A 72,089-nucleotide genomic window follows, 5' to 3' on the forward strand; every position below is an offset into this window, starting at 1 on the left:
TCGGACCCACTAGAAGGGATGGAAGAAATTATGTGGATTCTGGGAGAATTTGGCCGGTTTTCGGGTTATAATCTAAATATGGGGAAAAGTGAGATGTTTGCGATCCAGGCAAGGGGGTAGGAGAGGCGATTGGGGGAGCTGCCGTTTAGGGTGGTAGGGGGAAGCTTTCGGTACCTAGGCATTCAGGTGGTGCAGGAATGGGAACGGCTACACAAATTAAATCTGGCCCGATTAGTAGACCAAATGAAGGATGATTTCCGAAGGTGGGACGCGCTCCCGTTATCTCTAGCTGGGAGGGTGCAGACAGTGAAAATGACGGTCCTCCCGAGATTCCTGTTTGTGTTTCAGTGTCTCCCCATCATTATTCCGCGGTCCTTCTTTAAACAGGTCAATAAGGTGATCACTGGCTTTGTATGGGCGTGTAACACCCCGTGAGTAAAAAAGGGGATGCTGGAGTGGAGCCGGGGGGAGGGCGGGCTGCCGCTACCGAACTTTCGTAATTATTATTGGGCGGCGAATATAGCCATGGTTAGGAAGTGGGTGGTGGGGGTAGGGTCGCTGTGGGAGTGAGTGGAGGCGACATCATGCAAGTGCACTAGTTTGGGGGCATTGGTAATGGCGCCTCTGCCATTCCTGCTGGCATGGTACTCCACCAGCCCTATGGTGGTGGCAGCCCTGAGAGTCTGGGGGCAATGGAGGAGACATGTAGGAGCGGAGGGAGCATCGGTCTGGTCTCCAAACTGCAATAATCACAGTTTTGCCCCGGGAAGGCTGGATGGAGGGTTCCGGAGATGACAAAGAGCAGGGATTGAGAGGATGGGAGATAGGTTTATAGAGGGAAGCTTTTCTGGCTTGAGGGAGCTGGAGGAGAAATTTGGATTGTCGAGAGGAAATGGGTTTAGGTACATGCAGGCGCGGGACTTCCTACGCAGGCAGGTTTCAACCTTCCCGCTCCTACCACCAAGGGGGATACAGGACAGGGTAGTTTCCAGAATGTGGGTGGGAGAAGGGAAGGTTTCGGACATTTATAAAGAACTCATGGGGTCAGAGGAGACGCAGACCGAGGAGCTGAAACGCAAGTGGGAAGAGGAGTTAGGAGGAGAGATAGAGGATGGTCTCTGGGCGGACGCATTGAGTAGAGCCAATGCGTCCACATTACAGTTCAAGGTTGTTCACCAGGCTCACATGACAGTGGCTCGGATGAGCAGGTTCTTTGGGGTAGAAGATAGGTGCGCAAGGTGTGTGGGAGGGCCAGTGAACCATGTCCATATGTTCTGGGCATGCCCGAAGCTTAGGGGATTCTTGTAGGGGTTTGCGGGTGTCATGTCCAAGGTGGCACCGCGTCCAGAGGTGGCGATTTTCAGATTGGTGGAAGACCCGGGAATCCAGGAGGAGAAAGAGGCAGACGTTCTAGCCTTTGCTTCCCTGGTAGCCCGGAGACAGACATTATTAGTTTGGAGGGACTCAAAGCCCCCTAAGTCAGAGACCTGGCTAACTGACATGGCTAGCTTTCTCTGTTTGGAGAAAATCAAATTCGCCCCGAGAGGGTCAATGTCCGGAGGTGGCAGCTGTTCGTCGACTTCTTTGGGGAAAATTAACCGTCAGCAGAAGGGGGGGGGGGGGGGGTTTGTTTAGTTTAGAGTAGGGGATTAGTAAAGGTGGAACCTGTAAGGGAGGGAGACGACTTTTGCACTATGTTCATATTTTCATGTACATCGTTTATTCTGTTGTTGTTATAAAACCATAAATACCTCAGTAAAATGTTTATTAAAAAAAAATTATGCTGGCTGCCTTTCTGAGGCAGCGGGAATTGTAGACAGAGTCAATGGATGGGAGGTTGGTTTGCGTGATGGATTGGGCTACATTCACAACCTTTTGTAGTTTCCTGCGGTCTTGAGCAGAGCAGGATCCATACCAAGCTGTGATACAACCAGAAAAAATGTTTTGGTTTTTAAAAAATTTAGAGTACCCAATTATTATTTTTCCAATTAAGGGGCAATTTAGCGTGGCCAATCCACCTAACCAGCACATCTTTTGGTTGTGGGGGTGAAATCCATGCAGACATGGGGAGAATGTGCAAACTCCACACGGACAGTGACCCAGGGCCGGGATTCGAACCCGCTCCTCAGCGCCGCAGGAAAGAATGCTTTCTATGGTGCATCTGTAAACGTTGGTGAGAGTCGTAGCTGGCATGCCAAATTTCCTTAGTCTTCTGAGAAAGTAGAGCCATTGGTGGGCTTTCTTAACTATAGTGTCGGCATGGGGGGACCAGGACAGGTTGTTGGTGATCTGGGCACCTAAAACCTTTCTACTTTGTTCCAATTGATGTAGACAGGGGCATGTTCTCCCCTACGCTTCCTGACGTCGATGACAATCTCCTTCGTTTTGTTGACATTGATGGAGAGATTATTGTCGCCGCACCAGTTCACCAGGTTCTCTATCTCATTCCTGTACTCTTGTCTCGTCATTGTTTGAGATCCGACCCATTACGGTGATGTCATCAGCAAATTTGAAATCGAGTTGGAGGGGATTTTGGCCACACAGTCATAAGTATATAAGGAGTATAGTAGGGGGATGAGGACGCAGCCTTGTGGCGCATCGGTGTTGAGGATTATCATGGAGGACGTGTTGTTGCCCATCCTTACTGACTGTGGCCTTTGGGTTCGGAAGCTCAGGATCCAGTCGCAGAGGGAGGAGCCGAGGTCCAGGCCTCGGAGTTTGGAGATGAGTTTCGCAGTAATAATAGTGTTGAAGGCTGAACTGTAGTCAATAAATAGGAGTCTGACATAGGTGTCTTTGTTATCTAGGTATTCCAGGGTTGAGTGCAGCGCCAGGGAGATGGCATCTGTTGTGGATCTGCTGCAGCGATAGGCGAACTATAGTGGATCAAGGCAATCCAGGAGGCTGGAGTTGATTCGTGATGACTAACCTTTCAAAGCACTTCATAATGATGGATGTCAGAGCCACTGGACGACAGTCATTAAGGCACGCTGCTTGGCTTTTCTTTGGTACATGGATGATCATCGTCTTCTTGAAGCAGATATGGACCTCAGATTGTTGTAAAGAAAGGTTGAAGATGTCTGCAAATCCCCCAACAGCTGATCAGCGCAAGACCCGAGTGCTCGTCCGGGTACCCCATCTGGGCCAGTGTCTTTCCGTGGGTTGATCTTCAGAAGTGGATCCGATATATACAGCAACAGGTCATCCGCATATAGGGACACCCTATGCTCCACCACCCCCACCCCGCACAATCCCGTTCCAACCCCTAGATGCTCTAAGCACCATCAGTGATTCTATCGCCAAAGCGAAAAGCAACAGAGAGAGTGGGCATCCCTGCCTTGTCCCCTTATACAACCTAAAATACCCCAAACTCACCCGATTCGTTCTTACAGTCTCCACCCGCGCCCGGTACAGCAATCAGATTCCAAACACAAATCCCCGCCCAAACCCGAACCGCCCCAATACCTCCCACAAATACATACACTCTCCCCGATCATAGGCCTTCTCACCGTCCATCGTGACTGCCACCTCCACATTCTGTCCCTCTGGGAGCATCATTATGACATTTAACAGGCGCTTGATGTTGGCCGACATGTGCCTCCCTTTTACAAATCCCATTTGGTCTCCCCCTACCACTTCCGGCACACAATCCTGAATCCACGAGCCCAGAATCTTAGCCAATAACTTGGCATCCACATTGAATAGTGATATTGGGCGTTAGGACTCACACTGCTCTGGGTCCTTATGTTTCCTCAGGATCAGAGATATTGAGGCCTCCGACAACATAGGAGGGAGGTTACCCTTCTCCCTCGCCTCATTAAATGCCCTCACAGCAGGGGCCCCAGATCCCCTGAAAACGTTTTATAAAATCTACTCGGAAGCCGTCCGGGCCCAGGGCCTTCCCTGACTGCATTGGCCCCATGCCCTTCAGCATCTCCACCACTCCAATGGGAGCTCCCAACCCCTCTACCAGGCCCTCCTCCACCCTGGGTATTTCTAGCCTGTCCAAAAATTACCGCATTCCCTCCGCCCTGGCCGGGGGCTCCGACTCATAACCCTCCTATAGAACTCCTCAAAAACCCCATTCACCCCCACCGGGTCCAATACCACTCCCCCCTTGCCGTCCTTCACCTTTCCAATCTCCCTCGCCGCCTCCTGCTTCCTGAGCTGATGGGCCAGCATCCTGCTAGCCTTCTCCTCATACTCATACACTGCCCCTCTGGCTTCCTTGTGGACACCAGCCCAAACTCCATCTGGAGACCTCACTAATGTTGTTTACTTCCATATACCCCCGGATGGCAGCCCTCACCCACTCACAAACCTCCTCCTCCGCTAGCAGTCCCATGTCCAACCTCTGCTGAGACACCCCCCCCCCGATCAACTCGCAAGTCCACTCAATGCGGTTCGTGGTCCGAGACCACGATCGCCAAATATCCTGGATCCACCACCTCCGCCAGCAACGACTTACCCACCACAGAAAAATCAATCCGTGAGTAGATCTTATGCACATGGGAGAAGTATGAAAACTCCTTTGACCTCGGTCTCCCAAACCACCACGGGTCCACTCCGCCCATGCGTTCCATAAACCCCTTCAGCTCCTTCGCCACCGCCAACACTCTCCCCGATCTCGAACTCGACTGGTCCATCGTCAGATCAATGACCGTGTCAAAGTCCGCCCTCCATAATCAGCTGGCGCGTGTCCAAATCCGGGATCTTCCCCAATATTCGCCTCATAAACTCCACATTGTCCCAATTTGGGGCATAAACATTAATTAGGACCACTAGCATCCCCTCCAATTTCTCACTTACCATCACGACCCCCCCCCCCCCCCCGAATCCACTACAACATTCCCACCTCAAACATCACCCGCTTATTCACCAGCACCGCCACGCCACCAGTCTTCATATCCAACCCCGAATGGAAAACTTGCCCTACCCACCCTTTCCTTAGCCTTGCCTGGTCCCCAAACGTCAGGAGCCCCCCCCTCCCCCTCCCCCTAATCAAAACAACAAATCTATCCCCCACTGCTACACTAACCACCTGATCACCCATCGACTGCTCTCCCATTAACTAGCCTGCCCAGCCAGCCTGGCAGCCTCCGCTCAAGGCGCCACAGGCTCCTACCCCACAATGATTCCCCTCCTCCCACTAATTCATCTCGCAACCAGCAGTGCAACAATAAGAAAACAAAAGAGAAACAAAACAAAAAAAAAAATGAAAAAGGTGCACTTACCACCTCATCGCCTCGACACATCTCGGAGGAGAAGAGTTCCCCAACCAGCAACCTAACAAATAAATACAAGAATTACCAAAGAACGAGAAGAAAAAAGGAAAACCACATTAATCTCCACAGTTCAATGTCCTCCTTCACCTGCCTGTCAATTGTCGCTCAAAAGTTCCATCGCCTCCTCTGGTGTTCCAAAATATTGATAGGAGACTTTGCCTACAGCAGTCGAAATGGGGCCAGTAGTGACCACCGGGCCAAGGACAGTGGAAACATCAGGCATTCGGCCACAAACGGCGCTCCCCAGTTTGTTATACTTCCAGAACACTGGACATTCGAGAGACTGTCTCAAGCGAAGCGGGCAAAGGATCCCCCCCCTCCAGCCATCGAGATGGAAGTCATGTTGGACCTGAGGGAGGGGGAGTTATAACACGACTGGAGGCCAAGGGATCTGCAACCTCTGACCCTGTAGTCTCATCCGAGTACAATCCCCCTAGATGAGGGGGGGGTGGAGCCATCCCCTTAAGCCAGGGGCCTCTGGGACATAAAAACCCCAGCCCAAGTGTGGGAGATTCTTCAGGGAGCAGGAGGTGTAATATAGTATGAAAAACAAATTGGAGTTTTCATAGTCATCGCTTCTGAGTGGTCGCTTGACTGGGGCTCTAATCTCTCTGCATAACTCTATGCATAACATGTTGTGCCGACAAAGGTTTGGCACAACATCGTGGGCCGAAGGGCCTGTTCTGTGCTGTATTTTCTATGTTCTATGTTAACTCATTGCAGAGAAACAATAAAAAATAAAGGGTACAATTCTAAACAGAGTGAAGGAGCAGTGGGACCTTGATGTGTATGTGCATAAACCATTAATGGTGACAGGTCTGGTTGAGCGATCAGTTAATAAAGCACAATGTAATATAGTTTTTTTTATTAGGAGCATACAGTACAAAAACAAATGGAATGTGTGTTGTAACTTTTCCATGGTTTCTAAGTTAAGTTAAACTAGTATAAAACACTGGTGTGGCCTCAACTGGAGTATTGTGTCCAGTTCTGGGTGCTACAGTTTGGAAGGATATGAAAGCATTGGAGAGAATGCAGAAAATATTCACTGGAATGGTTCTAGTGATGAGGAACTTCAGTTATGCAGATAGATTAGAGAAGTTGGGACTGTTTTCCTTGGAGAAGAGAAGGTTGATGGGAGATTTGTGGAAGGATTCAAACATATGAGGAGTCTGCACTGATTACTTAGGGAGAAACTGTTTCCATTGGGATCGCAAACCAGATGGCACAGAATTCAGATAACTGGCAAAAGAAAAAATGGCCAAATGATGAAAAACCTTTTTGCGCAGCGAGTGGTTAGGATCTGGAGTGCGCTGCCTCAAGCGTGTGGCGGATGAAATGAAATGAAAATTGCTTATTGTCACGAGTAGGCTTCAATGAAGTTACTGTGAAAAGCCCCTAGTCGCCACATTCCGGCGCCTGTTCGAGAAGGCTGGTACGGGAATTGAACGGTGCTGCTGGCCTGCCTTGGTCTGCTTTAAAAGCCAGCGATTTAGCCCAGTCAGCTAACAACGGAGGCATTCAAGAGGGAGTGGGATTATTATTTGAAAAGGAAAAATGTGAAAGGCTACGGATTGGATTTGTTTTAATGTCACGTGTATTGAGGTACGGTGGAAAGTATTGGGTGGGCTTCTCCACTCCGGTGCCGAAGTGGCCGCGCCGTTGTGAACGCCGTCGAGGTTCACGATCCCGACCGATTCAGGCCCTGACAATGGGCTAGGATCGGGGCCACGTCATCTACACGCGCCAGGCCTTGTTGCCCGCGTAAAGGCGGCGCCGCATAGATGACGCGGCCGGCGCCGCATTACTGGCGTCATCCGCGCATGCGCGGGTTGGCTGGGGCCAACCCGTGCATGCGTGGTTGCCGTCTTCTCTAAGTCTGCCCCTCTCTAAGTCCGCTAAGATGGCGGACGGATCTTGCGGGGCAGCGGAAGGAAGGAGGTCCTCCTTCAGAGAGGACGGCCGACGATCGGTGGGCACCGATCGCAGGCCAGCCCACATTTCAGGTACCCCCCAGTGCAGGATCCCCCCTCGCCCCCCCGCAGGTCACCCCCCCCCCCCCCCAGCGTTCACGATGGCAGCGACCAGGTGTGGACAGCGCCGGGGGGAACCCGCCATTTTGGCCTGGCCGCTCGGCCCATCTGAGCCTGAGAATAGCGGGGGTGCCGGAGAATCACCATTCTGGGTGTCTCCGGCGATTCTGCGGCCCGCGGAACTCGACGGGGCCGTTCCCGCCGCTTGGGAGAATCACGGGAGGGCGTCGGACCGGCGTCCCGGGAAATTTTGGCGGCCCAGCCGATTCTCCCAACCGGCGCTGGACTGGAGAATCTCGCCCACTGTTCTGTGTACAATCCAGAGAGATCATTCCATACATGAAATAAAACATAGGGCATACATAAATACACAATGTAAGTACACAGGCATCGGGTGAAGCATACAGGAGTGCAGTACTACTCAGTAGAGAAGATGAGTGAAGAGGAAGGAGAGCCAGCACAGACACGAGGGGCCAAATGGCCCTCCTTGTGCTGGAACCACGCTGTGATTCTGGGAGTACGAACCGATGTCTGCAGGCAGGGGAGGAGGAATAGTCCCGCCTTTTTGGCGCTCTGATTGGACGAGTCGGGGACACGTGATTTAAGAAGCGTCCTGTGGCTGGCCAATATCCCTGTCAGTCACAACAGGGCCGCCCCTGCCCGCCCCTCCATCTTGCTCGCTGCCTGGCGTCCGTTGCCGAGGGGGAAGCTATGGTAACCCGGCACTAACTCATTGACGGCTTCGTTAAAAATGGCCATCTACGAAATTTATTCGCACCCGTCGCTGGTTCGTTACAAAACCAGCGTTTTCACCAAAGCCACGTTGTTTTTGTTGATAGTTGTGGCTCTCACGTACATTCCGCCGCTTTTGGTTGCTTACAGGAGTCATGGTGAGAGATTTATTTTAATCCAGGGATACACCATTGGCCTAGTTAGCTGGCATCTCTGAAACTATTTTACAAATGGAAAGAATTTCTTACGAATGCTAGAGTTAAAAACCAAGTTGATTTGATGTTTTTATTGTTGTTGCTGCTGCTCTTGCAGTTTGGGGGGGGGGAGAGAGGAGTCAATCTTGATAGATTGTGGATGGACAGAATGGTCCTCCTCATCGCCTAAAACTTGTCAATTTGAGCACGGGAAGCACGACTTCAAACACAGTTCTGGATTAAAATCAACCAGCACTGGTACTGTATTTTGGTCTAACTTAATTTCTGCACTTATTGTATTTTCAAGAGTGCATTTGAAGCTATTATAAATTGTGATCACTGTTATGTTTGTCAGGGGAATACTTACCACAATTGTATAGGGCCTCCCGTGAGACCACACTTGGTATACTGTGTACAGTTTTGGCATCCTTACCCAAGGAAGGATATATTTACCTGGGCAGAGTGTAACAAGAGGTTCACTAGACCAGTGTTCTTCAAACTTTTTTTCCGTGGATCCATTTTTACCAACCAGCCAACTTTCGCGACCCACGCCGGCCGACCTTCGCGACCCACGCCGGCCGACCTTCGCGACCCACGCCGGCCGACCTTCGCGACCCACGCCGGCCGACCTTCGCGACCCACGCCGGCCGACCTTCGCGACCCACGCCGGCCGACCTTCGCGGTCCACGCCGGCTGACCTTCGCGGCCCACGCAGCCCACGCCGGCCGACCTTCGCAGCCCACACCGGCCAACCTCCGCGGCCCACACCGGCTGACCTGTGCGACCCACCATTTTCTCTTACCTTGTTTGTTGCAGACAAAAATGGAGGAAATGGTTTCTGTGAAGAATCCTTAGAGAGAACCTTTCCAGAGCCAGTGGAAGAGCTGTATTGTTACTGTTCAACTTAAAAAATCCTAGGGCAGACTGCAAACCTACAGACAGACTTGGCCCCACCCATTCATTACATCATAAGGCATTCTTCCGTCTCCTCCCACTAAGATATCCCATGTCCTGTTTAGTTAGGACTAAACATAATCCCTTATAAATTATGTATATCCCATTGATTTCCCAAAATAAAAACAATGTTCCATTAGCCATCTCTCTGTAAACAAGTAAATGGTTAAAAACAATGATCACCTCACCTTTCTGACTCCTTAATCACAGCTTTAGCAGACATACTGCTTGTATGTATTTGGACGCAGAGTTTTTAATAACATTACTGCAACAAATGTAAAATATAGGGCAGGATTCTCCCATCCCCCAAATTTGTGTTCGCTGGCAGCAGGATTCTCTATTCCTGCTGCTTATGAATGGGATTTCCTGCTGAAGCCACCCAAGCTGCCGGGAAACCCTGCGCTCTCCGCCAGAGCAGACAATCCCAACGGCCGGAGAATTGCGGCCATAATGCATAACAATTTCCTACATTCATTACAAGACTCTCTTAAAACTACCCTTTGATCAAACTGTCCTGATATCTCCTTGTGCAGCTAGGTGTTAAATGTTGATGCCCCTGTGAAGCACATTGGGATGTTTTATTATGTTAGAGGCACTATATAATCCCGCAACCAACGGATCAGATCTAGGATCAGCAGTCCTGCCATATCCAGGCGTGAATGGTGGTGAACAATTAAACAACTCACTGGAGGACGAAGCTCCACAAATATCTCCATCCTCAATGATGGCGAAGCCCATCAAATTTGTGTAAAAGACGAGGCTGAAGCATTCGCAATAATCTTCAGCTGGAAGTGCTAAGAAGATGAGCCATCTTGGTCTCCTCCAGAAGTCACCAGCATCACAGATGCCAGTTTGCAGCCAATTCGATTCACCCCATGTGATATCAAAAAACGGCTGAAGGAACTGGATAATGTAAAGGCTATGAATCCTGACAATATTCCAGTAATAATACTGAAGACTTGTTCTCCAAAACTTGCCACGCCCTTAGACAAGCTGTTCCAGTTGCAAGGCAAGAAGTTTACCTGGGCAGGGAGTGAGCTGCAGATGTATCAGGACCTGGGTGAGGAGCTGGGAAAGAGGAGGGCTGGGTTCTACCGGATTAAGGCTGCCCTCTTTGAAAAGGGGGTGAAGTTTGGGGTATTACACCCGGTCTGCTAGTGGCTGACTTTCCAGAAATGGGAGCTTTATTCTGACACGCCAGAAGAGGCGACGGAATTTATGAGGGATAATGGACTGAGGACACAACTTTGGAGGAGATTTGTGAGCTTTTTAAAGTGAGGGTGGGTATTCCCAGGCAGATCTTGGCAGGGCAGCAGTAATGGTCAGTGTGCCTTTTGTTACTCTTAAGAAGTGCCTGTCGGAATGATTGGGGTGATGGGGGGGGGAGGGGCGGGGAGGAGACTGGAGGGAGGAGATGTGGTTGGAGGCTTGTGTGGGGGCCACCATGCTAGCTACTGGGCTAATTAACGGGGGTTGCCAGGAGGAAAGCGTTTGGGGGGGGTGAGGGTTGCGGACATGGGTGTGGTTGGTGTGGCACAGTTGGGAAGGGATTGATTGGCGGTGGACATCTGGGGATGGGCCTGGAGAGTTGCGTGACGTGGGCCGTGGCATGGCTCAAAAAAGATATGGCTGATTGGCAGGGGAAGAGGACGGGGAACCCCCTGACCAGGCTGGTCACGTGGAGCGTGAGGTGGTTGAGTGAGCCGGTTAAATGGTTGCGTGTGTTCATGCATCCGAGGAGTTTGAAGGCGGATGTGGCTTTTTTGCAGGAGAAACACCTGAAGGTGGGGGATCAGTCGAGGCTGGGAAAGGGCTGGGTGGGGCAGGTGTTCAATTCGGGGCTGGATATGAAGATGAGGTGGGTGACGGTGTTGGTCAATAAGAGGGTTGGGTCACTTCCGGTTGCGGCGATGCACTGCTAAGCCGCACGTTTCGGCAGCTCCCGTTCTAACGGACTTTTGGACTCTTTTCGGGAGCCCCAACGGAATTTTTTTTAGACCAAGCCCAGTGTGGGGTGACGAAGGAAGATCTCTCCCCCCCCCCCCCCCCCCGTGTGTGTATGGAAAGGACCAGCGGTAGTGGCCACATTGCGAAGGACCCTTTGGAGCAGCGGCAGAGAAGAGAAGGGCAGATGGAGCCCAGAAGGCATGGGGCCCGGACCAGCAGGAATTCCTCCGACGATGTGTGGAGGAACTTAAGAAAGAGGTGCTGGCGCCGATGTTATTGGCAATCAAGGGACTGAATTCAGGAAACACAAAAGGTCCAGGCGATAGAGTTCCGTGGACTGAAGGCAAAGGCAGCCGAGGATGAGATACAGGGCCTGGTGGTAAAAACGGAGACGCATGAGGCGCTACATAAGAGGTGCATAGAAAGGCTGGAAGCCCTGGAGAACAGCTCGAGGAGGAAGAACCTACAAATTTTAGGTCTCCCCGAAGGAGCAGAGGAAGCTGATGTTGGGGCTTATGTGAGCACGATGCTCCATACGCTAATAGGAGCTGAGGCCCCAACGGGCCCCCTGGAAGTGGAAGGAGCGTACCGGGTCCTTGTGAGAAGACCAAAGGCGGGTGAAATACCAAGGGCGATAGTGGTGAGATTCCACCACTTCATGGACAGAGAGACGGTCCTGAGCTGGGCCAAGAAGGTACGGAGTAGCAAGTGGGAGAATGCGGTGATACGAGTGTATCAGGACTGGTGTGTGGAGGTGGCGAGAAGGAGGGCGAGTTTTAATCGGGCCAAGGCGGTGCTTCACAGGAAGAAAATAACATTTGGGATGCTGCAGCCGGCGCGATTGTGGATCACGCGTCAGGGCAAGCACTACTACTTCGAAACGGCAGATGAGAAGATGAGAATTCAAGAAGAGAAACTGGACTAGATCTGAGTTTGATGTTGGGGGGGAAGCAACGAGGTGGTGGTACAGGAATGTCAAGTGGGGAAAGGGGAGGTTTACTATACAGCAATGTTGGATGGGAAATTTCTCTCCTCCTGATGGGGGACACACGAAGAAATGTGGAAAAAGGGACAGAGAGGGGGAGGGGGAATGAGGGAGCTGCGCCACAGGGGGCGGAGCCGATAGGAAAGCACAGATTTTTTTCCCGCACTATGGAGATGATGGCGGGAAGATAGGCGCAGGAAGGAAGAGAGCCCCACCTGCAGGGAGGTCAAAGAGAGAACGGGGGAAGCCGGGGTCAGCTAGAGTTAGCTGACTTTCGGAAGCATTATGGGGGGAGTAACCATGCTAGAGGGGTATCTGGGGGGGGGGGGGAAATAACTGGGTTGCTGAGTGCAAGGGGGAGCTGGCAAGAGAAGAGGTGGTCGGGACGGGAAGGCACTGCCTGGGGGATAGATGGGTGCGCGGGACCTGGACGGGGGGATGGCCCAGAAAAGGGGATGGCTAGTCGGCGCGGGGGGGGGGGGGGGGGAGCGCGGCCCCCCAATCCGGCTGATCATGTGGAATGTGAGAGGCCTAAATGGGCCGATTAAGAGGGCCCGGGTGTTCGCGCACTTAAAGAGACTGAAGGCGGACGTAGTCATGCTCCAGGAGACGCACCTGAAGGTGGCGGATCAGGTTAGGTTAGGAAAAGGATGGGTGGGACAGGTATTCCACTCAGGGTTGGACGTGAAAAACAGGTGGGGAAACGAGTATCGTTCGAGGCTAAGAATATAATGGTGGATAACTGGGGCAGATATGTGATGGCAAGTGGTAGATTGCAGGGAGAGGCGGTCGTGCTGGTGAATGTATATGCCCCGAACTGGGATGACGCGGGATTCATGAAGCGGATGCTGGGACTATCCCGGACCTGGAGGTGGGAAGCTTGGTAATGGGGGGGGGGGACTTCAACACTGCTGGATCCAGGGCTAGACCGGTCTAGATCCACGACCGGGAGAAGGCCGGCAGCGGCCAAGGTGCTTAGGGGATTTATGGAACAAATGGGGGGAATGGATCCGTGGAGGTTTGCCAGGCCGTTGGCTAAAGAGTTTTCCTTTTTCACCCACATCCAAAAGGTATATTCTCGAATAGACTTTTTTGTTGAGTAGGGCACTGATCTCGAAGGTGGCAGGAACGGTGTATTCGGCCATAGCCGTTTCAGATCTGGCGACTGGATGTGGGACTACTAGCGGATGAGGGGGTCTGTGGAAGGTTGCGGGGGTTTATTGAGAGATACCTGGAGGTCAATGACGATGGTGAGGTTCAGGTGGGGGTAGTATGGGAAGCGCTGAAGGCGGTGGTTAGAGGAGAGCTGATCTCCATTAGAGCCCACAAGGAGAAACAAGAGGGCAAAGAAAGGGAGAGATTAGTGGGGGAGATTTTGAGGGTGGATAAAAGATATGCGGAGGCCCCAGACGAAGGACTGTATAAAGGCGAAGACTTCAGACGGAGTTTGACCTGCTGACCACAGGAAAGGCAGAGGCACAGTGGAGGAAGGCACAGGGGATGCGATATGAGTATGGGGAAAAGGCGAGCCGGCTGCTGGCCCACCAACTTTGTAAGAGGATAGCGGCGAGAGAGATTGGGGGAGTTAGGGCGAAACTGGAACTATGGAGCAGAGAGCAGGGAAGGTAAATGAGGTGTTCAAGACCTTTTTATGAGAGGCTATATAAGTCCCAACCCCCAGGGGGAAAAGAGGGAATGCTACATTTTCTGGACCAACTCAGGTTCCCGAGGGTGGAGGAGCAGGAGGTGGCAGGTCTGGGGGCGCCAATCGAGGTGGACGAGGTGACTAAGGGACTGGGGAACATGCAGGCAGGGAAGGCCCCGGGACCAGACGGGTTTCCGGTGGAATACTATCGGAAATATGTGGACCTGTTGGCCCTGCTGCTGGCGAGAACCTTTAATGAGGCCAGGGAAGGGGGGATACTACCCCTGACAATGTCTGAGGCGACGATATCATTAATCCTGAAGCGGCATAAAGATCCGCTGCAATGCGGGTCATACAGGCCTATCTCACTCCTAAATGTAGACGCCAAACTGTTGGCAAAAGTGCTGGTGACAAGGATAGAAGATTGCGCCCCGGGGGTGGTGCATGAAGACCAGACAGGGTTTGTAAAGGGGAGACAACTGAATGTTAACGTGTGACGGCTGCTGGGGGTGATGATGACGCCCCCACCGGAGGGGAAGGCAGAGATAGTGGCGGCAATGGATGCGGAGAAGGCATTCGATAGGGTGCAGTGGGACTATTTGTGGGAGGTGCTGAGGAGGTTTGGGTTCGGGGAGGGGTTTGTTAGATGGGTCAGACTCTTATATGGGGCCCCAGTGGCAAGTGTAGTCACAAACCGGCAAAGATCAGGGTATTTTCGGCTACACAGGGGAACAAGACAGGGGTGTCCTCTGTCCCCGTTACTGTTCGCGTTGACAATTGAACCACTGGCCATAGCGTTGAGGGACTCTTAAGAAGTGGAGGGGGGTGGTTAGAGGGGGAGAGGAGCATCGAGTGTCGCTCTACGCTGATGACTTACTGTTATACGTTGCGGACCCTGTAGAGGGGATGCCAGAGGTTATGCAGATACTGAGGGAGTTTGGAGATTTCTCGGGATACAGGCTAAATATGGGGAAGAGCGAGCTTTTTGTAATGCACTCCGGGGACCAGGGAAGAGGAATAGACGCTCTGCCGTTAAGGAGAGTGGAAAGGAGCTTCCGATATCTGGGGATCCAGGTAGCCAGGAACTGGGGAACTCTACACAGACTTAATCTGACGCGACTGGTGGAGCAGATGGAGGAGGACTTCAAGAGGTGGGATATGTTGCCACTCTCATTGGCGGGCAGAGTGCAGGTGGTTAAAATGATGGTCCTCCCGAGGTTTCTTTTCGTGTTTCAGTGTCTCCCCATTCTGATCACAAGGGCCTTTTTCAAAAAAATAAGTCAGGAGCATTATGAGCTTTGTGTGGGCAGGGAAGACCCCGAGGGTAAAGAAGGGGTTCCTGCAGCGCAGTAGGGATAGAGGGGGACTGGCGCTGCCGAGCCTGAACGACTACTACTGGGCCGCCAATGTGGCGATGGTTTGTAAGTCGATGGGGGAGGGAGAGGGGGCGGCGTGGAAGAGGCTGGAGATGGCATCCTGTAAAGGAACGTGCCTAAAAGCGTTGGTGACGGCACCGCTGCCGTTCTCCCCGAAAAGGTATACCACAAACCCAGTGGTGGTGGCAACCTTGAGGATCTGGGGGCAGTGGAGGCGACACAGGGGGGTGACGGGTGCCTCGGTGTGGTCCCCGATTAGGAATAACCACAGGTTTGTCCCAGGAAGGATGGACGGGGGGTTCCAGTGTTGGCAACGAGTAGGAATTAGGAAACTGAGGGACCTGTTTATAGACGGGACGTTTGCAAGTCTGGGAGCGCTGGAGGAAAAATATGAGTTGCCCCCGGGGAACATCTTCAGATATATGCAAGTGAGGGCGTTTACGAGGCAACAGGTGAGGGAATTTCCGCTGCTCCCGACACAGGGGATCCAAGATAGAGTAATTTCTGGGGTATGGGTCGGGGAGGGCAAAGTGTCCGAAATATATCAGGAGATGAGAGACGAGGGGGAGACGATGATAGAGGAGCTGAAGGGAAAATGGGAAGAAGAGCTGGGGGAGGAGATTGAGGAGGGGCTATGGGCTGATGCCCTAAGCAGGGTAAATTCCTCGTCTTCGTGTGCCAGGCTTAGCCTGATTCAATTTAAGGTTCTACACAGAGCACATATGACGGGAGCAAGACTGAGCAGGTTCTTCGGAATGGAGGACAGGTGTGGGAGGTGCTCGGGAAGCCCGGCGAGCCACACACACACGTTCTGGTCGTGTCCGGCATTGGATGAGTACTGGGGGGGGCGTGGCAAGGGTGATTTTCAAAGGTGGTGAAGGTCCGGGTCAAGCCAAGCTGGGGGTTAGCGATATTTGGGGTAGCGGAAGAGCCGGGAGTGCAGGAGGCGAAAGAGGCCGATATTCTGGCCTTTGCGTCCCTAGTAGCCCGGCGTAGGATTTTACTCATGTGGAAGGAAGCGAAACCCCCCGATGTGGAGGCCTGGATAAACGACATGGCAGGGTTCATAAAGCTGGAACTAATAAAATTTGCGTTGAGAGGATCGGCTCAGGGGTTCTCCAGGCAGTGGCAACCGTTCCTTGACTGTCTCGTGGAACGTTAAGGGAAGATAGAGTGACAGCAGCAGCAACCCGGCGGGGGGGGGGGGGGGGAGCATTATTTTTTGTTACTTTGTTAGTTCACTATATTATTTAAATAATGTTATTTACTAGTTATTGTATTTTTATGTTGATTTGTAAAAACGGAAAGATTTTGTTTGAAAAATGTAATAAAATATATTTAAAAAAAAATTTTTTTTAAATAAAAAAAAAAAGAGGGTTGCATTCGAGGTGGGGAGCATTTTGGGGGGGGGGTGTTATGTGATGGTTAGTGGGAAGCTGGAGGGAATGCCAGTGGCTCTGGTAAACGTTTATGCCCTAAATTGGGATGACATTGATTTTCGGAGTCGGGTGTTGGAGAAGATTCTGGACTTGGACTCGTATCGATGACTATGGGGGTGATTTTCATACGGTCATAGATCCGAGCTTGGACTGGTTGAGTCCCAAGTCGTTCAGCGTGTCGGCAAGTGGTGAGGGGGCTAAGGGGGTTCATGGAGCGCATGGGGGGTTGGACCCCTGGAGGTTTGGGAGACCGAGTGCAAAGGAGTTTTCATACTTCTCCCATGTGCATCGGGTGTACTTCCGGATTGACTTTGTTGTGTTGGACAAGATGTTACTGGCAGGGGCGGCCGACTCGGCGATTGTGGTTTCTGACCACGCACCACATTGGGTTGATTTGCAGGTGACTCGGGGAAGGGAAGGGGGGAAGCCCAGCGGCTGCAGAGGAGGCTAGATGGGCGATGCAAGTAGGGAAGGCCTGGGGCTGGACGGGTTCCAGGTAGAGTTTTATAAGAAGTTTGGGGCGGACCTGGGGCCACTGTTGGTGATGGCATATAATAAAGCGAGGGAGAGGGGGGAATTACCCCCGACATTGTCACACGCTTCCATCTCCCTGATTTTGAAGAAGGATAAGGTCCAGGAACAGCGTGAGTCGTACCGCCTGGTATCATTATTGAATGTGGACGCTAAGTTGTTGGCGAAGGTGTTAGCATTGCGAATTGAGGACTGCCAGGGGTGATAGGCGAGCATCGGACTCCCTTTTGTGAAGGGAAGGCAGATGTCGGCGAATGTGCCTAGGCTATTAAATGTAATTATGATGCCTTTGGAGGGGCAGGAGGTGGAGGTAGTGGTGGCGATGAGCGTGGAAAAGGCTTTTGATCGAGTGGAGTGGGCGTATTTGTTGGGGGTGCTGGGGCGATTTGGGTTCGGGCAGTGGTTTTTAGACTGGGTCCGGCTGTTCTAAAAGGAGCCGGTTGCGAGTATGCGGACGAACCGAGTGAGTTTGGGGTACTTCGGGCTACATCGTGGAACGAGGCAGGGGTGCCCGCTCTCCCCATAGCTTTTCGCCTTGGTGATAAAGCCGCTGGCAATGGCGTTGAGGGATTGAGCTGGGAAACACTAAACACAGGGTCACATTGTATGCGGATGACCTGTATTTCTATTTCGGACCCGGTGGGCAGTATTGGAGGCATTATGATTTGCGATTTTCGGCATACAAATTGAATATGGGAAAGATTGTGGAGTTCCCGATTGATGACAGAGGGCAGGAACGGAGACATGGGGAGTTGCCCTTTAGGGTGATGGGGGTGAGCTTTCAGGTATTTGGGTATCCAACTAGTGCGGAGTTGGGCACAGTTGCATAAACTAAACTTGGCTCGGCTGGTGGAGCAGATGAAGATGGACTTTTAAGACGTGGGATATGCTGCCGCTGTCACTGGCAGGGTGGGTGCAGACAGCGAAATTGACGGTGCTGCCGAGGTTTTTGTTTGTTTTTCAGAACCTCCCAATCTTTGTTCAAAGTTGTTTCTTAGGTAGGTCAATGGGCTGATCTCTGGGTTTGTTTGGGTGGGGAAGACTCCACGGGTGCGGCGGACCTTTTTGTAGCGGGGGCGAGGGGGTGGCAGGGTTTTGGCGTTGCCGAATATGACAAATTATTACTGAGCGGCGAACATTGCTATGGTAAGGAAACGGACCATAGGAGAGAGGTCAGTGTGGGGTCGGGTGGAGGCGGCCTGATGTAGGGGTACATGTTTGAGGGCCTTGTTGTTGACGCCTTTACCGTTCTCGCCGGCCAGATACTCTGCGAGCCCAGTGGTGGTGTCAACTCTAAGGATGTGGGGGCAGTGGAGGCAGCATTTGGGGCCTCGGCTTGGGAGCCGATCTGTAATAACCATAGGTTTGCGCTGGCGGGGCTGGATACAAGGCTTAGGGAGTGGCGGCCGGTGTGTTTGAGCGCTTCGATGATTTGTTTATCGGGGGTAAATATACAGGGCTGGAGAACCTGGAGGAAGTGTATGAGTTGCCCAGGGGGAACGGCTTTAAGTATCAGCAGGTTTGAGACTTCGTAAGGAGAGAGCTGCCATCCTTGCGTTATGATAGTGACATTTAAGGGGCATCTTGACAAATACATGAATAGGATGAGAATAGAGGGAAACAGACCCCGGAAGTGTAGAAGATTTTAGTTTGGACAGGCAGCATGGTCGGCGCAGGCTTGGAGGGCCGAAGGGCCTGTTCCTGTGCTGTACTTTTCTTTGTTCTTTCCTGGGCTGGCACCCCTTTGGTTGCAGGACAAGGTGCTGTCGAAGGATGAAATAGGGGAGGGGAAGGTGTTGGATATCTATAAGTAATTGATGGTGTGGGAGGGTGCTCGGGTGGGGCACATTAAGTGTAAATGGGAAGAGGAGCTGGGAGGTGGGGGCTGAGACATAGGCAGAGGCCTTGTGGAGGGTGAATGCATCCTCGCCATGTGCGAGGTTAAGCCAGTTGCACCAGTTTAAAGTGGTGCAAAGGGCTCATATGACAGTGGTGAGGATGAGTAGGTTCTTTAAGGGGGTAGAGGATAGGTGTGAGTGGCATGCGGGTGGGGCCTGTGAACCATAGCCACATGTTCTGGGCATGTCCAAGACTGAGCGGGTTCTGCAGGGGTTCCCGGACAAGATGTCCGAGGTGCTGGATGTGGAGGTGGTTCCGAGTCCGGAGGTGACGATATCTGGGGTGTTGGAAGACCCGGGAGTCCAGGGGGTGAGAGAAGCCGATGTTTTGACCTTTGCCTCTCTGATAGCCTGGAGGCAGGTTTTGCTAGGGTGGCGAGATTTTGAGCCGGCGAATGCTGGAGTGACCTGGCAGAATTCCTGAGGCTGGAGAAGGTCAAGTTCACTCTAAGGGGGTTGGCAGAGGGGTTCACCCGGAGGTGGAAACCGTTTATCGATTTCTTTTAAGGAAGATTGAGGGGTCAGCTAAGTGGGGTGGGGTTTGGAGGGGGGGGTAAGGGGGTTAAAATGGGGAAGGTGAGATGTGGTGGGCGCTGGCGTTAGGAGGGCTTGTGAGTCCGCTGACGAGCTTGCTCGCTGCTCTTGCCCTTTTCTGCAGTTTCTGGCTTCCCTGCGGCCTCTCGAGCTGCTGCTCCCTGGCATTATTTTCTCTCTGCTGTCTTTGTGGATGAGGGAATGATTGAGTCCAATTTTCCAGGATAGATTCTGGCAACAGTGCCTATTTACTGTTTTCTGGAGGAGAGCCACCTGATGTGCGACTGCTCAGCACATCCCCGTCAACAATTTGTTCCTTTAAGCGTACAATATTTAACCTAATGCTGCAATTGTAAAATAGAATATATTAACATGTGATGCTTTGTAGTTTGAAAGAGGTTTGCTGGATGCAAGACTATTTTAAGTTTATGTATAAATTAATATATGTTCTTTAGGTAACCTGATTTTTTTTTTACCATAGGTTTTTGGTTAAAAATAAGCACGTATGAAGAACAGCCAAATGTTAGATTCCAGTACCAAGTTTTGATGATTGTTGGAACCAGTACAAGTGGGGACTTTCTGGCTTGGAGCACGTTTGCGAACTTTAATAATCTGCAAGGGGACAACCTTCGATTCCCATTAGTGACAGTAAGTTATTCAAATTTATGTAATTTCAATATTTCAAGCATAACTGGCACCTTAATGTTAAATTTTAAAATATTTTTCACACCTACTAGATTAATTCATGAGTACCAAAAAATTTAACTGGTCAGATCCCAACGCTGCATTATGTAAACAGTCACCCAGTAGCAATTTTCCCTGAATTGGCTCACTGTTCAATTAATGACTGGCCAGGCTCTCGAAGTTGGAGGCTCTCTTTGAAGGAACTGCAGCCTGCCGATTCGGTTGAGAGAGAGGGTGTGCCTCCATCTTGAGGTCCCATTCAGCAATTTAAAAAACATTTCTGTTAAAATGACTGCCAGGCCATCATTCTGAAGGGAAGCGCCTCCACAGGGTGATCTATGGACGCAGCTGTGGCCTGGCAGTCGGTGATGGACTCAAAGCCTGCCAGAAGTCCTGGCCCCGCCAGCCTGCCACCAACAGGCTGCCCTCCAGGCAACTGACCTGTTGCCATGCTGTGTGGGGCCGAGGCCGACTGAAAAATTCTGGTTGGTCTCTGACAACAGGCCATTATCTTCCCTTAATTGGCTGCCCACTGCTTGTGGGATGGTGCTGGTAAACTGATAAGCTGGCTGGTGACTCCGATTCGAATCTATAAATTGAGCTGATTGCAACCTGGAATGTAGAGCACAGGCCGATCACAAGTTACCCCTTTGAGATACCCCATGAAAATTGTACCGGCGCTTCCTGTTGATTCCCTTATTTCCTATTTCTCTTATGTTGTTATCGTTTTTGATCCATGGATCTTTAATGGGCGTATACCTTTAAGTCGAGCAGGGGAAGTGAGGAACGCAAAAGTTGAACTGTGCTATGAATATTTAGATTTTGAACATAAAACCTCAGACGTTATGGCACTTGAGAAATTGGAGGGATTCAGTTCGATTAGTTGGCTGGTGGCCAATGGATTGTCTAACTATTGTATTCTACCCGACAACAGACAGTGATTGGGTCCTGCCAGGTGGGGTGTTTTCAGAGAATCCAAAAGAGGAGGCTCCTGGACACAGAGACGAGGCTGTGTGTTGCTCTCTTTTCTACAGTGAAAACCATTACAGACTGAAAGCAGAGACGTCATCCAGCCGGAGGTCTAGCCTGAAGAAGGATGTACTGGAAGATGTCCACCTGAAACAGACTTTTATCCTTTTACTTGATGCATCCCTCTTTCCCTCTGTGTTTGTCTGTCTTGTGTGAGTGTGTGTGTGTAGAGGGTGGGACGAGTTAAAGAGGGAAGGATTAAGAATTAGATAATAGTTAATCAGTTGTATTTACTATCTAATTAATTATAGTTCTTGTTATTAATAAAAGTTAATTGTGTTTAAATTTACAAACCCGATGACTGTAGTTATTGAACAGCTAAAGACCAAAGACTTTGGATATTTTAAAATTAAAATTGACCGCACACTAGCCCAGGATGTCGTAACAAACGATTTAAAGGTTTTGTGCATTGAATTCAACAGGTTACTCTCACCAAAAATAATTTAGAGGGAACTTTGGTGGCGATGATGGTTCTTTGATAACAGCCTTTATATCTGGTATATTAGCAGCGACTGCTGAGTATTCCCATTGTCTTTGGTTTTGATGGGGCTCTGTCCCCAAATGGGGGCAAGTACAGAGGCAGGAGGGAGGAGTCAATTAAGGAGAGATTTGATTGGGACACTTCTCACTCAGACGCTGCCTTGATGTCAAGGTTGTTGATTCTCTTCCCTTCACTAGCATTGAGTTCTTGCATCTGTGTCTGGATCAGGGCTGCAGTGAGGGCTGGAACCAAGAGGTTCTCTTGGAATCCATGCTGAGAATTAATGAACAGGTTATTAGTGAATTAATATCACTCTTGTTTATAGCATGTTGCTTTTGATGTGAAGCATGCAGCTAGCATAGTGTGTTGGCTTCATGAAGTTTGTTGCTCGTTCTGCAGTTTATCACATCTTGCTTCTGACTCATTCTTCGACACTCCATTAGAGCAGATTGGTTGTCTGGCTTGAGGATGATTGAGGAGCGAAGGATGTGCTGGACCACAAAGTTACAGAGAATGATAGTACACCATTCCGCTGCTGCTGATGGCTCACGACCTGAACAAAGTTGATTTTTGGATTGCTAGATTGGTTTGGCCAATTTAGCACAGTGGTAGTGAGGAATACTCAGAGTCTGGAAAGGGTTCAGATGAAGATCACAAGATTAATACCTAATTTAAAACATTTTATTCAGATAGGCGAAAAGAGGTGGATCTGGATACTTTCAAAAATATAAGCATAGAGTTTTTTAAAAAAGAGGGACTTTATTCACTCTCAGGCAAGCGCTGGCAAAGTATTAATTTATTGCTTTTAGTCCAAAAGCTAGATTGGCATTGGATGTTAGTTGACTTTACATTTGTCTTTTCTTTTATGGGATCATGTCATCTTTGTTTAACTGCTAATATCCAAGGTTTGTCTACTTTGTCAACAGTGTTACAGTGGTACTTTGATGTAAAAAAGAAATGTGTAACATCTGCAATTTGATGTGTGTATGACAATTACACAGATACAATTGCAGATCCATCATTCATGTGTAAATAGAAAAATAGTTTGGATGTTTGGTTTGTGCTCACCATGCATTTGTAGTTAAAAAATCATTTAGATTTGTGCTTGTGATAAGTACTAGAATTTATGCAATTATTATTCTACTAAATGGGCCTGAAAGACCAAATTTTCGTGGATAATTAATTTATTTGCAAACTAGTGATTAAAGCAGAAAAAGGGATAAATTCTAGGATAACGTAGTCTTGGTAAATTGAAGCACAAATAGCCTCACAATTATATTAACTTATTGTTCAAGCAAATGTGTTGTGCTTTATTAATTGTACCTGCACTTTCAGGCATATTTCTGCTGAATTGACAAACATATGTCACCTGCCTTTCTGACCATGAATAACTGATTCAAGTAATGTATATTGTCCAGTTGTCCGAAACATAGAAAATGAGAGTGGGATTAGGCCATACGGTTCTTCAAACCTGCTCTACCATTCATTATGATGATGGCTGATCATCCAACTCAATAGTCTGTTCCCGCCTTCCTCCCCAAATCCTTTGAACTCTTTCGCCCAAGATTGTGGTAACCTGGCCCCTTTTAAGGGCCGATATTTTGAGGGCCACGTGACCCGCTCGGAGTGTGAATCCCGACCTATAGGGACAAAGCACGGGGCTGGGTAGTGTGGACCCAGGAGTCAAGGAGTAAAAGCCTGTGTATAGTTAGATTTCACTGTTGATTCCAATAAAATTCTTTGTTCTACAAGAAGCCTCCTCAGTGATCCCTCATGCTACTACATATATCTAACTCCTTCTTGAAAACATATAGGGCGCAATCCAATGGCCACGATGTGCCCGAAAAGCAGCTCGCCTTGGTGCAGTGTGGCGGGGGGGGGGGGGGGAGGAATCTCCCAGGTGCTCGGAGGCCCCCAGCTGCATATCCTTTGGGCAGGGTGGTACCCTGGCACTGTCACCTGGGTGCCAGCCTGGCACTGCCAAGGTGTCCCAAGTTGTACTGCCAGGTGGTATGGGCACTGACAGGATGCCAGCCTGGCAGTGCCAAGGTGCCAAGCAGACATTTGCTCGTGTGCAATCGGACCAGGGGTGTGCTGTCTGGGTGGGGGTGTGAGGGGAACCTCCCATAGTGCATTCGTGCTGGGGTAGATCGCTTCAGGGGCCTCGGAGATCAGGGTGCCATTTGGAAATGGCATTCCGATCTCTCGTTAAACTGGGGAGTGCTGACGAGCAGGACTCCCCAGTGTACAAAGCAGGGTTATGTGTGGCCTCGGCCGTGCGTTCCCCACTGAGGCCCCTTACACAGCGTGAGTCGTGTTGCATAGCCTTGTTTTTCTCAGCGCTGGGAAACCTGCAGCTAAACACGCTCACTATGGGACTTTGTTCCCAATTAGTTGAATCGCGCCCACAATGTTTTGGCCTCAAGTACTTACTGTGGTAGTGAATTGCACAGGCTTATCACTCTCTGCGTTAAGATTTTGCTCCTTATCCCAGACTGAGGATAAGGGGGAGACGAGTTAGGACTGTGTCCCTGGTTCTGGACTCTCCCATTATTGGGAACATCCTTCCTACATTTACCCTGTCTAGCCCTGTTACAATTTTATAGGTTTCATTCTTCTGAATCCAGTGAATATAATCCTAACCGACTCAATTTCTCCTCATATGACAGTCCTGCTATCCCAGGAATCAGTCTGGCAAACCTTTGCTGCACTCCTCTTTAGCAAGAAACTCCTTCCTTGGATATGGAGACCAGCACACAGGTGTGGTCTCACCAAGGCCATGTATAATTGCAGGAAGACATCATTGCGCCTGTATTCTAATCCCCTCACTAGGAAGACCAACATACCATTTGCCTTCTTTAACACTTGCTGTACTTGTATACTTACATGTATGAGGACACCCAGGTCTTCTTGCATATTCCCCTACCTCCATTTATAGCCAAACAGATAGTAGAACATAGAACATAGACCATTACAGCGCAGTACAGGCCCTTCAGCCCTCGATGTTGCGCCGACCTGTGAAACCACTCTAAAGCACATTTATACTATTCCCTTATCGTCCATATGTCTATCCAATGACCATTTGAATACCCTTATAGAACATAGTAATCTGTTGGAGTGGCACGGTGGTGCAGTGGTTAGCACTGCTGCCTCACGGCGCCTAGGACCCGTGCCCCGGGTCACTGTCTGTGTGGAGTTTGCACATTTTCCCTTGTGTCTGCGTGGGTCTCACCCCCGCAATCCAAAAAGGGTAGGTGAATTGGCTACGCTAAATTGCCCTTTAATTGGAAAAAAAAGAATTGAGTACTCTAAATTCTTCCTGATTTTGCTACCAAAGTGGATGACCTCCCATTTATCCACAATATGCTGCATCTACCATGTATTTGCCCACTCACTCAGCTTCTCCAAATTACACTGAAGCATCTCTGCATCCTCCTCACAACTCGCCCGCCCACCCAGCTTTGTGTTGCCTGTAAATTTGGAGGTATTGCATTTCATTCCCTCATCTAAACCATTAATATATATTGTGAATATCTGGGTTCCCAGCACTGATCCCTACAGTACCCCACAAGTCACTGCCTGCCTTTCGGAAAAAGACCCGTTTATTCCTACCTTTGTTTCCTGTCTGCCAACCAGTTTTCTATCCCTTTCAATACACTACCTTCAATCCCATGCACTTTTATTTTACTTGCTAATATCTTATGTAGGATATTGTCGAAAGCGTTCTGAAACTATCACAAGGTTTTTAAAATTGGAGTTATTTAAAATCAGTTCCCACAAAAATCTATTTTAATATAAAATTCAAAATATTCTGCTGGTGCCATGCTCAAGGACATGTATATTTTCAATTTGGCTGGATCTGGTGGGAAGTTGGAGATTGGTGGATCTGTGCAGGATTAAGATAGTGTTGTGCAATTATAAACTTGTTGCCTGTGTTATATTACTCTTTGGTAAAATATTGTTACTTTTTGCTTTATATATCCAGAATGGTCTGATGGTGTGATTCTGAAGAAACCACCAATCTTCAACTTAAAGCAAAACAGATTTAATGCGAGGCCTGGATAGAGTGGATGTGGAGAGGATGTTCCCACTTGTAGGAAAAACTAGAACCAGAGGACACCATCTCAGACTAAAGGGACGATCCTTTAAAACCGAGATGCGGAGGAATTTCTTCAGCCAGAGGGTGGTGAATCTGTGGAACTCTTTGCCGCAGAAGGTTGTGGAGGCAAATTCACTGATTGTCTTTAAGACTGAGATAGATAGGTTCTTAATTAATGAGGCGATCAGGGGTTATGGGGAGAAGGCAGGAGAATAGGGATGAGAAAATATCAGCCATGATTGAATGGCGGAGCAGACTCGATGGGCCGAGTGGCCTAATTCTGCTCCTATTTCTTATGGGCTTATGGTCTAATGAATAACTAATTGATTAATATTGAGTTTGCACACTCTACAGAACTATCACTAGTAATCAAGTAATAAATATTAAAGTATTAACTAATATAAACTGCACATGCTAACTATGCTGTGATCTGTCTCTCTAACACTCTGCTGTCTAGTCACTCCTGGTTGGAAGAGACCCAAGATCCTTTGAGTTCTCCTATTTATAATGGAATCTAGTGCTGCCATCTAGTGGTTGTGTTACACTAAGATGTAATCATTAACCCCTTTACATGTCTCTATATATACATATCACTACAGCCTGCATCTGATTATCTGCTTCCACAGACTGTAGAGCTTGTTCATTACAGAGGTTGATTATTTTTGTCTCTGATTCCTTTCTTACTCTTTTCTTGCTGTTCAGTTCTATCTACAAGATGACCTGCTTTATTTGCCTTGGAATTAGATTTTTTTTTCTATAAAAACTTGTGATAGAAAATAAAATTGTTTTATGTGACATTTTCTTTTCAAGGCAATGGAAGAAGACCAAAATCTGGATGGGAAGATGGATCGTCTGAATTTCCGCTTGGAGCTTCCACTCCAACCATCAGAGCAAGTGTACAATGTGCAATTTATTCTGACATTTTCATACAAACTTTTTGTGAGTATTCACTATGGCCGTCTTTACCTCCTTCCCAACTGAAATGCAGATAAAAATGGTGCTTCTAATTTAAAAAGAAACCTATTCTATGATGATAAATATTTGCATTTTTATTAATGAAAATACATGCTTCTTATTTCTACAAGCGTGATGTTGGTTGAATTTCTGGATGGAAAAATCTTTGGAAGACAATAGTATTGCATTTACAGTGGTGAACAGGGTTTATTTTGACTTCAGAAAAGATTATTTTGTTTCTATGCAAGTCTGAATAGCCGAGATCACAAGGCAAGTTCAGATGGTAAAGGGCTTTTGCCCATTTCTTTCAGTATACCAACTCTTTTGTCTTCACTTTTGCAGCTTCTAGTGTCCCATGGGAGGGGGCTGGGATAGATTTTCTGCCCCTGCTTTTGGTGGGAGTCCCCAAACAGCTTTTACGCGGACGGTATTTCCCATTGACATTTTCCCCGCCAATGACGTAATGGGGTTCCAATGTATGGAACCACCATTCAAGTACCATTAGCGAACTTTCCCTGCTGTATTAATCCCCGCTGTATTATCCCCTCCACGTAAGGATCCCCCCATCTGACATCGCTTCAGCTGGATTTACAACAGGTCAGGACCAATGGAGAACCGGTCCCCACTGGGGGTGCAGAGGTAAGTACAGCCCCAGAAGGGAGTGGGTCATGCCCAGACAGTACCCTGATACTGCCCCAAAAGTGCCGGGGGGGGGGGTGGGGTGTTAGGGGGACTTCTGTTGGGGAAGGTGGGGGGGGGGGCTTCCATTGGGGATGTTCGGAGTGGGAGACAGGGTGGGGGTTCTATTTCCATGGGGGGAGGGATCCTTTTTAAAAGACCGGGCTCCCTTCAGTGGCCGAGGTTGCTGGTGGGGAGAGCTCAGTCAAAGCCCACCTTGCCAGCATGACGACATGGGTCCCAGCCCTTCCAGTTTATATTTCAATGAGCTTGAAAATTTGGCATGAAAAGCCCCGGCAAGGCAGCTGGCGGGCTGTCCACCGCTTTTCCCTCCCAGAGCAACACAAAACAAAATCATAAAATGTTGCCCCTGGTCTCAATCGTCCTTGAAAATCTGTTCTAACTATTGATCATACTCTGGGAAGAAATACTTCCTGACAATTGTCTTAATTTTGTCCTTGATGGCCTTAAATCAACGCATTTTGTTCTGCCTTTGCATAACTTTTCTGTGATTCTCTGATATCTGAATGCAGTGTTCCTGGCTTACTTTGAAAGGTTTACTTAACAGTATAGCTTTTTCTGAAATATCTCTCAAAACTGAAGAACTTCGATATACCAAGCCATGCAACATGGCTAATTACACTAATACTGGAGATAATCCTTGTAGCTCTCGTGCGGACTGCCTGTAGGGATTGCATAATGCCTTTATGCCATATGATCAATTTTATACAAGTCCTCCAGCTGAGGGTTGTTCAGAGGACTGGATAGCTGCAGCATGACATTTGGAGTTTTCAATTCACCCAACAAAGATGTGCAGGTTAGGTGGATTGGCCATGATAAATTGCCCTTAGTGTCCAAAATTGCCCTTAGTGTTGGGTGGGGTTACTGGGTTATGGGGATAGGATGGAGGTGTTGACTTTGGGTAGTGTGCTCTTTCCAAGAGCCGGTGCAGACTCGATGGGCCGAATGGCCTCCTTCTGCACTGTAAATTCTATGATAATCAACCTGTCAATATAAACTTAGTATTCTATTTGTTTTGTTCATTGTCACATCATAGTTTTTGTACTTGAGGAGAAATACATTTATTAAAATTCCGAGATCTCTTCAGTTTATTCAGTGGTAAACTCTGGACGCAATTCTCCCATCGGGAGACTAAGTCCCGACGCTGGAGTGAAAACTGAAGTGTTTCACTCCGGCTTCGGAGGCCATTCCCAGCCCCCTATTTTCAGTGCTACATCTAATAGAATCATAGAATTTACAGTGCAGAAGGAGGCCATTCGGCCCATCGAGTCTGCACCGGCCCTTGGAAAGAGCACCGTACCGAAGCCCACACCTCCACCCTATCCCCGTAACGCAGTAATCCCACCTAACCTTTTTGGAAACTGAGGGCAATTTTTAGCATGGCCAATCCATCTAACCTGCACATCTTTGGACAGTGGGAGGAAACCAGAGCACCCGGAGGAAACCCATGCAGACACTGGGAGATTGTGCAGACTCGCACAGACAGTGACCCAAACCGGGAATCGAACCTAGGACCCTGGAGCTGTGAAGAAACTGTGCTAACCATTGTGCTACTGTGCCACCCTGTAATGAGGTTACAGATAGGGACATTGCACCTACTAGGCAAGTCACTCACCATCCTGACTTTGAAATATATGCTTTCACTGTCTATGGGTAAAAATCCTGGAACACTCTCCATAACAGCACTGGGGGGTGTACCTACACAACATGGACTGCAATGATTCAAGAAAGCAGCTCACCACCACCTTCTCAAGGGCAAGTAGGGATGGGCAACAAATGCTGGCCGAGCCAGCAAAGCTCACATCTTGTAAAAATGAATTTAAAAAATGATTCCAATATCTCTCTCGTCAGGGCAGCACGGTAGCATTGTGGATAGCACAATTGCTTCACAGCTCCAGGGTCCCAGGTTCGATTCCAGCTTGGGTCACTGTCTGTGCGGAGTCTGCACATCCTCCCCGTGTGTGCGTGGGTTTCCTCCGGGTGCTCCGGTTTCCTCCCACAGTCCAAAGATGTGCAGGTTAGGTGGATTGGCCTTGCTAAATTGCCCTTAGTGTCCAAAATTGCCCTTAGTGTTGGGTGGGGTTACTGGGTTATGGGGATAGGGTGGAGGTGTTGACCTTGGGTAGGGTGCTCTTTCCAAGAGCCGGTGCGGACTTGATGGGCCGAATGGCCTCCTTCTGCACTGTAAATTCTATGATTGTCTTAACACATGACTTATTGATGTCAATAGTACATCATCATCTACATCATACATAGCATATACCATTATTAACCCTTTAGACTACACCTCTTCTCAAGCACACTTTTATGCAACATGAACCTGTCCCCGGACCAGATTTTCCGATGCCACTGAAAGTCACTGGACTTTTGGCTGGCTCTCTAAATTTTCCATTCCTACTTGCGATGTGTCCTGCTGTGGGTGGGATTGGAAAATCCCAGTCTATGCCTTTGACTATTTACATTAGGGCAGCATGGGGGTGCAGTGGTTAGCACTGCTGCCTCACAACATGAGGGACCTGGGTTCGATTTTGGCCTTGGGTGACCTGTCTGTATGGAGTTTGCACATTTTTCCTATGTCTGCATGGGTTTCCTTCCACAGTCCAAAAATGTGCAGGTTAGGTGGATTGACCAAGATCAATGCGATGGATTATGGTGATAGGTTGGGGAGTGGACCTAGGTAGATTGCTCTTTTGGACTGTCATTGCAGACCCAATGAGCCAATGGCTTCCTTCTGAACTGTAAGGATTCTATGGATTACATTTCTGTAACTGCTTTTTTAAGACGGGAAATGGAATTTTGTTCTTTATTGCGAGAGAATTGGAGTGGATGGAGTTTAAAAACCGGGAGGTTATATGACAGCTGTATAGGATGCCGGTGAGGCCACACCTGGAGTACTCTGTACAGTTTTGATCTCCTGACTTGAGAAAGGTTGTACTGGCACTTGAGGGGGTACAGAGGAGATTCATTAGGTTGATTCCGGAGTTGAAGGATTGGTTTATGAGGAGAGACTGAGTAGACTGGGACTATACTCGTTGGAATTTAGAAGAATGAGGGGAGATCTGGTTCAAACGTAAAATTATGAAGAGAATAGATAGGATAGAAGCAGGGAGGTTGTTTCCATTGGCGGGTGAAACTAAATCTAGGGGACATAGTCACAAAATAAGGGGGAGCAGATGTGGAATTGAGTTGAGCAGGAGCTTCTTCACCCAAAGGGTTGTGAATCTGTGGAATTCCTGCTCAGTGAAGCTGTTGAGGCTATCTCGTTAAATGTTTTTAAGGCAACGATTGATGAGATTTTTGAACAGTAAAGGAATTAAGCGTTATGGTGAGCGTTTGGATAAGTGGAGCTGAGTCCACAAAAAGAGCAGCCATGATCTTATTGAATGGTGGAGCAGTCTCAAGGGGCCAGATGGCCGACTCCTGCTCCTAGTTCTTAGGAATAATGTTTGTTCTGATATACCATATCCAATATACCATATCACCATTTGTGCGTGGAATCACTCCTGGAGTGAAGTATCCATTTCTCACAGTCTTACAAATTAAATAAAATATTTGAGTTTCTGTTTGATGTCCTAGCGACTGTTGGGTCTGGCCTGGGATCATAATAATGGTATGAGGTGCAGATTTCTATAATGGATTGGGGAAGTTTACTTAAAGGTATGATGGCAGATAGGCAATGGCAAACATTCAAAGAATGCCTGCGTAAACTGCAACAATTGTTTATTCCTGTCTGGTGTTAAAATAATGCGGGAAACGTAATCAAACCATGGCTTACAAGGGAAATTCGAGATCGTACTAGATCTAAGGAAGAGACATAAAAATTGGCCAGACAAACAGCAGACCTGAGGATTTGGAGCCATTCAGAAAGGAGAACAAAAGGATTGATTAGGAACGGGAAAATAGTAAGGTTGCTGGGGACATAAAAACTGACTGTAAAAGCTTCTGTAGATATGTGAAGAGAAAAAGATTGGTGAAGACAATACAGTCAGAAACCAAGGAACTTATAATGGGAACAAAGAAATAGCTGACAAATTAGGTACATATTTTGGTTCTGTCTTCACAAAGGAGGACACAAATAACATACCAGATTTGTTGGGAACAGGGTTTAATGAGAGGCAACAACTGAAGGAAATCAATTAGTCGGGAAGTGGTGTTGGGAAAATTGATGGGATTGAAGGCCGATAAATCCCCAGGCCTGATAATCTACATCCCAGTGATTTAAGGAAGTGGGCTGGAAATAGTGGATGTATTGGTGGTCATCTTCCAAGATACTCTGGAACAGAACAGTTCCTACAGAGGGTAGCTAATGATGTCTCACTTTTTAAAAAGGGAGGAAGAGAGAAAACAGGGAATTATAGACCAGTCAGACTGATGTGTGATGTGGGGAAATGCTAAAGTCCATTATAAAGATTTAATATCAGAGCACTTGGAAAACAGTGGCAGGATCGGACAAAGTCAGCATGGATTTACGAAAAGAAAATCTTGCTTGCGAAATCTAGTGGATTTAGTTGATTTGGAATTTCAAGAAATCTTTTGACAAAGTCCCACAAAATAGATTAGTGTGTAAAATTGAAGCCCAGTGGATTGGGGGTAGCGTATTGAGGTGGATAGGAAATTGGTTGGCAGACAGGAAACACGGAGTAGGAATAAACAGGTCTTTTTCCAAATGGCAGGCAGTGACTATTGTGGTATCGTAGGGATCAGTGCTGGGACCCCATCGATTCACCATATATATTAATGATTTAAATGAGGGAACAAATGTAAGATCTACAAATTCTCTTTAAATGTGAGGTTATCCACTTTGGTATACAAAAACAGGAAGGCAGATTATTGTCTGAATGATAAATTGAGAGGGGAATGTGCAACAAGACATCGGGAGTGGGGTTTGTACAACTCATTGAACACCTTTTTGCAAAACCATTTTGTAATGCGGGTCTAGCCCCGGACCCTTTGCCCATCTCTCTATGCAACCCATCCCCCATTGGCGGCCCACCCCTGTGGAGGGTCCCCCATCCCCTGCCGATGGGGGTGGCAAGCCTAGCACCCCCAGGCTTTTGGCCCGTGAGCAAAGATTTAAAAAAAAAAAAAAAAAAAAATTTTATCAAAGGTTTTCATGAAATATCAATAACAAAATGAGAAAGAAAAAAGAACCCAACAGGGTTAAGTACGAAACACAATCTTAAAAAAAAAAGCAACCCCCCCAAATCCGCCGGGCTACCAGGGACGCAAAGGCCAGAATTCCGGCCTCTTTCACCTCCTGCACTCCCGGCTCCTCTGCCACTCCAAATATTGCGAGCCCCCAGCCCGGTTTGACCCTGGATCCTACCACCCTCGACACCGTCCTCGCTACGCCTTTTCCAAAATTCCTCCAGCGCTGGGCATGCCCAGAACATATGGATGTGATTTGCTGGGCTCCCTGAGCACCTAACACACCTGTCCTCACCCCAAAGAACCGGCTCATCCTTGTCCCGGTCATGTGTGCCCTGTGCAGCATCTTAAACTGTATGAGGCTGAGCCTCGCGCACGAAGAGGAAGAGTTCACCCCCGCCCCCCCCCCCGAGAGCACCCTGTCCTGTACTGTGTGTGGCAGTAGCCGCGGGAATTCCACCACCTGCCGTCTGGCAAACGCCCTTACCTGTAAGTACCTGAAGGTGTTCTCCGGGGGGGAGCCCGTATTTCTCCTCCAGCTCACCCAAGCTCGCGAACTTCCCGTCCACAAACAGGTCCCCCAGCTTTCGTATCCCTGCCCTGTGCCACCCCGAAAACCCTCCACCTGTTCTTCCTGGGGCGAATCGGTGGTTCCCCCGTAATGGGGTCCACGCCGAGGCCCCAACTTCCCCCGTATGCCACCTCCACTGCCCCCAAATTTTGAGGGCCGCCACCACCACCAGGCTCGTGGTATACCTCCCTTGGAGAGAGTGGCAGCGGCTCCGTTGCCAGCGCCCCCAGACTCGTGCCCACACAGGACGCCGTCCCCAGACTCTTCCATGCAGCCCCCTCCCCCTCCATCACCCACTTGCGCACCATCGTCGCATTGGCGGCCCAGTGGTACCCACCGAGGTTGGGCAGCGCCAGCCCCCCCTACCACTACTACGCTCCAGGAACACCCTTCTCACCCTCGGAGTCCCTCGCGCCCACACAAACCCCATTATACTCCTGTTAACCCGCCTGAAAAAAGCATTCGGGATAAACACGGAGAGGCACTGGAAAAGGAACAAAAACCTTGGGAGCGCCGTCATTTTGATTGACTGCACCCTACCCGCCAAGGACTGTGGCAACGCGTCCCACCTCTTGAACTCCTCCTCCATTTGCTCCGCCAGCCTTGTAAAGTTAAGCCTATGCAGGGCCCCCCAGCTCCTGGCCACCTCTCCGCCCTTTTTAGTGGGAGCTCGCCAATCCCCCTCTCCTGGTCCCCGAGCTGAACTACGAACAGCTTGCTCTTCTCCATATTGAGCTTGTACCCCGAAAAGTCCCCGAATTCCCTAACGATCCTCAATACCTCTGGCATTCCTCCCACCGGGTCCGCCACATACAGCAGCAGGTCGTCCGCATAAAGCGACACCCTATGCTCCTCCCCACCCTGCACCAAACCCCCTCCAGTTCCTCGACTCTCTCAGTGCCATAGCCAAGGGTTCAATTGCCAGTGCGAAGAGCAGGGGGGACAGGGGACACCTCTGTCTCGTCCCTCGGTGCAACCGAAAGTACTCGGACCTCCTCCTATTTGCGTCCACACTCGCCATCGAGACCTCATACAACAGCCGAACCCACCTGACAAACCCCTCCCTAAACCCGAACCTCTTCAGCACCTCCCACAGGTACCCCCACTCTACCCTATCAAAGGCTTTCTCAGCGTCCATCGCCACCACTATCTCCACCTCCCCCTCCCTCGCCGGCATCATGATAATGTTCAAAAGCCTCCGCACATTCGCGTTCAACTGTCTCCCCTTCACAAACCCCGTCTGGTCTTCATGGATGATCTGCGGCACACAATCCTCAATCCTCGTGGCTAAGACCTTCGCCAGCACCTTGGCATCTATATTTAGCAAGGAAATCGGTCTGTAAGACCCACATTGCAGGGGATCCTTGTCCCGCTTCAGGATCAAGGAGATCAGTGCCCGGGACATCGTCGGGGGTAAAGCCCCCCCCCCTCCCGTGCCTCGTTAAAGGTCCTAACTAACAGTGGGCCCAACAGGTCCATATATTTTTTATAGAACTCGACCGGGAAACCGTCCGGCCCCGGTGCCTTCCCCACCTGCATGCTTCCTATCCCTTTGATCAGCTCCTCCAGCCCAATCGGGGCCCCCGGTCCCGCCACCAGTCCCTCTTCCACCTTTGGAAACCTCAATTGGTCCAGGAAACGGCCCATCCCTCCCTCCTCCCGTGGGGGCTTTGATCGGTACAATTCCTCGTAGAAGTCCCTGCAGACCCCATTGATGCCAACCCCACTCCGCACCACGCTCCCTCCCCTGTACTTAACTCCCCCGATCTCCCTCGCTGCGTCCCGCTTCCGAAGCTGATGCGCCAGCATCCGGCTTGCCTTTTCCCCATATTCGTAGACTCCCCCTGGGCCTTCCTCCACTGCACCTCTGCCTTCCTGGTAGCCACCAGGTCGAATTCGGCCTGGAGGCTGCGCCTCTTCCTCAACAATCCTTCCTCAGGCTCTTCTGCATACCTCCTGTCTACCCTCACCATCTCCCCCACCAGCCTCACCCTCTCCTCCGCTCCTTGTGGGCCCTAATGGAGATCAGCTCTCCCCTCATCACCGCCTTCAGTGCCTCCCATACCATCCCCACTCGGACCTCCCCGTTGTTGTTGGTCTCCAAGTACCTCTCTATACTTCCTCAGACCCGCTCGCTCACCTCCTCGTCTGCCAACAGCCCCACCTCCAAGCGCCACAGCGGGCGCTGGTCCCTCTCCTCCCCCATCTCCAAGTCCACCCAATGCGGGGCGTGGTCCGAAATGGCTATCGCCGAATACTCGGTATCCTCCACTCTCGCTATCAGCCCTACTCAAAATGAAAAAGTCGATTCGAGAATAAGCCTTATGGACATGTGAGAAGAATGAAAATTCCCTAGCCCCCGGCCTTGCAAATCTCCAAGGGTCCACCACTCCCATTTGGTCCATAAATCCCCTCAGCACTCTAGCCGCCGCCGGCTTCCTACCCGTCCTAGACCTGAAGCGATCCAGTGCCGGATCCAACACCGTGTTAAAGTCTCCCCATTATCAGGCCCCCACTTCCAAGTCTGGGATCCGACCCAACATACGCCGCATAAAACCCGCATCGTCCCAATTTGGAGCATACACATTGACCAGTACCACCATCTCTCCCTGCAACTTACCACTTACCATTATGTACCTACCGCCGTTATAGAACATTACAGCGCAGTACAGACCCTTCGGCCCTCGATGTCGCGCCGACCTGTGAAACCACTCTAAAGCCCGTCTACTATCCTAACAAATGATTAAAAAAGTAGAACCCATACATAATTGAAGTAGCTTTGACTGGTTTCTTGATAAGGGCAGTGACATAAATTGGGTTTTAACTGAGCTTTTTAAATCGCGAAACACAACAGACTAAAATACAAATTAAAACTGTACTGGGTTATCCACCAAAAAGCAACAACAAAAACTCAAAAAAGTAAATTAAAAACATGCAAAGAGCAATTGGCATTTTGTACAACAGAAAACTATAACCCGCAGTCTCCAAAACCTCAGCCTCTTCCAAGCAAACAAGACATTTAAAAACATTTGCGTTGCCTCAACATGCACAAAAATATTAGATTCACAAGCATTATTAACATTTCACATTATGAATGATTTGGAAATAAAGCAACTTATGGAATGAAACCATAAGAAACAATAACCACAATGCTCGACGCCTCGAATGACACCTTCCCCACCAAGATCGCCACCCCTTGATTTTTGGCATCTAGCCCCGAGTGAAACACCTGATCTACCCACCCTTTCCTCAGTTTTACCTGGTCTGCCACCTTCAGGTGTGTCTCCTGGAACATAACCACATCCGCCTTGAGCCCCTTCAGGTGCGTGAACAGGCGGGCCCGCTTAACTGGCCCATTCAATCCCCTTACATGCCAGGTTATCAGCCAGATCAGGGGGCTACCCGCCCCCCTCCCCTGCCGACTAGCCATGACCCCTCCTCGGTCAGCCACGCGCCCGTACCCCACACCCGGCCCGTTCCCCACAGCGGCATACCCCCGTCTCGATTCCCCCCCACCCCTCCCGGCTAGGGCCCATCCTAGCTGGTTTACTCCCCCCATTGCACTTCCGCAAGTCAGCTGACTCCTGCTGACCCCGGCCACTCCCGCCTCCCCTTCGACTCCTCCCATTGTGCGGCACACCCTCCTCTCCCGCTCCCCATCCACAGGCTCTCCCCCTCCCCCCTCCGTTCTAAGCGCGGGAAACAATCCTCGCTTCCCTGCCCTGGCCCGGCCCCCCCCCCAGTCTTTGGCGCGAGGAAAAAAGCCCGCGCTCTCCACCTCCCAGGCCCCGCCACCAACCAAAACAGTGCCCAACCCGCCCCATCCACCCTCCCCAACCCGAAAGAGAAACCACAGAGAAAAAGAAACCCAAAACAATGCAAACACCCCCCCCGGAACAAAAAATAGGCGTAACATATCCACCGCAGTCCCCAATCGCCCATCCTGACCCTCGGTCTGTGTCCAGCTTCTCGGCCTGAAAAAAGGCCCATGCCTCCTCCGGAGACTCAAAATAATGGTGCCGGTCCTTGTAGGTAACCCACAGTCGCACCGGCAGCAACATGCCAAACTTCACCCCCTTCCTGTGCAGCACCGCCTTCACTCGATTGTACCCGGCCCTCCTCTTCGCCACCTTCGCACTCCAGTCCTGATATATTCGAACCTCCGCGTTCTCCCACCTGCTGCTCCTCTCCTTCTTGGCCCACCTGAGCACACACTCCCGATCGACAAACCGATGGAACCGCACCAGCACCGCCCGCGGAGGCTTGTTAGCCTTGGGCCTCCTCGCCAACACTCTATGGGCCCCTTCCAGCTCCAGGGGCCCCTGGAAGGACCGCGCTCCCATCAGCGAGTTCAACATGGTGACCACATAGGCCCCCACCTCTGGCCCATCCAACCCCTCCGGGAAGCCCAGAATCCGCAGATTCTTCCGCCGCGACCGATTCTCCATCTCCTTGAACCGCTCCTGCCATTTCTTGTGGAGCGGCACGTGCGCCTCCACCTTTACCGCCAGGCCTAAAATCTCGTCCTCGTTGTCGGAGATCTTTTGTCGAGCCTCTTGGATCGCCACCCCCTGGGTCGTCTGTGTCTCCAGCAGCTTATCAATAGAAGCCTTCATCGGCTCTAGCAGGTCCGTTTTAATCTCTCTGAGGCAGCGCTGGATACCCTCCTGTTGCTCCTCCGCCCACTGCCTCCACGCTGCCTGGTCTCCGCCCGCCGCCATTTTGTCCTTCCCTCCCTTCTTCGGGTCCACCACCACCCTTTTTATTGCCCTGCTCCTAGTTAAAGCCATATACTGACAGGGAGCTGTTATTAACTCCTTCCCACACCAGGAAACGTCAAAGAAGTTCCATTTGGGGCCCTGAAAAGAGCCCAAAAGTCCGTTTTTGCGGGAGCCGCTGAATGTGCGACTTAGCTCCGCATAGCTGCAACCGGAGGTCTCGAGAGGGAATCCTTTTGGCAGTGTTCGCTTCACCAATCTGCCCCAAAAATCTGTGGAAACTCCTGAAAAAGGTCTGAGTCCGTTCCAGTCGGGAGCTGCCGAATGCGCGACCTACTCCTCCATGGCCACCACTGGATGCCTCGTCCCCGCTTCTTCAATGGCCTTGGTGAGATCTTTTTACAGTTGTTCCCTCTGCTGCTAGAATTCACCTTTAATAAAGGCCCTCAAGTCAGCTTGAAGCCTTTAAGCTTGCTCTTCCCCCGTCTGCATGCTGGAAGAGGCTTTTGCCTTTCCTGCAGCTCCAGCCAAATCTTTTACTGTTTCTGCCGGGTCTGGTAACCAAGAGACATACCATTCCTGGGGGACACTGTCGGGGGAATGTTGCAGTCGTCTTCCCACACCGGGAAATGGCGGAAAAATTCCGTTGGGGGCCCTGTAAAGAGCCCAAAAGTCCGTTCCAAGCGGGAGCTGCCGAACATGCGACTCAGCTCTGCATAGCCGCACCCGGAAGTCTCGCCCGTGAGCAAAGATGACTACTCACCTCCTCTGCTCCCCACAGAAGCCCTTCCGCCATGTTCCAATTTTTCAAAAGTAGTACTGATCGGTGCCAGCGTGAGCACTTGCTGGGGAGGCCGCTGAATGACGGGAGGCTGTTGGATATGGGGTTTCTCTCGTTAATTGGATGGAAATGGGGCTTAAGTGGTGATAAGGTGATAAGACGAGATGGTTCAAGTATTGGTTAGACACATTGCAAGGTAGGCAAGGAAAGGACATCCAAAGCAAGAGCTGTCTGAATTACTAAAGGTCGATATGAAGCAGGAAGAGAGGACTTATGATAAATGCCATGTTGATAATTCAATAGAGGCCAAGCTAAATACACAAATAAATAAAGGGAGGAATTGAAGAAGGAAATAAGAGGGGCAAAACAAATGTATGAGATTAGAGAAGATCTTAGTGGGTATGGATCTGAATGAACGAGAAGTGATGGATAAGGAGGGAGTGGTGGAGAAGCATGACTCATACTTGCAAGGCCCTCCAAAATCAAGTTGTGGTCTCAGGGCTTCAAAAAGGATAGCTTGGTCCCCCGGCTGCACCGATTCAAACATGTTTATCATGAGGATCCATTATTATGGAAGCCGAGTGAGAGTTTGGCTCAAGATGGATTGGAACTTTATGGGAAAAACAAAATGTTAGATAAAGCTTTGTGTGAAGAAATGTCAAGACAGGCTTTTGGTAGCAAGCTGTATCACTTGTTTTTGTACCAGACAAATTGCAGTAACAGCCTTGGGAAGGGTTGCGCTGTGTTGAAAATAATCATAATTAAGATAAAAGGCACAGATGGAATGCGAGGGGGCTGCCCTCCGAAATGAACCAAAAAATGTGTAAGAACTGCTGTTAGATGTATTGAATTTGGCTTGCTGTTGAAACTCTCAAGAGATACAGTGGTCTTAGCCCTGGCCAAGAAATAAACATATGTTAAAGTAACGAGGTGTTTGACTGATCATTTCATCCGGACTGGCTGCAAAAGAATCCTCATTTGGTGTCAGAAGTGGGATTTCAAGGCGCCTCCCTGGAACCTGACGGCGTAACAGACTGATCGCAATCGGACGCTGAGGAGGGAATTGGCCACCAAACGTGAGTAACCTTCGTTACCACTTTGGTTTCCCCCTCTGCTGTCCCGAGTGTGGCCACGCCCTGCTGTTCGGTTTCGGTGGAGACTCTGACGAAATCAAAGCAGTCCGGCGAACCCGTTACGAAGAAGGGTTGAAAGGGTTGGAGTCCCAGGAAGGTTGGATCTTCCTAAAGTCCCGGGTTGGAAACCTTGGGAGGTTAGAGTCCTCCCTAAACAGTCTGGGTTGGAGTCCCTGGGAGGTTAAAATCCTTCCTAAAGTCCCGGGTTGGAAACCTTGGGAGGTTAGAGTCCTCCCTAAACAGTCCGGGTTGGAGTCCCTGGGAGGTTAAAATCCTTCCTAAAGTCCCGGGTTGGAAACCTTGGGAGGTTAGAGTCCTCCCTAAACAGTCTGGGTTGGAGTCCCTGGGAGGTTAAAATCCTTCCTAAAGTCCCGGGTTGGAAACCTTGGGAGGTTAGAGTCCTCCCTAAACAGTCCGGGTTGGAGTCCCTGGGAGGTTAAAATCCTTCCTAAAGTCCCGGGTTGGAAACCTTGGGAGGTTAGAGTCCTCCCTAAACAGTCCGGGTTGGAGTCCCTGGGAGGTTAAAATCCTTCCTAAAGTCCCAGGTTGGAAACCTTGGGAGGTTAGAGTCCTCCTTTGATCTCTGGGTAAATGAGTGATGATGATCCTTAGGGTTGCCTAATACCTTCGCGATAAAAGATGGTTTTCGATAAATAAGTATATCAACTGGTGTCTAGACTTGTTCGACACTTCGGGTTGATCAGATTGTATATTACGGAGAACGGATAACTCTGTCCAAATTATATATTATAAAATTTAAATGGTGGTGCGGATAACACCTAAAGGAAACATAATAAACAGGGCTTGACCGTTGCGTGCCCTGTCGGAACACTCGAACAATTTCTTAAATCTGTTCTGTCTTTAATTCTCTGAGTCTGTCTGTCTGTTAGTTCTGTCTTTGATTCCCTGAGTCTGACAGTCTGTTTAAACCAGTCCTCTCTCTCTCTCTCTCTCTCTTTTCATGTTTCATTTCCAGACTTTGACCTTCCAACGGTCACTTTCGAACAATTTGATTTAGCCTTTTGATTGGGCAACGAGGCAGGATAACCCCGTTTAAATTCTTGATTGAATAGGCGATTTAGGATCGCTACCAAAATTAAATAGGAAACCACAAGGATCATCCGAGGATAGGAGACAATGGGTAATACTTTAGATAGTACCTCTGATAGTGGAAGCGCGCTTCAAGCTCTTTGTGAAAGACGAGGAACTCATGAACTCAGGTTTCAAGGGGGAGTGTGGTAATCGAATTTGTGAACAATTCATAGAGGTCCCACTGGTTCCACATTGCCTGGAAGACAAGTCTCCAATTTGTCAACCAACACACTCATTGGCTTCTCTCCCCCATCTAATCATTTACCCTCCTTTAAACCATCAATAATTAGAATCAGCAATCTGGGCGCAATCAAAATCATATTAGTTACAATATATTGATTGGTTCATATTAAATGATAATGATCAAAAGCATAAAGATCATCAAAGTGATCTGAGCTGCGAGACTCGAGAGTCTCAGCCAGTTCTACGGGATGCTCCTGTGGAAGAGGCTGAAACGGAGGCAAGTTGCTCATTTGTGTGTGGAAGAGACGGAGATGTCCATTGCTTTGATTCCAGTATGGATAATGGAACAGGCTGTCCCATCTCATTTGTGCATGCGCATATGTGTGTAATATGATGGTGTGCCATGAGTGGTGCTCCTGCAAATATGTCTTTCACCCAGAAACTGCTTCCTGTCACCCACAATCATGTCCATGGTCTGGGACATAACTCACAGGGGATAGTTTCTGCTGTAATGATAATCATCGCAGGATATTACAGTTCAGTTTTTGCAGCACATATCTTCCTTTGAAAAAAGGTGCGACATTCCTTGGTCTCTCTTGGGACTGAGTATAACCCACACAGGAACTTTCCAGACAGTCACTGAATTATATCTCAGAATTTACATACTCAGCCATTTTTGGCTTGTAGCTCCTTTTTAAAAAATATATGTCTTTCTTAAAAGTTCAATATGTCTGAAAGTAATTTGGGGCTATGATCCATTGTCATGACAGTGTGGATTCTGTTTCTACCTTAATATAAGTTACGCCCATTTCCTCTAATGCTAGAATGTTGTCTCTAATTAGTACAACTACCCACCCACCCCTCATCTTCATTCCCTATCTTTCTAAATATGTTCTGTCCTTATATCCTACCAATACTGTTCTTTATGTTCCTTTTATCCCTACAATATCTGGCTCTTCATTCCAAATTAGCACTTCCAATTCCCCTGTTTTGTTTCAAATCTTGTGCACAACTAGATTTGTTTTTATTAATTGTTGTCCTCACTTTATTTTTAACAGTCATTTTGAGTGTGCGCTGCCCAGCTCATACTGTACAAAGTTGCTGTGGATTAATTTTTATTTATTTTCCAATTAGCCCAGGAAAGGATCCCTTGCCTGTTACCTACTTCAAAGATAGACTTAACAGATAAAACTTCATCAGGCATCTATTCTCATATCCTCTCATGGACCTCTTTATTTCAGTGGCAGAGGACCTAATTTCTTTATCCCTCTGTCTACAATGGGGAAGGAAAACATTTTATTTTTTTCCAGGAATCAAAAGGAAGTTTGCCTTTCTGTCCAACTTCTTTCCAAAATATTTCCAAAATCTTACATTGGAAATGTGCAGCACTTTCCCTGTCCTCCCACCATCCCCTCAAACAACAGTACTCGCAACAGTAATACTTCGCAAACATGGAAGATCTGCCATTAGCTGAACTATGTCATGATGTTATTTACAGAGAATGTCTACATTCATGATGCAGAGTATGGCATATGCTTACTTCTCATCCTCCATACCTGGGTCACAGTTTACTGTGAATGGTGACTTGAAGCTGCATCAACGAGAGCCACTTCGACACAAAGGTGTTGACACACGTTATAATGTAAGTTTTCCTTTTTTTTAAGTTTATATTTTAATAAGAATAAGGAATCTCTGCCTTGAAGCTATTTGTGAACAATAAACTCTCACCATGATGATTTAAATATTTTCTAAATTTATGTCTAAACTTGAAAAATATCTTCTAATTGAAATGATGGCGACTGAAACTGTTCACTTTCTACATTTGCATGTCTCAATAAACAGTGCCATCTCAGCAGTTTAAAGATTTTACTAAGTTGTATTTATTTGACCACTGATTCCATATCAAGAAGACTACATTCAGATTTGTACACATGGTACTTTAAACATTCAGTGAGGATGATTTTATCCTAAGGCATTCAACTGGATATTGATGGGCGAAGTTTGTCTGATGTTGTTGCTGTTGTAAGGTTCAAGCCATTTCAGGCCTAACCTTGATTTATATGTTACCAGCAAGCTGCAGGTATCAAATTGCTGCAGGTACCAAATTGACACTTTGACGTAGGTTGCCAGTTGGGAAGAACCAAAAATTGGCACAATATTATGCAGAATCAGCTGAAAGTCAGAACTGGGGGTTAGAGAGGCATTCTGGGAAGGGTGGATGTTGGTCTTAAAAGGGCAGGCATATGAAAAAACGAGTGGAGGATTGACACTACTGGATAGATTGAATAGACAGCAGAGGCACGATGGGCTGAATGGTCTTTCACTGATTGCTGTTCAAACCATTTAACACTGTTAAGATAAGCGGAGCATTCATTGCACACACTCTACCCATTAGTATCTCAGAATTGAGGCCCTGTATATGTAATAGCGCTCCGATTTATATATTTCGAGTAACCTCCCACCTCCACTTAGGTGCTCAAATCTGGATCCTGCTTAGGATGGTCGTCATTGAAGCATTGTAAATAAGGCAGCAAAAGGTCCAACCAGCATTTTTGGACTGCTGATGCACTTTTTTTCACAGGCAAGGGCATCTAAATTCTGCTGTAAAAAAAAAAAAAAAAAAATGCAGAGACAAAAAAAAAAATGCTGTTTTTCTCGAGGCAATTACGAGTACCCAATTATTTTTATCCAATTAAGGGACAATTTAGCATGGCCAATCCACGTAACCTGCACATCTTTGTGTTATGGGGGTGAAACCCACGCAGACATGGGAAGAATGTGCAATTTCCACACAGACCGTGACCCCGGGCCAGGATCGAACCCGGGTCCTCAGTGCCGTAGGCCTTAGTGCTAGCCACTGTGCCACCGTGCTGCCCAGCAATTAGCTGCTGTTGATTGGAGGGAATCATAGGAATTATTTGATCGATTCATATGGACCAAACAGCTACTTATTCTGCACTTAGCTTTGTGAGGTGGTGCGGACAAGCACCACAATCTCGATCCTAGTGTCCAAGTATACTCTAATGAAGAAACTCTTAAAAAACAGGTCTTTACACTTCATAAAGAATTACTGAGTGGGACTTATTACAGATATATAGTTGGTAACCAGTTACATAAAAAAAAAATCTGGGGTGTTGCTTCAAACAAAATGTGTTATGGGTTTATTTGGTGTCTCAATGATGCAATTTATATGTTTAAACATGAACCGAACAGTCTTAACTATTTACAGATTCCAGGTTTGTCATGCATGGTGCTGCTCACCATGCAGATAGCGGCTTCCAACTGTCACTAATGAGCACCAGTTGCTTCCAGAATGTTCTCTCCGAATTTAAGACCATGTGACTCTACATCATACTGTGGGCGGGTCCTTCGACATCACAATGGCACGCAGGCACATACAACATCCCCATTTCTTCTCAAAAGAAAACTTTCCTCTCTTTCAACAGAGTAACTATTTGTAATGCAATCTTTACTTGCTATCCCTTCTCCCTCACCTGACGTAATAGTTGGAGTGATTCTGAGGAGGTTCACGAGATTGATACCTGGAATGAGCGTCTGTCTGATGAGAAAGGATAAAACAGGCTGGGCTTGTCTGCACTGGAGATTACAAGAGTGAGGGGTGACTTGATTTGAAGTACATAACATCCTGAATGGTCTTGACAAAGTGGACGCGAGAAAGGATGTTTCTTTTTTGTGGGTGAGTCCAGAATTAGGGGGCACTGTTTTAAAATTCGGGGTCGCCCTCTTGGAACAGGAATGGGGCGAATAATTTTCTCTGCCAGTTGTGCAACTTTGGAACTCCCTGCCTCAGGATGCCATTAAAGATTTTTAAGGCCGAGGTAGGTAGATTCTTGTTAGGAAAGGGAATCAAAGGTTAGGGATTCAAGATTATTATGGGTAGATGGGAATGTGGAATTCGAAACACAAACCTATCAGCCAAGATCTTATTGAATGGTGCAGCAGGTTTGAGGGACGGAATGGCCTACTTCTGCTCCTATTTCATCTGTTTGTATAACACCAAAACGGTAAGATATGGTTGCATGATAAATTTAGCAAAAACTTGAACGAGGAAGTTTGTCTTCACTAAAGGAACAGGTCATTTGGAATTAACTTTGTGGATTATCAAGCCAAAAAACCCTAAAATCCCCTACCTAGTTTCCAGGAATGTTGTATTGTAGGTTGCTTATTGATTTTAAAATGGTCCAAAGTACCTTCCTCATTAAAATTTATACCATGTGATCTTATGTGTGTACAGTCAGTTCAGTCTACGGGGGTGGGGGACAGTGTTAGTGAATAATTAGAGTGAATGGTCCACTGATCAAAGAGGATTATAAATGTGCACACATCAAGGGAAGTAGAGGGCAAAGGCTGAACATGGTGTTGTGCAAAGTAGAAGTAAGAATAATTAAACATACTAAATGCCAGAACCCTAATCTTTTAATTACATATTTGTTAGTTCTCAATACTTGGGCTTGAGAGATTGAGGCCTGCCCCAAGGTTTGTGGCAGCACCCACTTCCCTATTGCCTCCTCAAACAACCCCGCCATCAGTGGTGCCAATTTGTCCTTAAATTTGTTATAATACTCTACTGGGAACCCCTATGGCCTTGCCACCTTCCCCGAATACATCCTCCCAATTGCCTCCTTTAGCTCCTGTTCCCCTACCAACCTCTCCAATATGACCCTGTCTTCCTCCGCCAGCCCTGGGTACTCCAGCCCGTCCAGGATCTGCCTCATCCCCTGATCCTCCCCCGGTGGCTCCGACCTCTACAAATTTTCATAGAACTCCTCAAACACCCTGTTAATCTGGTCCGGGGCCACCACCAATTTCACTGTTCTGACCCACATCTGGACAATTTCCCTTGCCACTGCCTCCCTCCGAAGCTGGCCTGCCAACATGCCTTCTCCCCATACTCAAACTGCTCACCTTGCCCGTCTCAATTGACGCACCGCCATCCCTGTGGATAACCGATTAATACTAGCCTGTAGCTCCCTTCTTCTATTTAAAAGTGCTGGATCTGCAATCCCCACGTACCTCCTGTCCACCTCCAACATCTCATATATCAGCCTTTGCCACTCCACCTCTCTTTATCCACCTTGGCCGTAAACAATATCACCTGTCCCCTCCACCGCCTTCGGGTTTCCCATATCACCGCCTGCGATACTTCCCCCGTGCAATTAAAACCCACGTACTTCTCAAATACCCTCCCGATCTTTTCACTAAAACTTTGGTCCCCCAGCAGCCCCACATACAATCTCCACCCCAGTCTCTGCACTGTGCCCTTCTCCAAGACCAGGTCCACCCAATGCGGCGCATGATCAGAAATTGCTATCGCCGAATACTCTGATCCCTTAACCCCAGCCAACCCCTTCCCTACTACAAAAAAGTCTATCCTCGAATAAACCTTGTGAATCAAGGAGAAAAAGAGAAAAACGAATACTCCCACTCCCTAGGGTGCAGGAACCTCCACGGGTTCACTCCTCCCACCCACTATTAACTTGTGCAAATCCAAGTCCGGAATGGCCCCCCATACCTTCCTCACGAACCCTACATCATCCCAGCTAGAGCCATACATACTTGCCAACGCTACCAACCTCCTCTCCATCGCCCCTGTTACTATCACATATCTAACCGCACCCCCCCCCCCCCACCGGTCCGCCACCACCTTCTCCACCTGGAACTTGCTGACCAAAACTGCAGCCACCCACGCCCTACTGTCGAACCCCGAATGAAACACTTGGCTTACCCAACTCTTCCTAAGCCTCACCTGATACTTTACTCTCAAATGAATCTCCTGTAACATAACCACATCGGCCATTAAATTTTTTAGGTGCGCAAACAGCCTTGGCCTCTTCATTGGCCCTCCCAACCCCGTCACGTTCCACGTAACTAACCTAACCGGGGGTCTCGTCCCCCCCCACCCCCCAATCCACTTCCTCTCAGAAACCCTCACCCAGTATCGAATTTCCCCCCCCCCCCCCCAACCACATTCCTCCTAGGCCCATCGAAACCTGTTCACCAGGATCCAATGTCCGCAGCCCTTTTCCCCCACCATACCTCCTTTATTAGCCGACTTAAACCTGCTAGTGTGGGGCCCCCTGCCCAGGCCCCCCTCTCCTTCCCCCGTCCCAGGAAAACAACAAGAAAATACATACCCCCCTCAAACAGACATACCCAGTGCAAACCCCAGAGAAAACGTCGCTACAAAGACCGAACCCCCCACTCTTACCTTATCCAAAACAACAACTCTACCCCATTTAACCCATATAACAGCATGAAGTAAAAAAAAAAAAGAACTATATACACTCTTCAAGTCCTCTCCCCTCGGTATAAGACCAATCCTGAGACCCATTCCTCACTTATACCCCAATCCTTCTACCTTCACGAACGCCTCTGCCGCTTCCACCGTCTCAAAATAAAAGTCTCTGGCGTTGTAGGTTACCCTCAGCTGGGTACACTACGTCAAACTGCACACCACTATTATACAGTTAATACATTCATTTTAATAGCATCCTAACATTTTGTGACAAAAGACTGAGCTAACGACCAACTTGTGTATTATGGACTATTTGCATACTACCATGTGTTTTTGATAGTCCAATGAAATGTCAGTCAGATAAATGGATGAACAACTGAAAGGATTTTATATATTATTTTGTATTCCCTAGGTTTCAATATTTAATGATGGCAGTCCATTTGCAAGTGCCTATGACGTGGCACGTGTTATTGCATCATATCAAGATAGAAATGGTGAGGTTTTCATTGTTGTGATATTGTGAATTGGTACAACGATATCAAATATTAATCACAGACCTACATTTTTCCCTTTGAGTCTAATTTGGACACTCTATCTTTTTTGTTTTTAGTGACAACAACTTTTAGCAATCAGTACCCTGTGTGGACAGCAGGAAGAGCTGCTGATGCTCCATTTGTGATTAATGCAGTCATCAGATATCCTGTGGAAATTATCACATATCCTTTTTAAAATTCAAGATAACGTTAAAAGTTGTGATCTGTCATTCGGGATTCTGCTCGGGCAGTGATTTTTTAAAAATTGCTTTTTGTTTCATTGTTGGTTATCGGTGAAAATCCTTTAATGTGATTGGCTGTTTAAATAGCCTGTTGATATCATTGGTGCTCCAGGCTGTGAACACCTTGTAAAAATTGCGGCAATCAATTTCCGTAACACTGCACGGTGATAAAGTTGAAAATCTTACCACTGAGATTGCTAGGGTTCTCAACAAGACAAACACCGGGCCAGTATTCTGAATGTAACTGACATTTAGAATTCCGTGTTGAAGTTCAAACAATTACATTATAGTGGTAATATTTTTTTCTTTTATGAAATTACACTGGATGTTTTATTGGCAAACAAAGAAATTACAAACATACAAAAATGACGGGCTGGAAAAGACCTGCTGGCCAATTAAGCCTGCCTTACCATCATGCCTAGACACACTCTCACCCTCCCACAAGCATGAAATCTCCTTGGGGAAGGCAAAAAAATAATTTGTCGGGAAATTGTCCTGTTATTTGTTGCAACAACCATCTGCAGTTCCGACCTGGTGGTAGTTAGGCTGTTGTATGCAACCTTAGTCAGATCCCATTTGGAGTACTGCATTCTGTTTTGGGTACCAGATTTCTTGGAGGAGCATAGTAACCTTGGCGGAGGTGCAGCACAGGTTCACCAAAATGACCCTGATTCGAGGGTTAAGTTATCAGGAAATGATTGCAGAAAATTAGCTTGTATACACTTATGTATATGAGATTGAGGGTTAATTTGATCAAGTTGGTTGAAATGTTAAAAAGCACTCGATAAGGCTTGTAGAGAACATATTTTGTCTGTTTGGAGAATCAAGAATGAGGCTAGATGTTTTGGGATGCTTTACAATCTCCTCAATGATGGATGTAGGAAATTTACCTGCCACCTTTTCAATTTGGCTAAAACATAGCAATGAGAGGAAATCTTTTCCCAGGTTTATTCAGCAATGCTTCAATGTCACAAATTAGGATATTTAAGACATTCATGTAAGCATGAAGTGATCATTAGTAGATTTAAAATTGTTGTTTTTTGCCAGCCAGGCTATGTGCTCGTTGGAGTTAATGGATCATTATTCAACTTTATGGTCCATTTGTAGCATCATGCTAAAGTCTAATGCCTTCCGGCTATACCTCGTCAGTTCTATGGCTAGAAATGATGCTCTCATGATAAATGAATATATTATTTTATAATCGGTAACAGTCAATATGATCTAAGGCTCAGAATTCACTATCCCCCATTTATTACATTGTAACCCAGATCTAGTAGTCTTCAAAGTATTACGGATTATAATAGGAACAAGAAGTATAAAGAATCGAAAATGAAAGACATTATATAATGCCTTTCATGACCTCATGAGGTCCCAATGAGCTGTCAGCCAGTAAGATGATAACTTTTATCTGCCAGCTATTGCTCAGTTTTTGGATTGAAGTCCAAACACACACAATGCTACACTGTCGGAGGTACTGTCTTTCGTCCTGCCTTCTCGGGCGCATGTTAAACATAAGAACATAAGAACTAGGAACAGGAGTAGGCCATCTGACCCCTCGAGCCTGCCCCGCCATTCAATGAGATCATGGCTGATCTTTGTGGACTCAGCTCCACTCTCCGGCCCGTACACCATATCCCCGAATCCCTTTATTCTTTAGAAAGGTATCTATCTTTTTCTTAAAAACGTTTAAAGAAGGAGCCTCAACTGCTTCACTGGGCAAGGAATTCCAGAGATTCACAACCCTTTGGGTGAAGAAGTTCCTCCTAAACTCGGTCCTAAATCTACTTCCCCTTATTTTGAGGCTATGCCCCCTAGTTCTGCTTTCCCCGACCAGTGGAAACAACCTGCCGGCATCTATCCTATCTATTCCCTTCATAATTTTATATGTTTCAATAAGATCCCCCCCGCATCCTTCTAAACTCCAATGAGTACAGTCCCAGTCTACTCAACCTCTCGTCATAATCTAATCCCCTCAACTCTGGGATCAACCTAGTGAATCTCCTCTGCACTCCCTCCAGTGCCAATACGTCCTTTCTCAGGTAAGGAGACCAAAACTGAACACAATACTCCAGATGTGGCCTCACCAACACCTTATACAATTGCAGCATAACTTCCCTAGTCTTGAACTCCATCCCTCTAGCAATGAAAGACAAAACTCGATTAGCCTTCTTAATCACCTGTTGCACCTGCACACCAACTTTTTGCGACTCGTGCACCAGCACACCCAGGTCCCTCTGCACAGCAGCATGTTTTAACATCTTACCGTTTAAATAATAATCCATTCTGCTGTTATTCCTCCCAAAATGGATAGCCTCACACTTGGCAACATTGAATTCCATCTGCCAGACCCTAGCCCATTCACCTAACCTATCCAAATCCTTCTGCAGACTTCCGGTATCCTCTGCACTTTTTGCTTTACCACTCATCTTAGTGTCGTCTGCAAACTTTGCCACATTGCACTTGGTCCCCAACTCCAAATCATCGATGTAAATTGTGAACAACTGCGGGCCCAACACTGATCCTTGAGGGACCCCACTAGTTACAGGTTGCCAACCAGAGAAACACCCATTTATCCCCACTCTCTGCTTTCTGTTAGTTAACCAATCCTCTACCCATGCTACCACTTTACCCTCAATGCCATGCATCTTTAGTTTATGCAGCAACCTTTTGTGTGGCACCTTGTCAAAAGCTTTCTGGAAATCCAGATATACCACATCCATTGGCTCCCCGTTATCTACTGCACTGGTAACGTCCTCAAAAACTTCTACCAAATTAGTCAGACACGACCTACCCTTTATGAACCCATGCTGCGTCTGCCCAATGGGACAATTTCCCTCCAGGTGCCCCGCTATTTCCTCCTTAATGATAGATTCCAGCATTTTCCCTACAACCGAAGTTAAGCTTACCGGCCTATAATTACCTGCTTTCTGCTGACCTCCTTTTTTAAAAGTGGTGTCACGTTTGCTGCTTTCCAATCCTCTGGGACCACCCCAGAGTCTAGTGAATTTTGATAAATTATCACTAGTGCGTTTACAATTTCCCTAGCCATCTCTTTTAACACTCTGGGATGCATCCCATCAGGGCCAGGAGACTTGTCTACCTTTAGCCCCATTAGCTTGCCCAATACTGCCTCCTTAGTGATTACAATCATCTCAAGGTCCTCACCCATCATATCTTTATTTCCATCGGTCACTGGCGTGTTATTTGTGTCTTCCACTGTGAAGACTGACCCAAAAAACCTGTTCAGCTCCTCAGCCATTTCCCCGTCTCCTATTATTAAATCTCCCTTCTCATCTTCCAAAGGAGCAATATTCACCTTAGCCACTCTTTTTTGTCTTATATATTTGTAGAAGCTTTTACTATCTGCTTTTATGGTCTGAGCAAGTTTACTTTCATAGTCTACCTTACTCTTCTTTATAGCTTTTTTAGTAGCTTTCTGTTGTCCGCTAAAGACTTCCCAGTCCTCTAGTCTCCCACTAATTTTTGCCACTTTGTATGTTTTTCCCTTCAATTTGATACTCTCCCTCACCTCCTTCGATATCCACGATCGATTTTTTTCCCCTTTCTACCGTCTTTCTTTTTTGTCGGTATGAACCTTTCCTGAACACTGTGAAAGATCGCTTGGAAGGTTCTTCACTGTTCCTCAACTGCTTCACCATGAAGTCTTTGCTCCCAGTCTACCTTAGCTAGTTCTTCTCTCATCCCATTGTAATCGCCTTTGTTTAAGCACAAAACACTCGTGTTTGATTTTACCTTGTCATCCTCCAACTGTATTTTAAATTCCACCATATTGTGGTCGCTCCTTCCAAGAGGATCCCGAACTATGAGATCATTAATCAATCCTGCCTCATTACACAGGACTCGATCTAGGACCGCTTGTTCCCTTGTAGGTTCCATTACATACTGTTCCAGGAAATTATCCCGGACACATTCTATAAACTCCTCCTCAAGGCTGCCTTTACCAACCTGGTTAAACCAATCGACATGCAGATTAAAATCGCCCATGATCACCGCTGTACCATTTCTACATGCATCCGTTATTTCTTTGCTTATTGCCTGCCCTACCATCCTGTTACTATTGGGTGGCCTATAGACTACTCCTATCAGTGACTTTTTCGCCTTACTATTCCTGATTTCCACCCAAATTGATTCAACCTTGTCCTCCATAGCACCAATATCATCCCTTACTATTGCCCGGATGCCATCCTTAAACAACAAAGCTACACCACCGCCCTTACCGTCCATTCTATCCTTTCGTATAGTCTGATACCCTTGGATGTTTAACTCCCAGTCGTGACCATCTTTTAACTATGTTTCAGTAATGGCCACTAAATCATAGTCATTCACGATGATTTGCGCCATCAACTCATTCACCTTATTCCGTATACTACGAGCATTCAGGTAAAGTACACTTGTGCTGTTTTTTTATATCTTTGTTATGAATCCTAACACCTTGATCAGTAACTTTTCGCAAATTATTTTTCATCTTACCCTTTCTCCTAATTTTCCTTGTTTTGAACCCATATCTCTACATAATAACCTGTCACGTAACCTGCTGCCTTGCTCTCAATTAACCATTATACTGTCCATAGCTTTACCCTTCCCTTCCCCCCAACTTGCTAGTTTAAAGTCCTTGTGACCAACCTATTTATCCTATTCGCTAGAACACTGGTCCCAGAATGGTTCAGGTGAAGACCGTCCCAACGGTACAGGTCCCTCCTGCCCCAGTACTGATGCCAATGCCCCATGAACTGGAATCCCTCTTTCCCGCACCACTCCTTTAGCCACGTGTTAACTTCCCTAATTTTTTCAACCCTATGCCAATTGGCCCGTGGCTCGGGTAGTAATCCAGAGATTATAACTCTGGAGGACCTGTTCTTTAATTTAGTCCCTAGTGTTTGATAATCCCCAAACAGGTCCTCTTTCCTAGTCTTACCTACGTTGTTAGTCCCAACGTGGACCACAACAACTGGATCCTCCCCCTCCCTCTCTCAAATCCTTTCAATCCGATCAGAGATGTCCCTCACCCTGGCACCGGGCAGGCAACATACCATGCGGGACTCACGATCTGGCTTACAAAGGATGCCATCAATCCCCCTAATTATAGAATCCCCTACAACTACCACTTGTCTTTTTGCTCCCCCCTCTTGAATGGCTTCCTGTACCATGGTGCAGTGGTCAGTCAACGCATCCTCCCTACAGCCCTCTTCCTCATCCACACACGGAGCAAGTACCTCATACCTGTTGGACAAGGTCAAGGGCTGAGGCTCCTCAAATCCTAAACTCAGGATCCCCCTACCTGCCTCCCTTGCAGTCACACCACTCTGTCCCTGACCACTGACCGAATTAACAGTACTTATTCTACCGGGTGTGACTGCCTCCTGAAACAAAGCATCCAGGTAATTTCCCCCCTCCCTGATGTGCCGCAGTGTGTGCAGCTCGGTCTCCAGCTCATCAATTCTGAGCCGAAGTTCCTCGAGCAGCCAACACTTGCCGCAGATGTGGTCACTGACGGTCTCAATGGGATCCACCAGTTCCATCATCATACAGCAACAGCACATCACCTGTCCAGCCATATTCAACTAGTTAATTAATTTAAATAATTAAAAAAAATTTTTTTTTTATAGAACCTCAAGGATAAACCTGAACACCAACAAAAACACAGCCCTCTCTCGCCACTCACCCGAACTCAGTCACTCATCTAAATTCAGATGCACTCTGTTCCAATCAGCACTCAGTCACTCACCTAAACTCAGATGCACTCTGTTCCAATCAGCACTCAGTCACTCACCTAAACTCAGATGCACTTTGTTCCAATCAGCACTCCGTGTCTAAAGGCATTCCTGCCACACTTTTTGTACCCTGCCTGATTTCCAATGAGCCAATAGGCCCGCTCCAGGAAGTGAAGTCTCCAACTGCCACTCGACCTGTAAACTAAGCACTTTTAAATATGCACTCACCTCTCCCAGCAACCCTGCAGCCTGTGGCCTGCTCCAGGAACTGGTCTCTTTTAAATATGCACTCCCCTCTCCCAGCAGCCTGTGGCCTGCTCCAGGAACTCAAAGATCCTGTGGCACTATTTTTAAAAAGAGTAGAGGAGATTTCCCTGGTATCCTGACCAATATTTATTCCTCCATCAACACCATCTTCTTCGTTCATATGACTTTGGGAGCAGAAGCTGCTGTCACAATTTTAATGTCAAGTTCCCTAACCAGTCCAATGCCCTATTGGAGAGCAAATGTATGTCACTTCTCAAACTTGATTTGGAGACAAGATGTTATTATGTGCTCTGTAGTTTGGCCAGGGTTGCTGCAGTCGCAACCTGACATGGTTTTGTGTATCATCTGCCATGCCCAGTCCTTATTCTATTGATAGCTGTTCACATGCTTCAGGGGAGATTGAAACCTGATTTGAGAGCGGGTGTTTTCTGCTCAAGCTTTCCCCCAAGTTTCATCAATATTATGGCGTTTGAAATGTTCGATTGATGTCAAAGAAGGAGTTTCATAGAGCCATGTGGCGAGTTGGGAGATCTGGAACTCTCTATGGATGGGGAAGTCCAAGTTATTTCTCTGCATTTTTCTCCATCCCCTCGAGTGGAGGGAGGGTTGATATTTGAGAGAACTGGTAAGCACTGAGTTAGAGCTGACCTCACAGTTCAAGAGATTATCCTCATTACTGAGTGAAGCTGTGTGCCAGTGAGTTTGGTGTGATGGCTTGAAGCCCATGCAGGTGAACAATACTCTGCTGCTGAGAAGACCAGAAATATGGGGGGCGGCAGTTTTTGCACCCCTGCTTGTGTGGACGGGCGTATGGGTGACACTTCCTAAGTATTCTCTTTTCCTTTTGTTTTTATTTCTTATAACTATTATAATCTGCGTTACTTTCAAGGTTACTCGGTGTCCATGACTGAATTTCAAACCATAGACCACTGCTTCTGCTCAGTATGGGTGTACAACAAGCAAAATATGTGAATGCAGGACATCTGAAATATAAAAACAAGAATTGTGGAAAATGTTCAAAAGGTCAGGCAGGAATCTGCTGACAAGTCTGTTGCAATACTTATACATGGTTAAACTTCTACTCATGTATTTTGTATTTACTTCCTTCTGCGTGTTTTGTTCCTTAATTGTGATTTTACCTATCGCCCTGGTTTCTGGGAAATGATCAAGGTGGCTTGGATCCAATATGTCAGCATTCTTCTCATATTTTTGTGGGTCTTTGCGAAAATCAAGCTCTTTGTCTTCCAAAATCATGTGTTAACTGCTATAATGGTGCCGCCATATAAGCAGCACCAATTGTAACTAACTACTGAAGAACTGTGTTCCTGATCCCAATTCACAGCAGCAATCAAATATTTAACAAGTCATGTTGTCATATCAATATTTGATCCTTAAGTGCAATTTACTTCTATATATGCAGGATACCTCAAGTGCAAATTTTAATCTGTATTGCTTGCATATCTGTGTGAAGTAAGGGTTAAGTACAGTTATAGAAAAGGTGCTAATCACAACCTTTCCCTCAGCAAAAAATATATTATGCCCCATAACACCTTTCATAGAATTACAAGGAATTTTAGAACAGAGAAACAGGTCATTCCGCCTGTTAGTTCAATACCGGTGCTTATCCCCCCAACTTAGTTCCCCAATTTAATTCATCACATTCTATCAACATATGGGGCGAGATTCTCCGACCCCCCGCCGGGTCGGAGAATCGCCGGGGGCTGGCGTGAATCCCGCCCCCACCGTGTCCCGAAGTCTCCGCCACCAGAGATTCGGCGGGGGTGGGAATCGCGCCGGTTGGTGGGGACGGGAATCGCGCCGGTCGGCGGGCCCACCCCCGCCGATTCTCCGGCCCGCGATGGGCCGAAGTCCCGCTGCTGGAATGCCTGTCCAGCCAGCGTGGATTAAACCACCTTTTGAATGGCGGGACAAGGCGGCGCAGGCGGGCTCCAGGATCCTGGGGGGGGGGGGTGGGGGGGGGGCGCGGGGCGATCGGGCCCTGGGGGGTGCCCCCACGGTGGCCTGGCTGACGATCGGGGCCCACCGATCCGCGGGCGGGCCTGTGCTGTGGGGGCACGGTTTTTCTTCCGCCTTCGCCATGGTCTTCACTATTGCGGAGGCGGAAGAGACCCCCTCCCCTGCGCATGCGCGGGGATGACGTCAGCAGCCGCTGACGCTCCCGCGCATGCGCGGACCCGCGTCGCCCGGCGAAGACCTTTTTGGCCCCGGCTGGTGTGGCGCCAAAGGCCTTTCCCGGCAGCCGGTGGAGCGGAAACCACTCTGGTGCAGGCCAACCCCTCAAGGTGAGGGTTTGGCCCCTAAAGGTGCGGAGACTTTGGAGCGGCCCGACGCCGGAGTGGTTCCCGCCACCCCATCACGCCGGGACCCCCCCGCCCCGCCAGGTAGGGGAGAATCCCGCCCCTGGTCCGAGACCTTAATCCCTCATGTATTTATCTGTCTTCACCTTAAAAGCATCTATGGTTGGAAGTTATTCATGTCTTGCACAGAATAATCACAGCATCACTCAGTGCAGAAGAGCCTTTCGGCCCACCAACAGGTGAAAAATGCCTAACCTTCCTACCTCATCCCATTTACCAGCACTTGGCCCATAGCCTTGAATGTTCTGATGTGCTCATCCGGGTAATTTTTTTTAAAATTTAAGAGTACCCAATTCATTTTTTCCAATTAAGGGGCAATTTAGCGTGGCCAATCGACCTAGCCTCCACATCTTTGGGTTGTGGGGGCGAGACCCACGCAAACACGGGGAGAATGTGCAAACTCCACACGAACAGTGACCCAGAGCTGGGATCGAACCTGGGACCTCGGCGCCGTGAGGCAGCAGGGCTAATCCACTGCGCCACTGTGCTGCCCCTCATCCAAGTAATTTTTAAAGGATGTGAGGCAACCCGCCTCTGACACCCTCCTAAGCAGTGCACTCCGGATCGTCAACCACCGTCTCGGTGTTTCCTCACATCAGCATGGTAGTACAGTGGTTAGCACAATTGCTTCACAGCTCCAGGATCCCAGCTTCGATTCCCGGCTTGTGTCACTGTCTGTGTGGAGTCTGCACGTTCTCCCCGTGTGTGCGTGGGTTTCCTCCGGGTGCTCCGGTTTCCTCCCACAGTCCAAAGTTGTGCAGGTTAGGTGGATTAGCCATTCTAATTTGCCCTTAGTGTCCAAAATTGCACTTAGTGTTGGGTGGGGTTGCTTGGTTATGGGGATAGGGTGGAGGTGTAGGCTTGGGTAGGGTGCTCTTTCCAAGAGCCGGTGCAGACTCGATGGGGCGAATGGCCTCCTTCTGCACTGTAAATGCTATGATCATCCTCTCTTCCAACCCCCCCTCCCCCCCAAAAAACCTCCTATTCCTCACCTTGGACTTGTGTCCCCTTGTAACCGACACTTCAACTAAGGGGAGCAGCTGCTCCCTAACCACCCTGCCCATGCCTCTCATAATCTTGTACATCTCGATCAGGTCGCCCCTCAGTCTTCTCAGCGCCAGCAAAAATAACCCAAGCCTATCCAACCTCTCGTCATAACTTAAAATGTTCCATCCCAGGCAACATCCTGGTGAATCTCCTCTGCACCCCTTTCCAGGCAATTACATCCTTCCTATAATGACAGTACTCCAGCTGTGGCCCCACCAAGGTTCTATATAACTCCAAAATTACCTCCCTGCTTTTGTAATCTCTGCCTCGATTGATAAAGGCACATGTCCCATATGCCTTTTTCACACCCTATTAACCTGCCCGTCCGCCTTCAGAGATCTTTGGACAAACATGCCAAGGTCCCTTTGTTCCTCAGAACTTCCCAATGCCAATCATTGAATACTTCCTTGTCAAATCACTCTTTCTGAAGTGTATCACCACACGCTTTTCTTGGTTAAATTCCATCTGCCGGTCTATATCTTCCTGTAACCCAAGGCACTCAACCCCACTGTTAACCACCCGGCCAATCGCAAACTTACTGATCCTACCTCCCATATAGTCATCAATGTCGATATATAAGTGACAAATAATAGTAGACCCAGCACAGATCCCTGTGATATGCCGCTGGACATCGGCTTCCAGTCACTAAAGTAGCCTTCTGTCATTACCCTCTGTCTCCAACGACTTGGCCAATTTTAAATCCACTTTATCAAATTACCCTGTATCCCATGCGTATTTGCCTTCTTTATAAGTCTCCCATGTTAGAACCTTGTCAAAGGCTTTGCTGAAATCTAGATAAACTACAGCAGCTGCACTCCCTCATCTACACACCTGGTCACCTCCTCAAAAAATTCAAACAAATTTGCTAGGCATGACCTCCCTTCGACAAAGCCATGCTGATTATTCCTGATCACAGTAAGAAGTCTTACAACACCAGGAAATGAAAAAATGTAAATCGCTTATTGTCACAAGTAGGCTTCAAATGAAGTTACTGTGAAAAGCCCCTAGTCGCCACATTCCGGCGCCTGGAGGCTGGTACGGGAATTGAACCATGTTGCTGGCCGGCCTTGGTCTGCTTTCAAAGCCAGCGATTTAGCCCTGTGCTAAACCAGCCAACTTCTTACTGTGCTCACCCCAGTCCAACGCCGCCATCTCCACATCATGGCTATTCCTGATCAAACCTTGCCTCTCAGTGGAGATAAATTCTCCATTAGTTTCCCTACCACTGACGTGATACTCACTGGTCTGTAGTTCCCTGGCTTATCTCTGCAAACCTTCTTAAATAGTGGAACCACATAGCTGTTCTCCAGTCCTCTGGCATCTCCCTCGTGACCAGAGGTGAATTAAAAATTTGGGTCAGTGTCCCTACAATCTCCTCCCTCACCTCCCATAGCAGCCTGGGACACAATTCATCTGGACCTGAAGGTTTGTCCACTTTTAACTTGCCAACAGCTCCAATGCCTTGTCATTCACAATGACAAATTGCTCAAAGAAATCGTAGTCTCTCTCCCTGAATTCCATACCTACATCTTCATTCTCTCAGGTGAACACCGATGTGAAGTATTCATTCAACACCCTACTAATGTCCTCTAGCTCCACCCACAGATTGCCCCCTTGGTCCCTAATGGGCCCCCCTCTTCCCTGGCTATTCTCTTCCCATTGATATACTTGTAGACTATCTTGGGATTTTCCCTACTTTCACTAGCCAGACTTTTCTCATATCCCCCCTTTGCTCTCTTAATTGATTTCTTACGATCAATTTGCACTTTCTGTACTCCACTAATGCCTCTGGTGATTTACTCCCCTTGGATCTGATGATGAACAGCATCACTTCATAATTTGGTTTGCACTTCTGTGGATCCATTTCGTTTCAATACTAAAGCATCATATTGATGAGGAATTGACAAGATAATACATATATGTAGCACGGTAGTATAGTGGTTAAAACTATGGCTTCACAGCGCCAGGTCCCAAGTTCGATTCCCGCTTGGGTCACTATCTGTGCGGAGTTTGCACTTTCTCCCCGTGTCTGCGTGGGTTTCCTCCCACAGTCCAAAGATGTGCAGGTTAGGTGGATTGGACATGCTAAATTCCCCTTGGGTTAGATGGGTTGCTGGGTTATGGGGATGGGGTGGAGGTGTGGGCTTGGGTGGGATGCTGTTTCCAAGAGCCGGTGCAGACTCGATGGGCCAGGTGGCCTCATTCTGTACTGTAAATTCTATGAAGTTAATGGACTTCCAATAAGAAGTTAGGACATTTATAAAGTTTTAAATTATTCTCTATAAAAACATCAAACTTTTATTGGAAACTCTACCTAGGATACAGCACAGCAATAGAGCGCACACACAATGCCTAATAATAGATTGGAATATTTAATTGTCGATCATTGGAAAATTCTTGCATTTAAATGATCTCCATACAAATTCTTTACAACTTTCATTGTTTAGATATGTGAATTAGAGTTTGTAATATTTGCGTATGTTATTGCTGGTGCAATTTCAGAAACACTAACATTATTTATATATGTATGCAAAGTCAGAGGATGTAATATTTTATAAGTAATGTACGATACCACTTATTTACAAATCAAATTGTGCTTTTGTTACATGATAATCTGACAATGTCATCAGTATTTAATAGTTTAAATTACATGATTAGATCTATATTTTGAACAGAGTTGTCCATCATTGACCTTGATTATGATTCTAAAATAAATAAATTGCAGTAATCAGTTAGGACTTTGCACCTTTGAGGTTTTTCATTTAATACACTACACAAGAAACAAATGTATGTGGATCAGATACAAATGCTGGAAAATCTCAGCAGGTCTGGCAGCATCTGTTGGGAGAGAAAAGAGCTAACGTTTCGAGTCCAGATGACCCTTTGTCAAAGCTAAAGTCAGAGAAAGTGGGAAATATACCGTGGAGTGGGAATGAAACATGAGTCATAGCCGCAGAACCCATGGAGATGAGGTGCTAATAGCCACAGAAAGCAAGGGGAGAGTGCTAATGGCAGTCCCCAGAGAGAACGAAAGGTGTGAAAGGCCAAATTGCAGAGAAACTAACATCAGAGGGTAAACTGCGACAAATGTAGACGTGGGGGTGAGGGGAAGGGGGAAACAAAGGGGAGAAATGGTGAGGAAAGTGGGATAAGATGGGGGGTGAATATATATAAAGAAAGACGAGAGAAAGAAATGGTAAAAAATAGTTAAGATGAAATGGGTTGAAAACAAATGGGTCTGGGTGGGGTAGAGCTAATCATCTGAAGTTGTTGAATTCGATGTTGAGACCGGAAGGCTGTAGCGGAAGATGAGATGTTGTTTCTCCAGTTTGCGTTGAGCTTCACTGAAACATCGTAGCAGGCCACGGACAGACATGTGGTCATGGGAGCAGGGTCTTGTGTTAAAATGGCAAGCAACGTGAAGGTCAGGGTCCTGAATGCGCACAGACTGAAGGTGCTCAGCAAAGTGATCACCCAGTCTGCGTTTGGTCTCCGATATAGAGAAGACCACATTGGGAGCAGCAAATGCAATAGACCAAATTGGAAGAGGTGCAAGTGAAACACTGCTTAACCTGGAATGAGTGTTTTGGGCCTGGGATATTAAGCATGGAAGAGGTAAAGGAGCAGGTGTTACACCTTCGGCGATTGCATGGGAAGGTCCCATGGGTGATGGGAGAGGTGTTGGGTATTGTGGAGGAGTGGACTGGATTATCTCAGAGGGAACGGTCTGCGGAATGCTGACAGAGGGAGTGAAGGGAAGATGTGTTTGGTGGTGGCATCACGCTGGAGTTGGCGAAAATGGTGGAGGATTTTGGTTTGCATACAGAGACCGGTGGGGTGAAATGTGAGAACAAGGGGGACTCTATCCTTGTTCTGGGAGGGAGGAGGCCAGGGTAGTGGCACGGGAGATGGACCGCATATTGTCGAGGTCCCTGTCAACAACTGTAGGTGGGAAATCATGGTAGAGGACGAAGGAATACATTTTTGAAGCACCATTTTGGAAAGTGGCATCTTTGGAACAAATGCGACGGAGGCAAAGGAGTTGAGAAAAAGAGATGGAGTCCTTACAGGGTGTAAGGTGCGAAGAGCTGTAGTCCAGATAGCTTGGGAGTCAGTGGGCTTGTAGTGGATATTAGTCGATAGTCTATTGCAGGAAATGGAGACAGAAAGATCAGGAAAGAGAAGGTATGTGTGTGAGATGGACCAGATGAAAGTGATGGAGGGGTGGAAACTGGGAGCGAAGTTGATGAATCTTTTCAGGTCCGGACGAGAGCATGAAGCGGCACCAAAATAGTCATTAATATAATGGTAAAGGAGTTTTGGGAGGGGAGGGGACCCGCTCAACATTGGGATTATGGGGCAGCACAGTGGTTAGCACAGTTGCTTCACAGCTCCAGGGTCCCAGGTTTGATTCCCGGCTGGGTCACTGTGCGGAATCTGCACGTTCTCTCCGTGTCTGCGTGGGTTTCCTCCGGGTGCTCCGGTTTTCTCCCACAGTCCAAAGATGTACAGGTTAGGTGGATTGGCTAAAATTGCCCTTGGGTTAGGTGGGGCTACTGGTTTACGGGGATATGGTGGAGGCGTCATCTTAAGTGTAATGCTCTTTCCAAGAGCCGGTGCAGACTCGATGGGCCGAATGGCCTCCTTCTACACTTAAATTCTATGAATAGGCCCCCATAACCTCAACTCCCTGGCCCCAAAGCCTTAGACATTGTTTCAAAGAAGGCTGTCCAGAACACACCAAGTCTGGGGCATAGAATCCCGACACTGCAGAAGAAGGCCATTCGGCGCATCAAGTCTGCACTGACCCTTCAAATGAACACTCTGCCCATCTGCACATGTTCACCCTGCCCTATCCCCGTAATCCCAAAACCTTACACATCCCTGGACATTAAGGGGCAATTTAGCACGGCCAATCCACCTAACCCCCACATCTTTGGACTGAGAGGAAATCGGAACACCTGGGGGAAACCCATACAGACACTGAGAACATACAAACCCCACACAGACAGTCACCCGAGTCTGGAATTGAACCCATGTTGCTGGTGCTGTGAGGCAGCAGTGCTAAACACTGTGCCACCTTACCGCCCAACCAATCCTCAATCCATGCAAATACATTAGCCCCTCACCTGAGCCTTTATCATAGAATCATAGAAGTTTACAGCATGGAAACAGGCCCTTCGGCCCAACCAGTCCATGCCGCCCAGTTTTTACCATTAAGCTAGTCCCAGTTGCCCGCACTTGGCCCATAACCCTCTATACCCATCTTACCCATGTAACTATCTAAATGCTTTTTGAAAGACACAATTGTACCCGCCTCTACTACTACCTCTGGCAGCCCATTCCAGACACTCACTACCCTCTGAGTGAAGAAATTGCCCCTCTGGGCCCTTCTGAATCTCTCCCCTCTCACCTTAAACCTATGCCCTCTAGTTTTAGACTCCCCTACCTTTGGGAAAAGATGTTGACTATCTACCTTATCTATGCCCCTCATTATTTTATAGACCTCTATAAGATCACCCCTAAGCCTCCTACGCTCCAGGGAAAAAAGTCCCAGTCTATCCAGCCTCTCCTTATAACTCAAACCATCTAGTCCCGGCAACATCCTAGTAAATCTTTTCTGCACTCTTTCTAGTTTAATAATATCCTTTCTATAATAGGGTGACCAGAACTGCACACAGTATTCCAAGTGTGGCCGTACCAATGTCTTGTACAACTTCAACAAGACGTCCCAACTCCTATATTCAATGTTCTGACCAATGAAACCAAGCATGCCGAATGCCTTCTTCACCACCCTGTCCACCTGCGACTCCACCTTCAAGGAGCTATGAACCTGTACTCCTAGATCTCTTTGTTCTATAACTCTCCCCAACGCCATACCATTAACTGAGTAGGTCCTGGCCTGATTCGATCTGCCAAAATGCATCACCTCACATTTATCTAAATTAAACTCCATCTGCCATTCGTCGGCCCACTGGCCTAATTGATCAAGATCCCGTTGCAATCCTAGATAACCTTCTTCACTATCCACTGTGCCACCAATCTTGGTGTCATCTGCAAACTTACTAACCATGCCTCCTAAATTCTCATCCAAATCATTAATATAAATCACAAATAACAGTGGACCCAGCACCGATCCCTGAGGCACACCACTGGTCACAGGCCTCCAGTTTGAAAAACAACCCTCTACAACCACCCTCTGCCTTCTGTCGTCCAGCCAATTTTGAATCCAATTGGCAACCTCACCCTGGATCCCGTGAGCTTTAACCTTCTGCAACAACCTACCATGCGGTACCTTGTCAAAGGCTTTGCTAAAGTCCATGTAGACAACGTCTACTGCACTGCCCTCATCTACCTTCTTGGTCACCCCCTCAAAAAACTCAATCAAATTTGTGAGACATGATTTTCCACGCACAAAGCCATGCTGACTGCCCCGAATCAGTCCTTGCCTCTCTAAATGCTTGTAGATCCTGTCTCTCAGAATACCTTCTAGCAACTTACCTACTACAGACGTTAGGCTCACCGGTCTGTAGTTCCCAGGCTTTTCCCTGCTGCCCTTCTTAAACAAGGGCACAACATTCGCCACTCTCCAATCTTCAGGCACCTCACCTGTGGCTGCCGATGATTCAAATATCTCGGTTAGGGGACCCGCAATTTCCTCCCTAGCCTCCCACAACATCCTGGGATACATTTCATCAGGTCCCGGGGATTTATCTACCTTGATGCGCTTTAAGACTTCCAGCACCTCCTCCTCTGTAATATGCACACTTCTCAAGACATCACTATTTATTTCCCTTAGTTTCCTAACATCCATGCCTTTCTCCACCGTGAATACCGATGAGAAATATTCATTCAGGATCTCACCCAACTCTTGTGGCTCTGCACATCGATGTCCTTGTTGATCCTTAAGAGGCCCGACTCTGTCCCGAGTTACTCTTTTCCCCTTTATGTATCTGTAGAATCTCTTTGGATTCTCCCTTGCATTATTTGCCAAAGCAATTTCATGTCCCCTTTTTGCCCTCCTGATTTCCCTCTTAACTCTATTACGACAATCTCTATACTCTTCAAGGGATCTACTTGATCCCAGTTGCTTATGTACGTCATATGCCTCCTTCTTTTTGACCAGAGTCTCAATATCTCGAGTCATCCAGGGTTCCCTACTTCTACCAGCAACATTCTTTCGTATGGCACCTTATCCTTTTTGAAAATTCAAATATACTCCGTCCACTGATCTAGCCTCCAGAAACACTGCACAACTTGCCCCTAAAGTAGTGTTTTTCAAACTTTTTTGCCCGGGACCCATTTTTACCAACTGCCCATCCTTCGGGGCCCACACCAGCCGATCTTCACAGCCCACTCGAGCTGATGTTTGCAACCCATGTCGGCAGTCCTTCGCAACCCACCATTTTCACTTACCTTTAATGTGACAAGTGAGCCTGTTTGGTCCTCACAATCTCACTTGCTTTGTTATTCAATGTTACATTTTTGACACTGACTTCCACTGATGACTTAAGATCTCACTGCATCTGTTGAAAAAAAATAGAGGTTTGTTGATAAATTGCCCTTAGTGTTGTTGCTCGTTTTAGCCTTAGTTTAATTGCTCTTGTTCTGTCACCTTTGCTCTTGAGTCGCCAGGTATCTTTCTGATACCGCCACGTGGTTCAAGTCCGAGTAATGACCAATAATCCAACACACCGCTTAGTAAGAGTTAAATCAACGCACATTTATTATATACAGCAATCAATACTTATACATTAATTATACTTCTAAGCTACTTCCTACAACTAACAGGCCAATACTTAACTTTGGAAATGGCCCACCAGGTCAGGGAAACGAATGGCCTTTCGTATGGGTTCTGAGCCTGCGGGATTCAAAGCTGGTACAGGTCGATAGTCAGGAGTGTCTATCTTGTAGCGAGCGTTGGTGTAAGACTTACGTTTCAGCAGAAGGGACTCCAAGGGTGCGGAGGGGAGACAAAGGGAAGAAGGGCAGCAGGGTGAAGAAGGGCCGATTTGAACTTGGCCCCTATTATAGTCCCCAGGGGCTTCCCGCCTCTCTGGGCGGACCTTGTACCTGGTTCCAAGTGATTGGACTTGGCCCCAATCACTTGGTTCAATATTCTTCAATGCTGGAGCGATTCCTTGATTGAGGGGTGGTCATTCACCTCTCTTTGTGTAGGCTCCTGCTGGCGCCAAAAAGTCGGCTTTGTGTTACTAATTTGTAGCATATTGTTCCCGGGATTGCTACTTACTATGCAGATGGCTGGTGTGTTATGTTGATGGCTGCAGGTGTCGATTCGGTCTGGCTTCCCCAGAGGCGAATACACTGTTTTACCTGCAGCTGTCTGTTTGAGTCCTGTTGGCTGATTTTCCCATCAGCCTCTTCCATTCGCCATTTTAAATCGGGGTTTGGCCATTCTAATCGGGAGTTAGCCATTTTACATGGCTACAGTGTCCAAAAAAAAAGGTTAGCTGGAGTTACTGGGTTACAGGGATAGGATAGAGGCGTGGGCTTATGTTGGGTGCTCTTTCCAAGAGCTGGTGCAGACTCGATAGACCGAATGGCCTCCTTCTGCACTGTGAATTCTATGATTCTATGATTCCTCGAACTAGCCATGTTTAGTTTCCAAATGTCTTTGAAGTATTGAGAGTTTTAAACTTTCATTTGCCAGTGCTTCCCTGCATATAAGCACATGAACTTTGAATCCACATGCAGTGGCACAATTAACAACCCAAACCTCAAGTAATCTTTATGCTGCTTTGTTCCTGTTTTAGCTTATTCTTCTTGGGTTGTTCACCCGAGGCCCTGGAGTTCACACCAGCACTGCTAGCACCTGCAAAATGGAGAATTTCTCTCACACCCAGAACACGTGGCATCAGTAAACAGGGAGCATAACTTATTCTCTGCCACTGCTTCCGGTGGGAGCACTCCGTTGTTTGCTGAAAAGAACTGGCCCGAGACAGCACGCTGACGTCAGGAGAAGGCGGTCCACCCCGCTGGGCTCCAGGTCTGCGCACTGCTTGATTCGGCAGGCATGCGCGGGAAGGCCAGCAATCCCAAAAGTCTGTCTCAGCTGGCATTTTTAAAAGCCAGCCGCCGGGCGTTCCTCCCACGATCGTGAACACTGCGACCGATCGCCGTGATCCTCCCTGCCCAGAACATGTGGCTGTGATTGGCTGGGCCTCCCTGGCACTGTTCACACTCGTCCTACACCTCCAGGAAGAACCTGCTCATTCCGGTTCTTGTTAGGTGTGCTGTGTACGTGTACCAGGCCCTCCTAATGAAAACTTCTATTTTTTTATTTGATATTATATTTCACTTGGGCATAATCTAAAAGGATAATCCAATCTGACGACCCTACCCCCCCCCCCCCCCCCCTGATGGAAAACCACCCAGTAGCAGACTCGTCTGAAAGATTCGCTGTAACACGCAGCAGGTGGGCTAAACGAACAGGGAGTGGAACTAGTGATTTCCATCTGATTGAGCAACAGTTCTAGCAATCCGAGCATCACCAGAACATGGCAGTGGGTGCAGCTGGGGCTGCAAACAGGTCCAAGAATGGACACATGAGCCAGTTAAGTTGGGCCTTTTTGGGCAGAGAGGAATCTGACAACATAGGAGGCGGGTGAGGGTAGGTGGGAAGGAACAAAGGGGAGTAATATTTGTGAGAAGGCCCTGATATGCACAGGGTACTGCACCCCCCCCCCTTGCTCTTTTTCAACTTGTGCTCACAAACAGCAGACAGTCCCACTTGCCTATCCATGCCAACCATATGGGCACAGTAGAAAGTCTTATAACACAGTCCAACAGGTTTGTTTCGAATCACTAGCTTTCGGAGCGCATTCACCTGAGGAAGGAGCTGCGCTCCGAAAGCTAGTGATTCGAAACAAACCTGTTGGACTTTAATCTGGTGTTGTAAGACTTCTTACTGTGCCCACCCCAGTCCAACGCCGGCATCTCCACATCATGGCAACCATATTATGGAGTGGGCAGTGTAATATTCTGGTCAATTGGCTTGGTAACAAGCTCAATTGACCATTAATGATTTGTTTCCGAAAGGTGGGTAGACTGCCTACCTGCTGTATTACGGGTGAAACTCGGGGATGGGTGGGAAGATGGTGGGCTGGGCATACCTCATAGTCTATCTGCCTGCCTGCTGAAAAAATGTCCAACATGAACAATAAACCAAATAACACATATTGGGAAAATAACTTTGTTCCTGTTTTTCTGATTCAGCTGAAGAGTCGTTATTAGGCAGCACATCTCTTTAGCTCCAGTGATCTCGGTTAGTGAAAGGTCCGTATTTGCAGATATAGATAAATTGCGTTGTTTGCACCAATAGGGAGGGAGGAATTTTAACCCAAAGAATGGTTGGCTTGCGGGTTGGTGTACATTTAAAATAAGTTAATTTAAGATCACCGCCAGTGCATCCACTTCTGGGTTTAACAAAGGAGCGTTTGAATACCTCTGAATAAACTACACACCAAAATCAAGACCGTAATTAATGGAAAAATAAAAGCAAAATATTGTGAATGCTGGAAATCTGAAATAACAAGAGAAAATGCTGGGAAAAGTCAGTAGGTGGCAGCGTCTGTGGAGAGAGAAGCAGTTAATGTTTCAAGTCCAATATAAATCTTCTTCAGAACTTCAGTTCTGACAGATCTGGTGAAAATCTCCAACACTTCCTGCTTTTATTTGTTAATTAATACAGGTGTGTGGGATGGGGGTGGTGGGGATGCTTTGCTTTGCATTGCACCTAACTGATGTGTTGGGTGCTCTGGATCCGTGGAACACATACAGGCCACCAACACTTAAAACAGTGCAACACTATTTTATTAAGTTCGAAACTTTTGAACATACTTTCACTGTGGGTTAACACGATGTTAGATTAAACTAAAGACCTATGCCTGTCCTAACTAGCCTATGCACTCAGCACATGGTGAAGATCTGTGCTGTGAGTTCTGTCCTAGGAGGCTGCATCCCGAATGAGCGGGAACTCTGATGCCCCCTGTCTTTATAGTGAGTGTGCTCTAACTGGTGATTGGCTGCGGTGTTGTGAGTGTTGATTGGTCTTGCTGTGTGTCCATCAGTGTGTGTATCTTCACCATGATATACTGGTGTATATTATGACATCCCCCCTTTTATAAAGGAATGTATGTGTGTGGCAATAAATAATGTATGGTGAGAATGTTCCTAACTACGTTTGGGGTGCGAACACACATTTACAGGACTACGTACATGAGAACTAAGCTATTTACATGGGAAGGTGCCTGGTGCAGAGAAGCAGTATGCAACAAGAATAACGAGATCAACACTATATACAAACCAGGGAAACGATCAAACAAAGCAACAAAACAATTCAGAGAGTCTATAAGTCCGCAAAGTTCATAAATTAAGTCTCTGAGGTGGGCGTCGAATTCTGGTTGACCGTCAGGGTGGTACACCACTCATCGTCTGGATCGATGCTGTATACCGACCGATAGAGGCTGGATTCTTTGCTTCGGGGACACCCTGTTTTTTGTAACGATACCGACTCGAAAAGGCGCCTTCGGGTCCTCGGTGTCAATGACGGGTAGTAGGTCCGCATCGGACTCGGTGACCGTGGGTTGAATGGCCTGGACATTCCTGCGAGGCTGGCTGAAGCGATATGAGTTGGCAGGCTGAGCCGATCTGCATAAAGCAGCATAGTGGCAAAGTTTGCCACACCTCAGGCATCGTCGGGATTTGGCAGGACATTGCCGCTTTAAGTGGGCGGAGCCACAGTTGCCGCACGTTGTAGCGTTAGTACGTTCGCTGCGCCATCGCGTATGCGCGGTGCGGTCGTACGTGGTGTGCACCTGCGCAGTACGTTCGTTGATGTCGCCGTCCCCTCGTTTGGTGCGCACAAGCGCGAAAAGCGCGCAAAATGGTCGCCCTCTTCCAGGCTGAGTCCCTGGAGTTGCTCAATTGCTTGGGCCCGTTCTGCCTCGTTGGGACCTTGCCGTGCCTTTTCAGCCGCTTGGATGTGGGAATACCGACTAGTGGCGTGTTCGTGTAGCACGCAGGTCTCGATGGCGGTCGCTAGGGTGAGCTGCTTTACCTTGAGGAGCTGCTGACGTAGGGGGTCCGACTGAACACCGAAAACGATCTGGTTGCGTATCATGGAGTCGGAGGTGAGCCCGTAATTACAGGACTACGCAAGGATGCGGAGGTGGGTGAGAAAGAACTGGAAAGCTTCATCCTTACCCTGCAAACGCTGTTGGAATACAGAGCGCTCGAAACTTTCATTCACCTCTATGTTGCAGTGAGTGTCAAACTTCAGGAGGACCGTCTTGAATTTTGATTTGTCTTTATCATCAGCAAAGGTGAGAGAATTCAAAATGTGGATGACATGTTCCCCGGCCATGGATAGGACGAGAACGATCTTCCTGGTGTCCGAGGCATCTTCCCGGTCTGTGGCTTCAAGGTCGAGCTGGAATCGTTGTTTGAATATCTTCCAGTTGGCCCCTAGGTTACCGGTGATGCGGAGTGGCGGCGGCGGGCGGACGCTGTCCATTTTGCAGGATGACTGTATGCTGATGAAAAACATATCACTTGCAGGTAGGTCTAAGAAGTTCTAATATCCCTCAACTCCTGGTATCATGATGTGTTGGGTGCTCTGGATCTGTGAAACACATACAGGCCACCAACACTTAAAATAGTGCAACACTATTTTATTAAGTTAGAAACTGTTGAGCATACTTTCACTGTAGGTTAACACGATGTTAGATTAAACTAAAGACCTATGCCTGTCCTAACCAGCCTATGCACTCAGCACATGGTGAAGATCTGTGCTGTAAGCTGTAAGCTCTGTCCTTCTAGGAGGCTGCATCCCGAATGAGCGGGAACTCTGATGCCCCCTGTCTTTATAGTGAGTGTACTCTAACTGGTGATTGGCTGCGGTGTTGTGTGTGTTGATTGGTCTTGCTGTGTGTCCATCAGTGTGTGTATATCTGCACCATGATATACTGGTGTATATTATGACACTAACATCCTTAGGAGATGTTAATAAGGTATTTTGAATTGACGTTGACTTAACTTTAGCATCTCCAGCACAGGTTTCTTGGGGTTTGAGAAGCTCACCAGTGAAACAGGGATACTTTGAACCTCAGTTCAGTGGGAATTTAAACCTATGACTGCCCCATCTGAACAAACTGTCAGTCAGCCGTCTTCCTTCCATGATGTGCAATGACTTGCATTGTGAAAGCTCAATAATCGATATGGTTGAGTATATAGACCAGAACTACACAAAGAAATACCTTTGATTTCTACTTCTATGTTTCAAACCCTCGAAAGAACTGCTGTAAACTAGACTCCTTTATCTGTCTTATTCCGCCAACATCAATCAAAGGAAGATGTCACACTTCTGACCTCATGACGTATTTGTTGCTGCATCATTTGAAGTCGGCCTTTTCGCAGAAATAGTCTTGGCTGTTCACTTCAGCCAAGGCTTAGTGACTTAACAGCTCTCCAATCCACTGAGGAATTGGCTTTTTGAACTGTTTGTGGTGAATGTATTATGCTAATAATCCACCATTGTACTTGTACCTGTATCTGTGCTATGCTGTTGCCCTTGTGGGCTCCTCCTATGGACCATTGTATGGCATTATCCATAGGGGAACATGTTGGAGCATGTATGGGCTCCGCCCATGGCTCCTCCCCTTGAAGGGAGGTATAAAGAGCAGTCGACCTGTAGGCGGTTCTCAGTATTGGATCAGCCTGCGGGTCCCCAACTATGCGGACAAAGCCCACCCACTAATCAAGGCCACCATCTTCCCACTGGCGAATGAGGCCCGCCAGCCTTCAGCTGCATTAAGGCGGACATCGCCAAAGCCGTGATGCGCGCGGTGGACAAGTCCGTCTCCTTGCAGGTGGAAAGCGCCGCATCAACGGTCGCTCTCGCCACTACCCTCAATCAAGCAGTGAGACCGGTAGCGTACTTTTTGCGTACCCTCACTACCTCCGAAATTCGTCACTCCTCAGTCGAAGAGGCCAAAGCCATCGTGGAAGCCGTACGGCACTGGAGGCACTACCTCGCTGGTAGGAGGTTTACCCTCGTCACCGACCAACGATCGGTAGCCTTCATGTTTGACAATACGCAACGGGGCAAAATCAAGAACGATAAGATCTTGAGGTGGAGGATCGTACTCTCCATCTATAATTACGATATAGTATATTGTCCTGGGAAGCTCAACGAGCCCCCAGATGTCCTGTCCTGCGGCACATGTGCCAGCGCGCAAGGTGACCGACTACGGGCTATCCACAATGACCTCTGCCACCCGGGGGTCACCCGGCTTATCCACTATATCAAGGCCCGAAACCTGCCCTACTCCACCGAGGAGGTCAGAGCCATGACCAGGGACTGCCAAATCTGCGCGGAGTGTAAACCGTACTTCTATAGACCAGATAAGGCCCACCTGGTAAAGGCATCCCGGCCCTTTGAGCGCCTCAGTATCGATTTCAAAGGGCCCCACCCCTCCAATAACCGGAATAC

General features: G+C 47.9%; 1 protein-coding gene across 2 annotated transcripts; it reads left to right on the plus strand.

Moving 5' to 3' along the window:
- The first annotated feature begins 7,976 nt into the window (after positions 1-7,976).
- On the plus strand, positions 7,977-56,107 carry tmem231 (transmembrane protein 231). 2 transcript variants are annotated; one of them, XM_072517971.1, is made up of 7 exons: positions 7,977-8,205; positions 20,032-20,198; positions 26,654-26,782; positions 42,621-42,764; positions 47,791-47,872; positions 47,989-48,092; positions 55,290-56,107. In XM_072517971.1, exons 1-7 carry the CDS (start codon positions 8,067-8,069, stop codon positions 55,452-55,454), a joined length of 930 nt encoding a protein of 309 aa, XP_072374072.1. In that variant the 5' UTR covers positions 7,977-8,066; the 3' UTR covers positions 55,455-56,107. The 2 variants fall into 2 exon arrangements, with proteins under 2 accessions (XP_072374072.1, XP_072374073.1); XM_072517972.1 differs by lacking the exon at positions 7,977-8,205 and adding an exon at positions 25,730-25,960 and having other exon boundaries at positions 20,058-20,198.
- Positions 56,108-72,089: the final 15,982 nt, after the last annotated feature.

The sequence above is a fragment of the Scyliorhinus torazame genome, chromosome 10 (assembly GCF_047496885.1).
Source record: "Scyliorhinus torazame isolate Kashiwa2021f chromosome 10, sScyTor2.1, whole genome shotgun sequence".
Classification (NCBI taxonomy): domain Eukaryota; kingdom Metazoa; phylum Chordata; class Chondrichthyes; order Carcharhiniformes; family Scyliorhinidae; genus Scyliorhinus; species Scyliorhinus torazame.

Bases quoted from the DNA above. Each gene is read 5' to 3' on its own strand.
- tmem231 (XM_072517971.1), top strand. From the start codon at position 8,067: ATGGCCATCTACGAAATTTATTCGCACCCGTCGCTGGTTCGTTACAAA. The intron at 20,199-26,653 runs GTAAGTTATTCA...TTTCTTTTCAAG, and splicing joins TTCGATTCCCATTAGTGACA to GCAATGGAAGAAGACCAAAA. The intron at 42,765-47,790 runs GTAAGTTTTCCT...TGTATTCCCTAG, and splicing joins GTGTTGACACACGTTATAAT to GTTTCAATATTTAATGATGG.